This window comes from Pelodiscus sinensis, chromosome 1 (assembly GCF_052426305.1).
Source record: "Pelodiscus sinensis isolate ZL-2025 chromosome 1, ASM5242630v1, whole genome shotgun sequence".
NCBI classification, from domain to species: domain Eukaryota; kingdom Metazoa; phylum Chordata; order Testudines; family Trionychidae; genus Pelodiscus; species Pelodiscus sinensis.
This window is the reverse complement of record NC_143052.1, coordinates 340486042-340546989: the sequence shown is the minus strand read 5'-3', so window position 1 is coordinate 340546989 and position 60948 is coordinate 340486042. Positions and strand designations below refer to the sequence as shown.

The 60948-nt window shown below is 44.2% G+C and overlaps 2 protein-coding genes across 2 annotated transcripts; both read right to left on the bottom strand.

The window, feature by feature from the left end:
- Nucleotides 1-971: 971 nt before the first annotated feature.
- On the bottom strand, nucleotides 972-9988 carry LOC149525986 (maestro heat-like repeat-containing protein family member 2B). The gene is made up of 7 exons (XM_089776585.1): nucleotides 9870-9988; nucleotides 8290-8413; nucleotides 6930-7039; nucleotides 4686-4838; nucleotides 3312-3466; nucleotides 1631-1793; nucleotides 972-1187 (listed from the first exon to the last, which is right to left on the bottom strand). The coding sequence occupies exons 1-7, from the start codon at nucleotides 9984-9986 to the stop codon at nucleotides 987-989; spliced, it is 1023 nt and encodes a 340-aa protein (XP_089632711.1). The 5' UTR covers nucleotides 9987-9988; the 3' UTR covers nucleotides 972-986.
- A 1270-nt stretch (nucleotides 9989-11258) lies between these two features.
- On the bottom strand, nucleotides 11259-50601 carry LOC149525985 (maestro heat-like repeat-containing protein family member 2A). The gene is made up of 6 exons (XM_089778658.1): nucleotides 50590-50601; nucleotides 22779-22901; nucleotides 21783-21945; nucleotides 21184-21282; nucleotides 19544-19681; nucleotides 11259-11281 (listed from the first exon to the last, which is right to left on the bottom strand). The coding sequence occupies exons 1-6, from the start codon at nucleotides 50599-50601 to the stop codon at nucleotides 11259-11261; spliced, it is 558 nt and encodes a 185-aa protein (XP_089634784.1).
- Between the last annotated feature and the right edge of the window lie 10347 nt (nucleotides 50602-60948).

Below are 60948 nucleotides of genomic sequence, written 5' to 3'. Positions count from 1 at the left end.
ACACAGAGAGATTAGTGATCACTAATGGTTATTTTGGGGCCCTATGTCCAGCGAGATGTGACAGGGTGCTGAGAGCTTGCACTTGGGGTCAGCACTCTGGTAACTACTAGTACTAATTAGCTTCCCCAGAGAAAGCCTAATTGGATAGAAATGTACCTGATTGCCTGGCTAGAGTGGGGCTATAGAATCAACAAACCTATTATCCCATTAATAAGGAATCTGCCTAAAGGGACACCCACAGGAGTGTTTGAGGGAAACAGAGAGCAAAAGAGACAAAATGCTAGAGGCATCTAGATAGACTTATGTGTAGTGCTGGGGAGGAGCCGGTGGTCGTGGTACATGTAGGTCTCAATGACATAGGGAAGGGTAGGAGAGATGTCCTGGAGGCCAAATTTAGGTTGCTAGGAAAGAGACTGAAATCCAGGACCTCTATGGTGGCATTCTTGGAAATGCTTCCAGTTCCACGCGCAGGACCAGGTAGGCAGGCAAAGCTTCAGAGTCTCAATGTGTGGATGAGACAATGGTGTAGGGAAGAGGGGTTTGGATTTATCAAGAACTGGGGACACTTTTGGGAGAGGGGGAGCCTATACAGGAAGGATGGGCTCCACCTAAACCAGGGTGGAACCAGACTACTGGCACTAAACATTTAAAAGGCTGTAGAGCAGTTTTTAAACTAAGAGATGGGGGAAAGCCGATTGGTGGGGAGATGCAGGGAGACTTCTCTTAGAGGAGAATCCGTTGATAGAGATTCTCTAAGCTGTAGTCAGAAAGAGAGGACAAAGAGACTGAGGCCTGAGGAGGCCTAGATAGTAGTGTTTGTGTTGCCAGAGGTTGGTGGTTTCAGGGAACTGACCTATAGCAAGCACAAACAAGACTTTCTCATATTAAAAGCAGGTGATGGTAAGGTGCCTCATAACCCTGAGAACTCCTGGGGAGTGTCACACAAATGTACTGGGATTCTCTTTGTTTTGCTCCCTTTCTTCTAATTACCTGCAAGGGTTGCCCTCACATAGTTGTTGTCCTTTTCTAAATAACCTCCTTCGGCTGCTCATCCTGGGCAAAGGCATCTTTTGTCCTAGGGTTTGGCTGATCTGCTGCAGAAGAACAGTGAACAACTCCGGGAACAGCTCCTGCACAGTTTTGCTCAACTGCAATGCTGACACCACTTCAAAGATGGCACATGTTGCCTGAAAGGAGAGCATGGTAAAAGAAGAGGTCTCTTCCTAACACTATCACACTCTCTCCCCTTCTGATACCTGCTGGACTAAATTCCCACTCCTGTCACTAACTTGATGAATGACCGAGAGCAATTCACTCCATGTGTGCCTTAGCGTCCCATATCTGTAAAAATGTGTACGACCTATCAAGGCATGTTATGAGTTGCACAAAACATTTGCAAAGCACTGTAAGAAATCTGATTCAAAGACTTTCTAATTGCCAGATATTATTAAGTGAATCAGCCACATACTCTAAATCTGCCATCTGTTGTTCCACAGAAAGCACAGCTGGAATCCAGGAAACAGTACTTCAGAAAAGAAGTGCCCATATGACAATATTATACCACTCATCTAGCTTTCCATCAGCATGTGTGTCACAAGGCAGAGAAATACATGTCTGTCGTCTAACTTACTGTGAGAGGTTCAGCAGCTGCTAAATGCAGGTCAGTTTCTGTCTCTGAGGTCGTGCTTCCTTCTTGGCTTGTTGGAGTCTTTATTCTTTCTATTAGGACCTTCAGGACTTGAGGGGCGAGCAAGGGATCTGTCCCCAGAGATCTCCACAGCTCAGTGGTGTCACTGCAATTTAACATAAGTTATATGTGACCCCTGGAGACTTTTGTGGCTCTGACTATATGCATCATATTCAAGTAAAGAACAAATTTTCTCCTTGACTATGATCAGGGCTCACCAACCGCGCTGTCCGGCGATCTGCGCATGCACAGATCGCCCAAACCTGGCTCTTCCAGGTTACAATCTACACGCCATGGGTGAGTAGATTGTATTATTTGTCAAGCCCTGCCTATGATGAGCAAGTTCAGAGTGCTGTCCTCCTTATATGGTCCTCATGTTTTACATATTGAGTTTCTAGTTACAGAACTAAGTTAAATTACATTTCAGGTTACATTTCTACAGTGCATGACTATTTGGGGATCCTGGAGGTATCCTGAAATAGCTACCCCACATTTACACAAGCAGCCCGTTATTTTGAAATATTTTTCAAAATAATGGGCACACTATTTTGCCATCCCAATAAACTTTGTTGCATGAGGGATAAGGGATGGCTTGAAATAGCACATTATTTCGACATTTGGTGCTGTGTAGAAGCGCCACATTTCAAAATAGGCTATGCAAAATATGATACGCAATTTGCAGAGTGCATATTGTGCATCTTATTTCAAGTTTAGGGTGCTGTATAGACACAACCCTAGTCTTACTGCACCATAACCATTAATGCTAGACTTCAGAAGGAAAGGACACAGAGCTCTAATCACAGTTCCTGTTTTCCTACTTCTCAGTAGATATGGAATCATGAGCATGTGATGCCCAAAGATCTACGGCCTGGGAGACAAGTTGAAGAAAGAAAAATGATCTTCCTACTAACTGGATGTACAACTATGAGAACAAATATTTGTGGCTAGCCCATGACCTCTTCACAAATGGCATTCCCTGGCCTCTATTTGCCAGAATGGGCATGTTCTGTTCACTCCCTATGGGGCACCTGGCATTGGCCACTGTCTGAAGACAGGATCCTGGGCTAGATGGACGTTTGGTCTGACCCACTACAGCCGTTCTCATGTTCTTAGATTCCTGCACTGATGACTGATAATTCAGCTAGGGATGTTTGAATGAAATGATAGATATGCTTACCACCCTGTCTTTAAGTACCAAGAATGACAATTCCATTCCAGCAGCCATACCCTTGCTGATACCAAAAGCCTGGTGCCCTATCCTTGCTAATCAGCCAGGAATTTGGATTTGAAGCTTTCATGCTACCAGAAAACGAACAGTCACTGGCAATTTCCAGGGTGATGTTAGTTCAGGGGTCTGGAGAGGCAAAAGTCCACTCCAGTGATGCCAGTAAAGGGAAGTCTTTAGGATGCCAAAGCAACTATTAATTAATGGAAACAGAATGACACTTAATTTCTCCCTGCACCCACCTTGACATGGTCTTGGACCTTTCTGCAGAAAGACCCAAGCTATTAACCTTTAGGAATTATCTCAAACTGTCTGTGGCTTAAATGAAGCCTTACATCTTCCAGTGAAGCCGTGGGATCCATGGTTACCAAAATGAACACTGTAAGGAGCACTATATACCTGTCCATCGGCAGACGTTTGATGAGGAGGCTGAAGATCACTGCCTCTAGGTGATGGTGACCTAGAATGGACACTGCCTCCACCAGGAACTGCCTCAAGCTACCCTGCTTGATGGTAGGCATGTGAATGTATATTCTACTCAGGATAGCTGGCACCTGGACAGAATAAAACCAGAAAAAATGTCCCTTTTCCATTCTCTCCATTCATTCTGCAGAACCAAAACGTTTATTTAGTCGTTTAGCAATTTGCTGTTCTTGTAGAAAATCCTTCCTTCAAAAAACAAGTATTTAGACATGGCTGCATAGATTTAACCCACAAAAATTATACATATCTCTGCCCATACCTGGCTGCAACACCGGGTTAAGACATGCTGAGGCCCTAAGCTATGTCAAGTTAAAGAGGCCTCATTGCATTTCCAAAAAAACATGTATTATTCTAACAGAAAGGACAATGAAAATAGAAATAATCTATCTATCTATCTATCTATCTATCTATCTATCTATCTATCTATCTATCTATCTATCTATCTATCTATCTATCTGTACATAGGCAAAGAGGCAAGTAAAAACTAGTAATTTGGGGGTATTTTTAGAGACCCCTCATTATCTGAGGCCCTAAGATGTAGTTCACTTAGCTTGTCTCTTGGGGCCGGATATTCTCTTTTTGCATTTTACTCGGAGTCTAATTTTTCCAAGCCTTTCATGGCTGGAAACTGTGACAACAAGATAGACAAATAATCAAGCATCTTCCTTTTCCCTTGGGGTACGGCTACACTAGCTCGTTAGTTCGAGCTAGGTAGGGTAATGAGGGCAAGCAGAGTTGCAAATGAAGCCCAGGATTTAAATATCCCAGGCTTCATTTGCATGTTCCCGGGTGCTGCCATTTTAAAATCCTCCTTAATCCGAACTCCGTGCCCGCGGCTACACGCGGCACGGAGTAGGTAGTTCTAATTAAAGATCCTAATTCCATGAGGAGTAACGGTAGTTCGAATTAGGATCTTTAATTTGAACTACCTAGTCCATGCCGCATGTAGCCGCGGGCACGGAGTTTGGAGTAAGGGGGATTTAAAAATGGTGGCGCCAGGGAACATGCAAATGAAGCCCGGGATATTTAAATCTCGGGCTTCATTTGCAACTCCGCTTGCCCTCATTACCCTACCGAGCTCGAACTAACGAGCTAGTGCAGATGTACCGTTAGATTATCTCTGTCTTCTGCTGTTGATTCCCCCATTGCCTGACTCAGGATAGGAACACAGATGGAATTAACTTCCAATCCCAGGGGGAGAAACAGCAAGACTTGTGTTCACTGCAAATGATGGCAAAGACCTGAAAGCCTGCAGGTTAGCCAGAAAAACCTCTCCAGCTTCTATTTTACCTCATCCAGCATGGCACCTCCACACTCCTTCAGGATGATCTTCATCCACAGACCGGCTGCTGTGGCACAGGAGGGGCTAGCAGACAGCATACGATCCAGTATGGCCTCAATAAAATCTGTGGCTTGTTCAGAGGGAAAGTACTTACTAACCACCTGTGGACAGATCAAAACCAGGAAAGATTGCAATGATAGTCGGCTCCAGTACTTTTAAGAAAGGAGGCCTAAGAGCTGTATAGGAAAATAATGTATTCATCAGCAAATTGCTAATTGGGCTCATATCTGGCAAGGCAGTTGCAATTAAAATTTTCTCTGTAATCTTTCTAGCTACCACATCTCTATTCTACACTAATAATATCAGGTTAGATCTTAGGTTGTACAGTTAGCACAACATTGTATGGGACAAACAGGATGTAAATTTCCAGTTTATATTCTATTATGTACATGACATCTTTTCACAAAATATAAAAATATGCAAAGAGATGCATGCACACAAATATAGGTTCAGGTAAACACACAAGGTGCCAAGACTGGTTTCTCAGCTTGATGTCCCGCTCACATATTTTCCCCCTGGATGGATGGATGGATGGATGTGCGCGCGCACATGCATGGGCATGTTCATGCAACTGTCTGGAATCTGTTTGTTTTTTACATGGCATTCATAGCATATACCTATGAAAAGCATGTTACTGATTACCCATGAATGCCTCACTCCCATAGCTCGCTCCAAGTGTGGAAAGACATCACAAAAGCATAAAACAATCATAGAATCATAGAATACTAGGACTGGAAGGGACCTTGAGAGTTCATCGAGTCCAATCCCCTGCCCTCATGGCAGGATCAAATACTGTCTAAACCATCCCTGATACACATTTATCTAACCTACTCTTAAATATCTCCAGAAATGGAGATTCCACAACCTCCCTGGGCAATTTATTCCAGTGTTTGACTACCCTGACAATTAGGAACTTTTTCCTAATGTCCAATCTAAATCTCCCTTGCTGCAGTTTAAGCCCATTGCTTCTTGTTCTATCCCCATAGGCCAAGATGAACAAGTTTTCTCCCTCCTCCTTATGGCACCCTTTTAGATATCTGAAAACTGCTATCATGTTCCCCCTCGATCTTCTCTTTTCTAAACTAAACAAACCTAATTCCTTCAGCCTTCCCTCATAGGTCATGTTCTCTAGACCTTTCATCATTCTCGTTGCTCTTCTCTGGACCCTCTCCAATTTCTCCACATCTTTCTTGAAATGCGGTGCTCAGAACTGAACACAATACTCCAATTGAGGCCTAACCAGCGCAAAGTAGAGCGGAAGAATGACTTCTCATGTCTTGCTCACAACACCCCTGTTAATGCATCTCAGAATTATGTTTGCTTTCTTTGCAAGGGCATCACACTGCTGACTCATATTCAACTTGTGGTCCACTATAACCCCTAGATCCCTTTCTGCCGTACTCCTTCCCAGACAGTCGCTTCCCATTCTGTATGTATGAAACTGATTGTTCCTTCCTAAGTGGAGAACTTGGCATTTGTCTTAAACTTCATCCTATTTACCTCAGACCATTTCTCCAATTTGTCCAAGTCATTTTGAATTAGTGACCCTATCCTGCAGATTAGTCGCAACCCCTCCCAGCTTGGTATCATCTGCAAACTTAATAAGCGTACTTTCTATATCAATATCTAAATCGTTGATGAAGATATTGAACAAAGCCGGTCCCAAAACAGACCTCTGTGGAACCCCACTTGTTATGCCTTTCCAGCAGGATTGTGAACCATTAATAACTACTCTCTGAGTATGGTTATCCAGCCAGTTATGCACCCACCTTATAGTAGCCCCATCTAAGTTGTATTTACCTAGTTTATTGATAAGAATATCATGCGAGACTGTATCAAATGCCTTACTAAAGTCTAGGTATACCACATCCACCACTTCTCCCTTATCCACAAGACTCGTTATCCTATCAAAGAAAACTATCAGATTGGTTTGACATGATTTGTTCTTTACAAATCCAGGCTGGCTGTTCCCTATCACCTTGCCACTTTCCAAGTGTTTACAGACGATTTCCTTAATTACTTGCTCCATTATCTTCCCAGGCACAGAAGTTAAACTAACTGGTCTGTAGTTTCCTGGGTTGTTCTTATTTCCCTTTTTATAGATGGGCACTATATTTGCCCTTTTCCAGTCCTCTGGACAAGGGAAAATGAATGGTGCACAGCCACTAGGACAGTCACCTAGTGTTTGTTACCTTAGCCATTTTGGAAGATGCTTGAAACAGAGCCTCAGGGTCTGGAGTTGTTAGTGCCTCACGGAGACAACTCAGCTCCTCCTCTGCTGACCCCAGGTTAGTGCACTGACCTAGGATAGAGAAAAGGAGAAAAAGTATGGCAACATTTAATAAAACTGAACCTCTGATCCATAGATAATCATACAGGAGGATCTATGGGGTATGTTATTACCAGCTGTGTGTGAAATTTTGGCCCCACTAAAGCCAATGACGAAATTCTTGTTGACTTTAACGGAGTCAGAATTTTACCGTCAGGCTATGTCTAGACTACATCCCTTTTTCGGAAAAGGGATGTAAATTAGACGTATCGCAATTGCTAATGAAGCGGGGATTTAAATCTCCCCTGCTTCATTAGCATAAAAATGGCTGCAGCTTTTTTCGGCACGGAGCTTTGCCGGAGAAAAGCGCCAGTCTAGATGCTGATCTTGCGGAAAATTAAGCCTTTTCCGAAAGATCCCTTATCCCTCCGAAAAAGGGATGTAGTCTAGACGTAGCCCCTATGTCTGAAAGTTAACAGTAATGGCATGTGATTCATTGTGATTCATACAGGATTAAACAGGCACTGTATTCTGTGTGGAGCATCTTTCTCTGTATATCTGATTTCAGTAGCCACTCTGCTCTCAGTCTCTTTAAGGGAAAGCTGTCCTGCTCTGTCATCTCCCTCTCCCCACCCCACTCTGCAGAGCGGGGGCATATGGGCATATGGCGGGGGAGAGAGTGTGTGTGAGACAATGTGTGTGTGTGTGTGTGTGTGTGTGTGTGTGAGAGAGAGAGAGAGAGAGAGAGAGAGGGACATGCTGGCTGCCAGAGAAATCTTAGAAACAGTGCACTGCCTCTTTAGATAGGCACTCCGTTACTCACCATACTTCAGACTGGAGCAGCACTATTGTATGTGTCCCTCTCCCCAAACTCTGCTCTGCAGAGATGATGACAAGGGCAAAGGGGTCACCCTGACTTCTGCACGTCTCCCTGCTCACCTCCCCTCCACACACCACTAGCAGCAGATAGGATGGAGCAAGGTCGGAGAGGGGCAGCTGAACACATGCTGCTGGCATGCTTGCTAATCAGCTGAGCGCTCCAGACAGAAATTCTGGGGAGAAGGGCAGATCTGGCCTGTGTGCTATATTTTGTCCACCCTCTAATATTTGCAGATTATTTATTATTTGTGCAGTTCTCTTCCAGCAATGTACTTACAAGGCCCCAATCGTTCTGTTATATAAGTGTTGCTAACAAGACAGAAAGAATTACAGATGGAAAAAATGGTCATTACAACAATGAAAGAAAGTGAAGAGTTACTTACACCTGCTCATGGTCTCCTCACCTTGTATATTGAGAAGACAGTTGATACAGTCAACCACCCTCTGACGCGATGTCGTAACTGAATCACAGGTGTATGGTGCTAACAGCCCAATCAGAGATCCAATCTGATGAAAAGTTTCCTGAGGCTAATTTTAAAAGAATGAAGAATGAAAGTTCTCCGGCTATACTGGACATTATTTGCCTTCTTTATTGTGAACTCCATTACTGTACCTGGGTACGGCACATTGGAAAACATAATCCTTGTTGTACATGCAAATTGATGGGGTCTAAATTAGCTGTAGCACTCAAGAAAAATCTCAGAGTCATTGTGGATAGTCCTCTAAAAACATCTGTTCAACATGCAGCTGCAGTTAAAAATGCTAATGGTATGTTAGGAACCACTAGGAAAAGGGATGAATAATAATATGATAAATATCATCATGCCACTGTTTCAAATCCATGGTACACTCACACCTTGAATATTGCAAGCAATTGTAGTCCTCCAACTTAAATAAAGTTAGGTTATAATTGGAAAAAGTTCAGAGAAAAGCAACAAAAATGATATGGGATATGGGACAACTCATACAAGGAGAAGTTAAAAGGACTGGGACCATTCATCTTAGAAAAGAGATGCTTACAGGGGGGTATGATAGAGCCATATAAGATGATCAGAGATGCATGATATGGGTGTCCCTATATCTCTGACTGCCTGGGGCTGGGACTGGACAACAAGGGAGAGATCACTCAACAATTGCCTTGTTCTGTTTGTTCCCTCTGATGCACATAACACCCACCACTGTCAGAAGACAGGCTACATGAACCATTTGTCTGGGGGATCCAGAATGGCCATTCATGTTTTATGTTCTTATCTGATTAAATAGAAATAGAAATTCAACTTTAACAGCGATAGAAATGTAGCTGTGTTAGTCTGGGGTAGCTGAAGCAAATGCAGGACAATGTAGCACTTTAAAGACTAACAAGATTTATTTATTTTTATTTTTTTTAAGATGGTTTATTAGATGATGAGATTTCGTGGGCCAGACCCACTTCCTCAGATCAGGAAGTGGGTCTGGCCCACGAAAGCTCATCATCTAATAAACCATCTTGTTAGTCTTTAAAGTGCTACATTGTCCTGCATTTTGCTTCAACTTTAACAGCCTGAGAGTATAGGAATGCATCTATGACACTGACACAGCCAGCCTATGTGTGACCACAATAACTTAACAAGCGGCACTGCAATTGTATCAAGAGTCTATTTATAAAAAAGATGTGCTTCCTTATACAAGAGCATTTCACTGAAAGATTGTGTTGTCAGAATTTTCACTGACTTGCCCGAGGTCTAAGGAATGTAGGTCGCACTGTCAGATGTAAATATCCAGAATCAGATTCTGGTCTCTGTTACACTTGTGTAAATCCAAAATAATGCCACTGAAGTCAGGGGCATTACCCTGGCTTTACACGAATATCACTGATCAGATTCTAGCTCTAATCCTTCAGTCCAGCTGCATCCTTGAGCATCCAAAGCTCCCACTGAAGTCAAGGGGAACAATCAGCATGCCAGAATGGCAGAACTGAGTCCTAAGTGTTAAGAACTCTCCTTACCAGATTTCTGGTGGACACATCGAACTCTCTGAATACATAGGCGACCATATCCCCTGCTGCACAATTCTCCACACTTCCTGAACTGAGCAGCTTCAGGACAAAATGGAGAGCTGCCATCCTCACCTGCAAGGGTAGAGATTATGCACGAGTTATTATTATCTCTTCTGCATGCAATATGAGACAGGATATGAGAGTCCTTTTGCTTTTGCTTTTATCTCTTTGGAATAGTGGCTGAAGTACAAATGATTAACACATCTGTTATGTAAATTCCTTGCAACACTGGCTACAGAAGTACCATGCAAATGCCAGTTTTCACTTTCAGGTGACACTGTAATTAGGAAAAAGGCAGCATTTTCTCCTATAAATGTAAACAAACTTGTTTGTCTTAGTGTCTGGCTGAACAAGAAGTAGGTCTGAATGGACTTGTAGACTCTAAAGTTTTACATTGTTTCGTTACAGTTAACAAAAAAATATCTACATTTGTAAGTTGCATTTTCACGCTAAAGAGATTGTTCTACATCACTTCTATGAGATGAATTGAAAAATATTATTTCTTTTGTCATTTTTACAATGCAAATGTTTGTTATAAAAATAATATAAAGTGCATAGTACACACTTGTCATTGTGTTGTAATTGAAATCAATATATTTGAAAATGTAAAAAACCACAAAAATATTTAATAAATTTCCATTTTTAATCGCATTAATTTTTAGTTAACTGTGATTAATTGAAACCCTATTAATAATCTCAGCCTAAAAATGTGTCTCATTGCCAGACTCTCCACTGAGTGAAATACTTCCCAGATATTAACAGCAATACCACTATTCCACACACAATCTTACCTTAGCACTCTGATCACTGAGAGCAGATTGCACTGCCTTCACAATCAGAAACTTTCTAACTCTTGTCTCAGGCACTGAAAGATAAGGAGAAGTGTGCAATATAGTATATCTTTGTTCCAAACACTCATGCTCCACATTAGAATGTGTCCTGTGCCCTATTTAAGAGTACTACCAAGCTTCACTCATATACAGAATCAGCGGGGAAAATATAGGACCAGACTCTGATCTCAGTTACACCAGTCTAAGTCTGAAGTATTTCCACTTCTGTAAATAGCACCATCATACTATCCTGATGGAAATATTGTAAGAGAGTTAGACAAATGGAGGTTAGTGAAGTTAGTCTGTGTTTACCACCAGTATAGCAGAATTCGGAATCTATTCTAGAGTGTCTAATACTTATTCAGTCAGGAGTACTATTTTGTTTTTATCTCATTATTATTAACATGCATCCGCCACAAGATTACATTTGTATTTGTACCTTGAAAATATTTTAGGCTACATTCAGCACTTAATTAACCCTGTTGATTTCTGTGTGACCACATGGGAGTTACTTAGCGCAGCACTGGGTCCCTTTAGTGAATTTCCAACCCTCTGGTGAGCATGCATCTAAAAGGGTGTCGCAAGGAGAAGGGAGAAAAATTGTTCTCTTTGGCCTCTGATGATAGGACAAGAAACAATGGGCTTAAATTGCAGCAAGGGAGGTTTAGGTTGGACATTAGGAAACACGTCCCAACTGTTAGGTTGGTTAAACACTGTGAAAAATTGCCCAGGGAAGTTGTGGAATCTCCACCACTGGAGATATTTAAGAGCAGATTGGATAGACACCTATCAGGGGTGATCTAGACAGTGCTTGGTCCTGCCATGAGGGCAGGGGACTGGACTTGATGACCTCTCAAGGTCCCTTCCAGTTCTAATAATCTATGACTATATGACTCTATGTGTTGCAGCAGGGGCAGATGACCGTTTTGCGGGGCCCCGGGCAGCATAATTCCGCGGGGCCCCCCCTTTGCCACGGCGCATGCACAGTGATGCCATGCTCATGCGCGGTGGCACCACGGCGCGTGCGCGGGGCTTTTTGAAGCGCGGGACCCAGGGCGGCCACCCCGCTCGCCCTGCCCTATATCCGCCCCTGTGTTACAGATCCTCTGTGCCCCATTTGCAGAGATCATGAGTATGTTATAGCCCTACCATGCCTGCAAAGCCTTGGTTCTTTAGATCAACCTATAGCAGCTCATGCTTTTAGCTCTGGATGTCCCCAACTCAACCCCCAGCACGATGGCGATGATCGCAGCAGTCACAGTTACTCCTGTGTTACTTACAGTCAGCACCAATAATAGCTGTGAGCAGATTCAGGGATGCCACACGAACAGTCTCATTCTCAATCTTCAGCTGCGAGTGCAGAAATGCTATGAGGTCATCAGGAGAAGAACGGGCTGCAAAGGAAGAAATCACATCCTCACTAACAACTGAAAGCTCATTCTTACCACACCTACAAAAGAAGGAAGTTACAAGGAAACTACTGTGTAATTTGGAGTCTCTTCCCCTACCTAGCAGTAGGATACAATAGCACAGCTCCATTTGATTTTCCATGATGAGCTGCTGAGTTGGAGAACAGATCTGTGGGAAGAAGAGAAGTGATCAAAGGAAAACTAATCAGAACAAGCAACTGAAAAGAAGATGCTCAATTAATTTCTAAGCACTCACTTCCTACCTTTCCAAATAGAGCTCTGAACCCAAAATAAATGGTACTGACTGCACAACAAGAATCAGAAACAATGACCGATACATTGGATAACAGAAGTTCATGCTTTCAAAGTGTTTTTAGCAGCAGAGCTAATTGAATCAAGACTTGACCCTTGGTAACTGGTTCAAATGGTTAATTATTCCACCATAAAAATGTAGGCCTTATTTGCAGTCTGAATTTGTCCAGCTTCATTTTCTAGTTATTGGCTCACGTTATGCCTTTCTCTGCTAGATTATTACATATGTTTCCCCACATAGATATTATAGACTGCAATTAAGTCACCCTGTCACAGGATAGGTCCTCCCCATTTGGATGGGATCAGTTTTTACTATATAACTCTAACTCCCTCTAAGAACTGGCTTATGCTAAAATTGCTTTACAAACTGAGCTGGATTTTAGCTAATAAAATGAGACCACTATCTGCTTATTCTTAAGCCAGCAGAAACCAATAAGGCATGAGAAGGTCTCCGGGCTCTTCACTAGCATTCAAAAGATGTTTATTCTTAATATGCTTCAGATCTGCTGTGCTTAAGCTCAAGTGATACAAGAACAAGTTCCCCTCACCTGGTCGTGCAGAGCACTGCAGATGGCTTGAAATTTCCCTTCAGGTAGAAGGATCTTATATTCACCGGAGACTTCCAAGAGCTGCCTCAGACTCTACAACAGAGGGTGAAAGTTAGAAGGTGGGCATACAAAGGAGCAATATGCAATGACTGAAGCAGGTTCATGGAATTCATAGATTCCAAGGCCAAAAGGGATGATTGTCATCAACTAGTCAGGCCTTCTGTATGACACAGGCCTTAGAAATTGCCAAAATAATTCCTAAAGCAGAACTTTCAGAAAAAAATCCAATCTTGATTTTAAAATGATCACCTTGACTCTTGGTAAATGGTTTGAATGGCTAATATCCCACCACTGAAAAGGTAGACCTTATTTCCCATCTGAATGTATCCTGTTTCAGCTTGTAGCCACTGGATCATATCATGCCTTTCTCTGCTAGGTCATTACATATATTTCCCCATGAAGATATTATAGACTGTAAGTAAGTCACCTGTCACAGGGTAGGTCCACCCTGTTTGGATGGTATCAGGTTGTGGAGGAGTTAAAGAACTAAGGCAGCCCAAGTGACCTAGTCTCCCCAACCACCATAGCAGGCCTGGTTCTTAGAGCAGCATTGCCTAATAGTCAGGGTCAGTGCAGCAGCCCTTTAATGAGGCTCTTCAGCTCAATGACCCAAGCCCTTCTAGGTACGACCGTGCAACCTAGTGCTCAACCACCCTTTGGGGCAAACCAGTGTTGCCTAGTGGCCAGCCCTTCTCCACCAGGCTCTACCTACTCCACAGGGTCCCAGCCCAGGGCCTTGTCTTGCAGCTCAATGGGGTTTCTTCCAAAACATGCAGAGTCAAAGCCTAATACCTCAACTCAATAATGCTTAGTTCACATAGATTACTTCCCACCATTTTTCTGCAGCAGGTCATCTCAGTAACTCCGTGGTCTCTCCTCCATCTGTGGCATTGGATGGTTGTGGGGGGGTCAACTGGAACCACAGGCTGGCTGGTTTCTGCATCCTAGGGCACTGGCAGTCCCTCCACAAAAGCCTGCAAAGCACCTCTGCTCCCTTCAGCTGTCAGCCTAGACAGAACTGAGCTGCTCCCTTTTATATCCTGATTCCAGTTGGAGCATTCCCAGCAAGTATGAAGGGGCATAGCCCACAGATCATGATTAGCCCCCGCTGAACCATGCATGGTGGGTATCCTCTGTCACAAACACTCCCCCTTAAGAGGGTGTCCATTGGTGGACCTTCCTCTTCATCGTCTCCTTCCACTTGGGAGAAGTCTGTGTTTGCATGAGCCTTCCCTGCCCCAGTGTAACATACAAAAGTCATAGGGTTGGAGCGGGAAGTACTACCTCATGATTCAGGCACTGGTGTCCTTCATGTTATTAATCCATCTGAGGGGTGCATGGTTGGTGACCAGTTGAAAGGGCTTCCCCAGTACAGAATATCCCAGGGTATGTCTACACTACAGCGCTAATTCGAACTAACTTAGTTCGAATTAGTTAATTCGAACTAAGCTAATTCGAACTAATGCATCCAGACTAAAAAAACTAGTTCGAATTAGCGTTTTGCTAATTCAAACTAGCATGTCCACATTAAGTGGACCCTGAACCGGGGTTAAGGATGGCCGGAAGCAGTGCCGGCAGGGCATCAGATGAGGACTTAGAGCGTGGAGCTGCTGCCTCAGGCTAGCCGAGGGCTGTGCTTAAAGGGACCCGACCCCCACCCCGGACAGACAGTTCTCAGGGGTGCCCCTCTTGCAAAGCAGTCCTGGCTTGGAGTGCTCTGAGTGCCCACACTGGGCACATCACAGCACTCGGCCATCAGACCGGCTGTACTTGCCGCAGGCTGCCATCTGGGGAGAGGGAGCAATTGGGGGGCTGCAGGAGAGCTTCCACCCCCAGAAGCCCGCAGAGCCAGCCCAGTCCTCCCCGTCGGGGGCTCGTACCCCGTTCCTCCCTCACCTCCTTCCACTTACCCTTCCCTAGCCCCCCTTCCTGATGTACAAAATAAAGAAAACGTGTGGTCAAAAATAGAATCTGTCTTTATTGAACAAAACTGGGGGAGACTGGGAAAAGGAGGTGGGAGAGGGGAAGAGAGAGGGTGGGAGAGGGGAGGGCAACTACAATGATCAGAGGTTTGGAACAGGTCCCATATAAAGAGAGGCTAAAGAGACTGGGACTTCTCAGCTTAGAAAAGAGGAGACTGAGGGGGGATAGGATAGAAGTCCATAAAAGCATGAGTGGGGTGGAGAGGGTGCATTAAGAAAAGTTCTCCATTAGTCCCCATAATAGAAGGACTAGAGGACACCAAAGGAAAAGAATGGGTAGCAGGCTTCAAACTACTAACAGAAAGTTGCTCTTCCCAAAGCAAAGATTCAACCTGTGGAGCTCCTTGCTGCAGGAGGTTGTGACGGCTAGAACTAGAACAGAGTTTAAAGAGAAGTGAGATCAAGCCATGGAGGTTGGGTCCATGGAGTGCTATTAGCCAGGGGGTAGGAGTGGTGTCCCTGCCCAAAGTTTGTGGAAGGCTGGAGAGGGATGGCACGAGACAAATGGCTTGATCACTGTCTTCGGTCCATCCCCTCCAGGGTCCCTAGGGTTGGCCACTGTCGGCAGACAGGCTACTGGGCTAGATGGACCTTTGGTCTGACCCAGGACGGCCATTGTAAGCTCAGGGCTCAGGGTCGGGGGTCTCAGTGGACCACCTTCATTTTCATGCACACCTGCTCCTAGGTGGCCAGGCTGGCAGCTCTCCTGCCCTAGACGGCCACTTTTCTGTGCCTAGTGCGGAGGTCGTGGACGAGGTCCATGATGTCCGCACTAAACCAGGCGGGTGCGGTCCTGGGCAGGCTCCCGAGAGCCGCCAGCCTGGTCCCGGGAAGAGGGGGATGGCTGGGTGGCAGCAGGTGGCTGGCTCGAGCCGTGCCAGGTGCAGGGTCTGCTAGCTGGGTGCTGGCCAGCCTGTGCCCCTTTAAGAGGTCCGGGGCCGGAAGGGGGGCAGACGAGTTTCCCTGGTGTTGGCCAGAGTGGCCACCAGGGAAAGCTGGGGAGGGCTAGTCTCCCACTAATTTGAATTAAGGGGCTACACACCCCTTAATTCGAACTAGTAAGTTCGAACTAGGCTTAGTCCTCGTTCAATGAGGTTTACCTAGTTCGAACTAAGCACACCGCTAGTTCGAATTAAGTTCGAACTAGCGGAGCGCTAGTGTAGCACCTATCAAAGTTAATTCGAACTAACATCCGTTAGTTCGAATTAACTTTGTAGTGTAGACATACCCCCAGGGTGTAGATCACCCACTTGATGGCCAGGGCCTCCCTTGCTATAGTAGGGCGGCAGGTCTCTCAGGAGAACAGCTTGCAGCTGAGATAAAGGATCTGGTGCTCCTTCCCACCTATTTCTTGAGATAGTACCACTCCTGGTCCTACCTCCGAGACCTCCATTTGAAGGATAGAAGGCTTTGTGAAGTTGGATGGGATAGGACCAGCTCTTGGTTCAGCTGTTTTCACAGGGCCTGGAAGGCTTCCTCACAGTCTTCTGATTACTGGACTTTCTGTGATTGGGTGTTCTTCATCAGGTCCAATAATAGGGTGCCCAGTGTGATGAAGTTGGGTACTAAGCAGCCACTGTGTCTGAAGTATTGTGGCACCTGTTTCTTTGTCATGGAGGTGGGGCAGTCACACAAGCCTTAGACCTTATTTATCAAGGAGCTATAGTTTTCCCCTTCCTACTGTGTTCACTAAGATGGCACTTGGCTGGATTCACAGTGAGTCCTGCATCTATTGGGGCTTACAATACCTTGCTAAGATGTCAGAGGTGTTTCCCCCAGCTGGTGCTGTGGATGACAATATTCTTAATGCATACGGCTGTATATTGCATATATGTTTGCAATATTTGGTTCATGAGCTGCTGAAAAGTGGCTGAGGCTCTGTGCAGCCCAAATGGCATCCTGCTGAATTGCTATAAGCCAAGCAGGGTGTGGAAGGCACTCTTCTCACAGGAAGCCGGTATCAGGGGTATCTACCAATATCTGTTGGTCAGTTCTAGTGTGGAAATGAACTTTGCATTTCCCACTATATTCCTCCTTGAGATTTCCCCATGTATGCATCCCAGTATCACTTCAGCTTTTTTGGCCACAGCATCACATTTGTAGGTCATGTTCAGCTGAGTATTCACCAAGTTTCCCAAAATATTTTTCAGAGTTACTGTTTCTCAGGAAGCATCCCTCAACATGTATGTATCACCTACATTGTTTTGTTCCTAGATGCATCTATTTACATTCAGCCATATTTAAATGCACATTTATTGTTAGCACCCAGTTTACCAAATGATCTATATCACTCTGAATCAGTGAGTTGTCCTTTCCATTATTTACCACTCCCCAATTTTTATTTCATCTGCCAATTTTATCAATGATGATTTTATGTTCTCTTCCAGGCTATTGATAATGAGATGACAGTCTAACTCCTTCCTGTACCTACACACTTTTCTTCTTTGCTGCTTGAAGCTTCCAGGATATCTCTGATGAAATCTACATATTTTACTACATTTAGGCTCTTGTGTAGTCCTCTGATACTTTTAGTCAAGTCCATGAGACATTGATTCCCTCAAAATCATGGGCATTCCAATCCCAAAAGCAACCACATATTCTGGACCAGAAAGCCAACATAGATTGGGAGTAAACCATGGAGGAAGTGGGGAGGGGGGAAGGGCAGCAGGGTTGTGGCCCTGGATTTGCTGCTTGGCTTGTACTGAGCCAGCTCACATAGACTGAGCATGCTCAGTCATACTACTGAAGCCAACTGCCCTCACTCCATCCTCTCACTATCAGCAGACAAGAGTTACCTTGGTCATGTGATACTGAGGGTAGATGAAATAAGAGAGACAAGGTGGGTGAAATAATATCTTTAATTATATTATCTCACCCACCTTGTCTCTCTAATATCCTTGAACCAACACAGCTACAACAGCCCTGTACACAACGGTAGATGAACTAGACAGTGATTTTATATCTATCTAGTTATATAATCTAAAGCAATGCACTTCAGGCCTTCTTAGTATTAATTTTCAGCTACTGGCAGTTTACTTAATACTGCCCAGAGACAACACACAGCAGCCCCTGCTCTGAGGAGTTTATTTATAATCTAAAAGAGAGAGACAGAGTTGATAGGATGTACCAGTAAATCACAAGGAGGGAGTATCTTATGGGGGGGAGAGGGGGGGGAGGGAACAGGTGTTTTGTTTCTTACCTCCTTATCATCTCCAGAAACAGAAGATACTTTTCATGAGAGGCTTTTACCTACAAAACTTGTCACCTGGGTCACCATGTCTATAAAATCAAGACTTGTGTGTTTATCTATTATCTAACAAGTCACTATGTAGACCAGGAAACGCCACTGGTAGCAGCTAGTGCAGTTCACCTATGCGCACACATTGATAGTTATTTTAATAAGTATCTCACCTTGGTGACATGAAAAACATTAACATCCTCTTTATATTGCTCAAGGAGCCATGGGATCTGTTCGAACACCTTATCTTGATGCTCTTCTTTATGCAGGAGGAGGCTCATCATAGTTCCAAGGGCTTTGATAATGGCCTGCTTGACCTACATAGAGACACAGAATTTATGTTCCTACAAATTCATTCAATATCATGCAATGGGCCCATCTTTTCTACTTCTGACGAGTGCAATTTCCCTTTTCCACTGTTGAAACAGCCCTATCTCAATATTTCCTGGTAAAGAGTTAAGACTCATGGGCTTCGTCTACACTGGCATGATTTTCCGAAAATGCTTTTAACGGAAAAGTTTTCCGTTAAAAGCATTTTCGGAAAAGCACGTCTAGATTGGCAGGATGCTTTTCCGACACGCTTTTCCGCAATCTAGACACGCTTTTCCGCAAAAAAGTCCCAATTGCCATTTTCGCGATCGGGGCTTTTTTGCAGAAAACACTACTGTGCTGTCTACACTGGCCCTTTTGCGCAAAAGTCTTTCGGAAAAGGACTTTTGCCTGAACGGGAGCAGCATAGTATTTCCGGAAAAGCATTGACGATCTTACATGAGATCGTCAGTGCTTTTCCGGAAATTCAAGCAGCCAGTGTAGACAGCTGGCAAGTTTTTCCAGTCTAGAGACAGCTATGGTGTTGGTTTCAGAATTATATTCTACTGCACCTCACAACTTTCCCAAGTGGGATATTTCCCCAGATTAGTATGCACACTAAACCAACTCATTCCTGCTGTAACTCTACTGGAACTGAATAGACATCTGCCAGGAATGAATTTAGCCCATTCTCCTATATTCATCTGCATGTCAGGTGACAAAACTGGAATCTATGTACACTATGTACAGACAGAATTTCCATGAGATTGTGACATTATAATCTTTTTTAAATGTTTTACATCATACTCCGTTCTATCCCAAAGAACCTGCCATTGAACTCCATCATCACAAAGAGTGCCATACACAGAGAATTTAACAATATAATTTCTCATAAAGGTTTAGAAAGCCTACAATTCTCACCTCCAAATCTTCACATGTGGTCCATTTGCTTGTCACATGACGATAGAGGGGAAGAATTTCATCACAGAACTGAGATTTACCCATTTTGGGAAATGGCCACCTTTCCCAGTTCCTAAAATATAGATTTACTGCCCTTGACCATTTTTCCAGAACTGCATGGAAGGAAAAAAGACAGGCAATATGAAAAGGATGCAATAGTAATAAGGATACGTTGTTTTATCAGTGAAGACACCCAGGCTTGTAGTTTATTACAATTCCATGCCCAATTCAGGAACAGCTGATGAAATCCAATAACAGTTTTGAATTATTTCTCTTCCCTCCTTTCCGTTTCTTGTTTCTCAAAAGGCTTTCTTCTCTTTTGTCTCTCTCCATCTCTTTTTAATTCCCATCATTTGAAAACATATTTTTTTCTCCCTTGTTACCTCTTAATTAGAGCTGATTGTAAAGGTAGTTTAAATTAAATTAAAAGTGTTTACTCTTGTTTTTTTCAAAATTTCAAATGACAAAGATCATTCACATGTTTCAAAAATCAACAAATTTCAGCCACCTTTTTAGCTGCACAAAAACACTGAACACATCCTGATTAAAACTGTCATTGACATTTTTTCAGTTTAATATTCCATCAACTTGGAAAAAAATATGAAAAATGTAATAAAAAAACAAAATATTTTGACCAGCTGTTTTCTGAATGATTCATGTCCTCTGCAGTTATTGCTTATTTAGCCCTAAAACTGTATGATTTCCTATTGGGTTACAGTTTGTCTGAAAGATGTTCAGTGCCCCTAACTCCTATTAGCTATACTGAGATTTGACAGCATTTTGCCCTAAAATTAGATGCACCCGCTGCCCTTGAAAGGAAAATTAAGGCTCAATCCTATGTTCTATGAAGCTGATGGCAAAATTCCCATTTATCTCAAAGGTGCAGGATTAATCCCTTAGGCCTGATCTACACTAAAGGGGAAAGTTGACTTAAGGTACGCAACTCCAGCTATGTTAATTATGCAGCTGGAGTTGACGTATCTTAAATCGTGTTTTCAGACTGTCCACACAGTGGAAGGTTGACAGGAGTGTTATTCCTCATGAGAAGCAGGACTACCGGTGCCAACGGGAGCACCCACTCAGTTCGAATTAGTGGGTCTTCACTAGACCTGCTAATTTGGACCCTGGTGATCAACTGCAGCAGCATTGATCTTCTGCATAGTGTAGACGTGGCCGTACTTGAGCATCAACTAAAAAGCAAAGGAAGAGAGAAGTGGAGAAGACCAGAGGACAGAGAAAGAGGGTGAAAGGAGATGATAATTAAGAAACTAAAGAGGAGGAATGGGTGGAGGGGTGGAAAACGGGACATTTTTAAATGTAATTCAGTCTGTTGCCTGCACATTCTCCCCCAGGAATTTCCTGGCACATGGGCAGCATCAGCTTTTGTTTATTTTTAAAATATCCACAAGTCATAAAGGGCCTGAACTTACAAATGCTCAGCACCTCCAGCAAAGTAAGGAGCACTCTCAACTCCACTGAGTGCCACAGGAGCATGAGGACTCAGCCCCTGGTACAATCCAGTTCAGAGCCTGTTTGTAAACGATCAGTCACTTAACTCTGTACCAAGGCCCCTAAATATCCATTTTGGACATCTACAATAAGTGCTGGCACTTACCACCACAAAATGGTTGCCTCAGCCTGCTCTCGCCGACTAACATCCGCATGGAGCTCATGCTGTACAGGGTCATTCCCTCAAAAGGAATGCACTTGAGTGCTGAAAAGAAGGACCAGAAGAAAAGGAAGACAGTCAATTGACTGTTATCTGCCTTCTTACTATCGCATTTAGAAACACCGCTGGGTCGGATGCTATGGGCTCCTAGGTCATTTTGTGCTGCGTACACAAATGATAAGGCAGCAGTAAAAAATCAGTGGGGGATTTACCCTGAGGAGGAGCATTCTCCACCAATGTGCAGCTGTGCCAGATGCCCAATCCTCTCCCAGAGTAGGAGAGAGAGCACTGGGGAGGGATGAGAAATGGAATGGAGAAGAGCTCCACTAGACCTGATTTTCCTCAATCCTGTCCTTTAAGAACTTCAAATGGGGCATAAGAGCTTGCACCTTGGTGTGGATAGCTCATGGTCTAGCAACTGGAACCAGCCACAGCAGTTCATCTCATGCCCCCCAAATAGCACTCTGTGTAGCTGTACAGAGCGTGAACCTCTGTCCTTAAATGGAAGACAATAACTTTGAAACAAAAGATGGAAGTTGACATACGATAGGCTGATGATAGGTTGTCCAGCGTAATCAAAGTGAACACGTCAGACAGCTTCAGTGGTTTCAGATGACATTGAAGCTCATACATCACCTCATTGAAATAGCAGCGTGCCAGAGCCACTAATGTGTTGCTCGCTGCCACTTTTAGTTCATTTGTTGCTTCCTTAAAAAATACAAAAAGAGAGAGACTGAAGTGATTAAAGCCAACTACACCAGCCAATGCTGCTCAAATGAATCAAGTTCTTATTTCTGTTTTCCACCCAACTTTCTGAGAACAGAATCATGAGTCATAAATAATCATTGAATCGTTTGGCTAAACACTTGTCAGCCTTTCAGTTGTTTGCAAGCTGCTTAGACTATTCGCTATTAGCTATTTGTGGTGGATGATTGGCTATCATAGTGACATGATATTTTTCCCTCAGAGGAGGTGGGCAGCTTCAAGATATTCAGAGAATTTTCCTGAATAAACTATCCCCTAAATCCAAATACTGCTTCTTTTGGAAACAGCTCAGATTCTGTTTAAAGGTTTCATCCTGCTGCTTAACACCATAGTATCAGAGCACCTTCCACACAAAATCAGTATCAATAATGAAATCCCTAGTAGACTTCACAAAATACTTGCTTGTTAAGAAACGGTAGGCCTCTCTGCATCTGATATATGTCACAATATCCTGACCTTACAAAGCACTTAAGCACATGTGTAACTTGAACAAGATGAAACTAGTCACATGCTGCTTAGGACCTGGGATTTCTGGAGGACGGTGTGGGAATCTGTGGGCCCCTAGCAGTCATTAATCCTGGAGTTTCAGTATATAGTTTACAAAAAATGTTTTAATTAGTGTTTTAATGCTTTCATTCCTGTCATTAGCATATAGGGAAAACTAACTTACCTGAGTATCAGAGGGGTAGCCGTGTTAGTCTGAATCTGCAAAAGCAGTGAAGTGGATCTTTGACCACAAAAGCTTATGCTCCAACACTTCCGTTAATCTAACTTACCTGAGTCTCTCTCATGTGGTTTGAGGCAAGTGTTATTATTTTGCTCAGTAGCCTTCTCTCTAGGACCTGGGCATCCTGCTGTAATACTTTCTCCAGGATACAGTAAATGTCTACTCTGTTTTTCTGGGGACAAAACATAAAAGAACAATTGGGGAAAATGTTTCCTTGATGACAATATAGTAATGCTATAAGCTAATATAGTAACGCAATATAGTAACACTTACGCTAATAAGCTTCTGCCCAAAAGAGTTTACAATCTAAACATGAAACAACTAGCCCAGGCTAAAAGAGCAGATCAATAGCCAGGAAAATAATTCAGGTCTTCTGATTCACTATCTGGAGTCCTCTCCACTAGACCACACTGATTCCACAGCCTGCATACTCACTCAAGTAACCCCTAGTCTTCATTTGTATAAAACTTGCTATGCCCTCCACAATCACCCCAGCTAGCAGCATTTCAGAAGAAGCTGAGCAATTTACAAATTTTTTAATCAGAAGAAGGGCCCTGCACTGCCCCCTTATCTAATTTCGTTTATTATTATTATTATTGTTGTTGTTATTATTATTATTATTATTGTTATTGTTGTTCTTGTTATTATTAGCATCATGCCTTTTTTTATCCACTCCAGACAGAATTTGTAAATACAATTATAAAATACCCAACTCCTGCAGTAAATCTTCTGCAGCTTTTAGGGAAAATTAGCTCAGGAGTTACCTCTACATTGACAGTAGCACACTTGAAGGTCTCTTTTATGGGGTCCATCAAAGTTCAAATTCACAGATGATACTAAATATGGAGGAGTTGAAGGTATGAGTTGTGACAGAGAAATAATCAAGAGGGGCACAGAGAAATTAGAAACCTGAGCAGAACAAGACTGATTTCAGAGAACTGCAAACTAGCGCACCTAGAGAGGGGGTCAATATAACTGACATAATGAGAGGGAGAAAAGTGGGAAACAACAAGTGACCTGGAGTGACAGTGAAAAAAAAAGTCAGCCATCTGGGTTGGGTTTGTTACATACAGGAATCTTGTCATAAAGCAGGAAGACAACAGTTTCTCATTGTTCATCTGAGGTGTGACTGCTTCTGGCTTATTTCACTTTTTTGGCACCACATTCCCCAGAAAAGATCAACAGCTTGGAAGTAATTCAGGAGAAAATTTTAAAAAGTGCAGGGAGGCCAGCAGAACTGACTTTTAAATAGAGACCTGCAACCTCTATGGGATCTGACCTCATGCATCAGGGTGAGGTTGGGTGGGTGTAGGGGAGCCTGCCTTGACAATAAATGGCCACGTCTCCCTTTGACACGTGCGGATCTCTAACAAGCAAAACCCAGGCCTGTCTCAAGTCTGGTGCACATAAGCATGCAGGCAAGGTCATGGGAGAAGCTGTGAGAGGAAGGAATGTTTTGCATAACAATGCAGATGAAGCATGGTACGTGAGACTATGTCAAGAACACATGGCAAGCAATCTTGTACAGGTACTTCTGTTTCTGATAACCACAAATTACAGATGCAGCCATACAACTGTCAACTATGCACATAGCAGCAACATCCTGAGTGACAGGATGTACTCCAGATAGGGTATTGGGCATGTTACATATCCTACACAATACGTAATCAATTGGTAAATATTATTAGAACAACCAAGTCTCGCTTTGCTATAAAATGGGCTTAGTAAGAACAATCAGTGGGAGGGAATGAGCAGGATTGACCCACAGGTACTGCTCGATGTAACTAGAAGTAAATAGGCCCTACACACCGGTGATCCAGTGCATGGTGTTCCAATGCATGGGAAGAAAATGAACCCTGACCTCCTGCCTGCTACTGTAGGTAGCATACGGGTGAAGTGTAAGTGAACTAGTCTTTATTATTGTATTATAGTAGCTCTTTTATTAATTGCTTTTGCATTGCTTTGCACTATATTATTGCTTTAGAATGTATGGCATTTAAGGTTTAAATTGTGTAGTAATTGTTTTTAAGGCTTGTAAAACTTAAACAACTGTAATAACTGCTTAAAGCTTGCAATAAATAAGAAAGTGGTTAAGTATCCCTGGAGTGTCCTGGTTTCTCTTGGATCTAAAATAAATCGAATCACATCACAGTGGGAAAACAACTGGACTCCCCTGGGCTCAGATCAGGTCAGCTCTCCTCCACAGAGTCAGCACAACCGTGACTGCCTACTCCAGCCAGCCACCACCTCCTTGCTGCATAGCATGCACTGTGGAGTGAGGATGCTTAAGAGTCAGTGTTTCTTACCCTGCAGCACGTACATTGCACAGCAGGGGGCAGTATCAGAGACATAAAATTTAGACTTTAACATCAGGAAAAATGCCCCAGCTATAAGACATCTATCAGGTTATTACATAGTCTTCATTGGAAAGTGGTGGAAACCCAGTCACTAGGAGCTTTTAAAATTGGTTTGGCCCCCAAAAATGAAAAAGGCACTGCTGGGAAATTGGATGATCCAACAAGCCTTTCACATCTGTCTCCTGTGAGTCTATAACTCTGAATTCAGGCAGCTGAAGGTGTGAACTGCCTGCTAAGGTCATAAAGCACTTTGGAATGTTCAAAGCCAATGGTTGGCTACACATTCCAGTGGTTGTGCTTTTAAAGGATGCTGCTGCAAACTGCTATTATTACTGCTCTAGTGGGGAGAGGCTCTGCCTCTTTCCATTCATTTTTAAATGTAAGGAGGATTTTTAATTGAAAATCATAATTGATAACTTATGAATACAAGAGCCCCACACTATTCAAGCGAGCCAGAAATGAACTGCTTGTCTTGGCTTCCTGGTACTTGAAACTAAAATGCCTTCTGTGTTGACCCTTAATAGAGAAATGGACTTTGCTGGATGCGAGTATTAATAAAAGAAAAAGGGCTTTGGATTATTTAAGAACCCTTCAAAGCTATAGCCCAATCATATGTCATTATAATTAAGAAGTGTTGTCTTGGGTTTAGAGCAGAGAGTCAGTTCACATGGGTTTTATTCACCATTCTTCTACTAACTCACTATGTGGTGTTGAGCAAGTTATTTAATTCCCCATGACACAGCCCATCAGTAAATGGGGATGTTTATCACTCTCCCAAAGGTGCTGTAAAACCTAATTCATGAGTAAGTAGGTAAGTGCTTTGAGGTTTTTGGATGAAGATGCTAAAGGAGGACAAAATACTGCTATAAGAGATTATAGATACCCCTACAGTGCACTTTTATAATATACAGCCCATGTACTCCAGTGTGTACAAAAGGACAGTGCTCCTCTGAGTGTCTCTTTATTATATCATCCTGATCTGTAACAGAATTTTGCGTGATGAGTTTTGCATGAAGACAGAAGGGTAAATATTGATTACACTGAAGGTGGGCTGAGCCAAGTTCTGTATTGAATTACTTCCATGAAGTCAAACAGAATTTGGAGTGGAAACATGGAAAACAGATGTGATTTGATGAAACTGCCCTACCTCATCCTGCTGAAGTTTTTCTAGCAGAACAGTCACAACGACAGCCAGTTTGGTCTCAGCTATCTTGACAATCTGAAGGGCAATAGAGGCCTTATCTTGATCGTCCATATGGTCCAGGAGGAAAACAACCTCGCTGTAAACAGCTGAAATTAAAGGAAAGGATTCTGCTGGTTATCATTGATGTTGGGATTCAGTGCTTGTATCTTTAATTCACTATCTAGTAAAGACTCTGTAGGAGACCAGACATGGTGATAAGTGGACCTGGGTATCATGCAAATCCTTTTCTTCCCTCATGGTGACCATGTCTGTTTGCAGAGCTATTGTGGGGGGACGGATTATAATAAGGAAAAGCTGCTCCTTTTAAATAAGATCCCCACATAAAATAATCTTTTCCACCTTTACTATTAATTTAGGCATTTTGATAGCACACAGAATAATTTATAGCCAAGATTTTTAAAACTGGGTGCCTAAACTACAACTCCTAAATCCATATTAACACGCCTACATCCTGATTCAACAAATTAATCACATGCCTAACTCAATGCCAACAAATAAATCGAAAGTTAAACACATGCTGAAGTGTTTTGCTTAGTCAGGGTGTCATTTCCAAAAGTGCTGAGCACCCAGAATTACCTATGGATGGTGCAAAGAACTTCTAGGGGTTCAGTATCTCTTGAAAATCAAGCCACTTTTTAAAGACCCCACTGTATGAATTTAGAAGTCAAACTTTATGCACTCTGTTTTGAAAAAAGGCTTCAGTTTTATTTTATGGTAATTTAAATACTTGCAGAGAAGACACATGGACTAGGTATTTGTCCAGTTGCCTCTAGAGACCCTAAAAGATTTTCCCCCAATGCACAACATAAGAACATAAGAACGGCCGTACTGGGTCAGACCAAAGGTCCATCTAGCCCAGTATCCTGTCTGCCGACAGTGGCCAGCACCAGGTGCCCCAGAGAGGGTGGACAGAAGACAATGATCAAGCGATTTATCTCCTGCCATCCCTCTCCAGCCTCTGACAAACACAGGCCAAGGACACCATTTTATCCCCTGGCTAATAGCCTTTTATGGACCTAACCTCCATGAAATTATCTAGCTAGGTGTTTTCCATGGGTAGGGTGATTGCCCCATACCTTTATGTGAAGCCTCAGAGATTAAGTCTTGGTAAGTCTTGCTCACATAGTCAGGATCAGTGTTACCTGTAAACTGAGCACTTGGGTGGCAGACATGTGTTTCTAATGGTTGTACACATCCGTACATGCCTCAATGCACATAAAATGTATTCTACACGTAGAATTGGAGAAGAACATTGGTCAGCATGCAATTGATCTCCAGATTTGAGGGTGGGGAGGAATTTTCCCTGGGTCAGACTAGCAGGGATTATTGTTTGGGAGGTTGGGAATTTGTCTTCTTCGGGAGTATGGGGCACTGATCAACCACCAGGATCATCAGGGCTTTTCTGACCTAATCATTTCTCTACCATTGCAAAGGCCTCAGGCATTGGTAGCATTTCAGTTTCTCCTATCCTCTGTCTGCAGCACACAGCATCTTAGTCTCCTAGGCCTTGGGCACATCTACACAGCAGGGCTAAAGCAGAAAGAAGCTACACAACTTGAGCTATCAATTGTGCAGCTTAAGTTGAAATAGTTTATTTCGGCTTTTGGCGCTGTCTACACAGCAGGAAGTCGGGGAAAGAGCACTCTTCCTCCTACTTCCCTTACTCCCCATAAAATGCGGGTTATAGGAGTCGGAGAAAGAAGTCCTCCAGCTTGACATTATTTGACATTATGTTGAAATAATGGCTTGCTGTGTAGATGCGGACTATGTTATTTTGCAATAACATCAGTTATTCCAAATTAACACTGCTGTGTTGACATACCCTTCAAGAGTGACAATTTTTAGTCCAAGACAAGTTTTGGTTTCAGCATAGGGTTGCTAGGTGAAACGTAATGGTTTGTGACATACAGAAGATTAAAGTACATGATCTAATGACCTACCAGCCTTAAACTCTCTGAAACTGTGAAATAGTTGATGTATTAATAAAATCAGGATTTTATCTCCCATGTGTCTCTCAGCAGAAATTCTCCTGGAGACTTAATATTTAACAAGAAATCTGAAATGCCATATTTATCTGTCTCCATTGTAACAGCATTCCAAGGCATGGAGGAGGAATTGATCAGAATTTACCCTTCCCATGAAAGATTGCTCAAGATTAGGCAATTACCCATCCTTACCCTTCGATTCCAACACCCAGATGCAGATGGAATCAGAACTGTAACTTACATTGCCCATACAGTTGCAATAGTAATGGTGAAGGATTAAGAGCACTAGTGTTGCTAAGAAACGCTTGGTTATCCTCCATTTAATATGCTAGCTATCCACTTAATATCTTAAGTAGACAGCAGGTACATCTAGACTGCAGAGTTTTTCCAGGATACCAGAGATATCCCAGAAAAGCTCTGCCACGTCCAAGGAATGCGTCTGCTTTTCCAAAAAAATATTGGAAAAGCAGACATGTTTTTTCAGCATCTCAGTAAACCTCGTTCTACGAGGAAGAAGGGATGTTCTGAAAGAGGCTTTTTTTCTGACATTTGGCCCAGTGTAGACGGGCCAACTGTCAGAAAAGCCTCTTTCAAAAGAAAAGTGATAGAACTTTGTAGTCTAGACACAGTCAGCTAGAAGAGAAGTCCTTCTGTGTTTTCTCTTCTAATTTCTCCCATCTCTGATGCTTTGCACCACTAGATTTTGGCTCCAAGGATGCAGAAGTCATAAAATAAGGACCCATATTAAACATAAAACAACTGGAGAAAGGAAAGAAGACCTTCCCCATAACATCCAATAGTGACACAGGTTGTCAGGAAAGTTTCCAGGTTCAGAGGCTGTAGGCCAGTCCTTCAACTCAAGTCAATTAAAAGGGAAGTCAGTAGAGGCTCACTGGATTTACAGCAGCTAATGATCTGGTCATATAAATGGAGAATATTACACGTTTCTATGCACCCATGCTCTTGAATGTGTATGTGTGGATACAGGTTGGATATAAAAAATACAATAGTGACCCTTACCTCTATCAATTACCTCCTGTTCACTCACAAATGTATTCATGGTTTAGTCTTTCCTCAACACCTTCTCTCAATCCTTTCTCCAACTAGCTCCAGTACTGAGAGATAGATGGCCTCTCAGTCTGTCAACCAGAACTTCCAGTTAAACTTACACAAGCACTATTGTGACATCCTTGTGACCAAAGCAAATTCCATAAACTGTTGATGACCAGGTAGGCACACAGGGACTCTGTCACTGTGCTGGAGAGAACTATGGTTAAGATGACCTGTCACCTGTCTATGACTTTTACTAAAAATTGCCCTAAATAAATTTTAGGTGCTGGGGAAAGGCAGCACTCCAGCAGACTCCACTGCTCTGAGAGCAGGCTAGGGTGCCACTACTACTTCCACTCCAGGTGGGTGAACTGCCCAGGGTACCCTGACTGCTCTCCAACCAATGCTCCAGCACAGCATCTGGCCCCAGGGATGCCCTGAGATGTACCACGCCAACTACTGTGGAAGTCACAAAGGTCCCAGAAAGTCACAGAATCCATGATTTCTGTGACAGAAATGTAGCCGTGTTAGTCTCGTGTAGCTGAAACAAAAAACAGGACTATGTAGAACTTTAAAGACTAACAAGATGGTTTCTTAGGTGATGAGCTTTCGTGGGACAGACCCACTTCCTCAGATCAAATAGTGGAAGAAAATTGGCACAACCATATATACCAAAGGATACAATAAAAAAAATGAACACATGAAATTTGATTTGTCCTTTTCATATGTGTTCATTTTTTTGATTGTATCCTTTGGTATATATGGTTGTGTCAATTTTCTTCCACTATTTGATCTGAGGAAGTGGGTCTGGCCCACGGAAGCTCATCACCTAATAAACCATCTTGTTAGTCTTTAAAGTGCTACATAGTCCTGTTTTTTGTTTCATGATTTCTGTGACCTCCATGAATGATTCACAGCCTTATTCATAATCACTTTCTCCCAAATAGGCCTCTACCTACAGGTTCACAACCATCTCCTCCCTGTTGGTCAGAATCAATTCTTAAATGCCTATGCCCTGGGTTACTTCCTTCAGTTTCTGAAACAAAGCATTGTCCCCATGACATTCCAAGAACTTATTGGATATTTTGTGTTTTATCATATTACTTTTCCCACTGATGTCTAGGTAGGTAAAGTCCCTCATTACTATAAGGGTCTGGATATTTGTTTTATTTGTTCTAGAAATGCCTCATCTCCCTCCTCCTCCTGGTTTGGATGTGTTTTCCCCACTTCGTCTTTACCCAGAGACTTTCAGCTGGTCTGCCTCTTGCCTCTTTCTGGAACTCAGAACAAGTGTACAATACAACACCACCTCCCTTTTATTCCTACATGCTCTTCCTGAACAAGATGTACCCCTCTATGCCAATACTGCAGTTATGAGATTTATCCCATCAAGTATCTGAGATGCCACTTAAGCTCAGTTATGACTTGTCTATTAGTACTCCCAATTCTGACTGCTTAGTCCTGTTATTCCTTGAATTTGTGAGTAGACGTCTAAAGCAGTGATACTCAAAATGGTCCATAAAACCACTTTGAGAAAACTGCTAACTGGCTACACTGGTGTGTTTATTTACTGGTGCCGCAGCCACAAAGCCTCGTGGCTCCCATTGGATCCGATTTGCTGTTTGCAGCCAAAGGGAGCCATGGGAAGCAGCAGCCACAGCTCCTTTTGCTATGACTGGCTAACCAGAGCCAAAGGGACCTGCAAGGCTCCGTGGCCTCAGTGCTGGTAAATTGTAGGGTAAACTGAGGCAGCCCTAAATGTGCTAGTAGGCCTCTAAACAGCATAACTCCATTCTGGGATTAAGGCCTGGGAACACCACAGTCAGGATAAGAACTGCAGACAGTAAAAGACCCTGGGCACCATAGCAACCACGTTCTAAAACACTCGAACTGGGTCTCAGTTGGTAACGTAACACATTTTGCTTGAGATAACATTCATAAAATTTGCTTAAACTGTCTTGCTTCACTCCTAGGCTGTGTCCAGACTCCATGCCTCCGTCGACGGAGGCATGTAGATTAGCCAGCTCGGAAGAGGGAAATGAAGCCGCGATTAAAATAATCGCGGCTTCATTTAAATTTAAATGGCTGCCCCGATCTGCCGATCAGCTGTTTGTCGGCAGATCGGGAGAGTCTGGACGCGATGCCCCGACAAAGAAGCCTTTCTTCATCGACACAGGTAAACCTGGTTTCACGAGGCTTACCTGTGTCGATGAAGAAAGGCTTCTTTGTCGGGGCATCGCGTCCAGACTCTCCCGATCTGCCGACAAACAGCTGATCGGCAGATCGGGGCAGCCATTTAAATTTAAATGAAGCCGCGATTATTTTAATCGCGGCTTCATTTCCCTCTTCCAAGCTGGCTAATCTACATGCCTCCGTCGACGGAGGCATGGAGTCTGGACACAGCCCTAGATAATAAGCCTGAGAACCAAGTGCTGCACCAACTCAAGGCCATACCCGCCTCCTATAGCAACATCATCATCTATGTTATTACTGTTTTGCTGACATGTTTTGGCATTTGAACAATAACCACCTGTATATTAATTAACGAGCTGTTACTTTGCAATGGGCAAGATATTATGTAATCTTGAGTAGTTCTATTGCCTTATGTGCTCATTTCGTCTTGCTGCTAGACCTATCAAATCATTTTTCCTCCGTCCACCTGCTGACTATATAATCTATTGTATTGTGTTAATTAACCAGTGTTCACCAGGGTAACCCCTGCGTGTCACTCCATCAGCTGATGTATAATAAATCCTCTGCTTGTTTTCACCTGCATCCAGAGTGTCCTGGCTTATTTCCAACATAAATAAACACACCGGCGCGGCCAGTTAGCAACTTTCTCAAAGTGGTTTCACGGATCACTTTGAGAAACACTGATCTAAGGTATTGATCAAATTCCCCCCAGGGATTTCCCTCTTGTTGCTCCTGTAATTCTACTCTAATTTTCCATATCTGATTCTCTCCTCTATTAAAGATACCTTTTGAACCTAGTTGCCTTTTGTCACGTGCCCCTACTCAACTTAGTTTAAAGCCCTTCTAATAAGATTGGTGAGTCACTGCATTAAGATGTCCTTCCCTTTTGTGGTCAGATCCACCCCATCTCTTCCCAGCAAACCTCCTTCCTGCAACAGTATGCCATGACTAAGGAAGTCAAAACCTCCCATCCATCCATCTTCATCACACTATTATGTGGACATGCTTACCATTTAGTGTAAAAAGCAGAAAAAACACTCAGTGCAGGAAACAAGGGGACTGAAACTGAAGCTGTCAAGTTCACATGCTTCCATTTTCACTAACTTTTACATCTGGATCTCTCAAGCTAGTGGGGATGTCCAAGGCAGAAAAATATTTCTGTAGATCAGCATGTGATTATTTGTATTGCGGTACTGCCTCATAGTCCCAGTCATAGGCCAGAATCTCATTGCCTTACGACCTGTACAAACTCAGAATAAGATGGTCCTTAACTGTCATTAAGTAATATTTATTCACAGCACAACAGAGAAGATAATTAAGCAAGAAGATAAGCCTACTTTGACCAGGTACCAACATGAAACTAGTGTAATAATACTACATATTTAGGAAACTTTCTCCCTGATTCAGGGTCTGTTGTGGCTAAGCCCCAGTTCCATACCATTGTGCAAACTGGGGTCTTATACAACTGCGCTAGCTAGAAAGTGTACAGGAGGTCACTTCCACAAGAAGCTAAGGGCATGGTCATCACAGAGAGACTTCCTGTCTCTGCTAGTTTTATGCATCCCTCACTGTCTACGCCTGCTCCATAAGTTCAGGCCTTTCAAAAACACCACATCATGTACAGGTAACTGTAACAATGCTTGTTCGTTGTATCTGTTCACATGAGGGCAAGGCATCCAATATCAGTCCACTATGGGTGGATCAGCAATAGGAATAATGTTTGTGCATGTGACAAATAACCCCAGGACCACAGAACAGATTAAGGACACCAATGTGTGTGGCAAAGTCATCACAAACACCGTGCAGACGTCAGGGAGCTCATAAGTTAGCATATAACCTTAATTCAGATCTTGGTGCAATAGTATATCCTCAAAAGGAAACTTTACTTATTAATTGGTTGTATTTTACTTATCAGTTGGTTGTATTTTACAAGATAAAAAGCTGAATCGTTGGTTGAATGTTAGTTTATTTGCCCCAGGGCCAGATTTTTAGAAAAACAAGTCATGTGCACATACACAACTAAGAGTTCTGCAGCAACGCACACTGTCCTGCAGCAATTAGTAGTGGGATCCTGCCCTTAGCAAGTCCTGGGCTTACAATTCACATGCTTATCTCACTAATAGGTATCAATTGATCAGCCTGTACTGAATATGGCTTGACAATTTGCCATCACTCAAAACACATTACAGTCAGAGAGGATGATAAATATACCATTTATTCACCATTATGTACAAAGTCCAACATGTCCAAGGAGGCAAGAAAACAAAACTGGTGAATACAGAAAAAACATTACAGCCTCTCTCCGAGTTACAGACCAAACACTTGGCTGTAACTCGATCAGTTCGTAACTTGGACCCCATTGAGTTTCACGTGACCGCGCTGTTTGTAAGCGCGGGTCACATTCGTAACACGGGGACCGCCTTTACGACTGCTCCATGGGAGCTTTGGTCGTAAGTGCGAACAGTCGTAACTCGACCATTTGCAACTCGGGGAGCAGCTGTACTGCAAAAAATAGACTGATAGCAAGAAGCTTTTGTACAATGTGCAGTAAGATGCACACCTTAATCCCGCTCAGTGTTTGACTCTAATTCAACCTAAGTTTTGTCAGAGTAGGGTATGAGGCCCAGATCTTCAAAGGTATTTAGACTAATTTCCATTGAAACCAATGGGAGCCAGGAACCTCAATACCTGGGAGGATCTGAGCAAGGACGGCAGAATTTGATGCAACAACAATATGCATTTCTAGAGAGATTTTCTTTTTTAAATAATTTTACTAACTCTCTGATTCAAATATAAGCCATTATTAGCAAATAATTTTATTTTTTCTATCCCTATTAGAGCACAGACAAATAGGAGAGTGGAAATAACATGATTTATTTAAAAGATTTTAACCAGGTTCTTTCATGGAAAAAAATTAAAGATCCAGCACTGTACAGATCACTCTGCTGAGATGTGAGCCAAATGACTTAAAGCAGAATTCCAATATTACTTCTCTTTTTTGAAAGTTTTCGCACAAACTCCTCAAAATATCTGCCTCCACCTAGTAGTGTGGGTTTGCATAACTTTTGTTATTTATATTCCCTGTTGTAGAAATACATCAAATTATACTCCGCATGATTCTATGATTCTATCTGTAGGGACAGGGACAGGGATAATCCTGGGAAGAGGCTCTTTTTCCTTCACTACTCTATAGAGGTTCTTATACTGCTTGTTGTCAGCAAGACATGAGAAGTCATTCTTCCGCTCTACTCTGCGCTGGTTAGGCCTCAGTTGGAGTATTGTGTCCAGTTCTGGGCACCACATTTCAAGAAAGATGTGGAGAAACTGGAGAGGGTCCAGAGAAGAGCAACAAGAATGATTAAAGGTCTAGAGAACATGACCTATGAAGGAAAGCTGAAAGAATTGGGTTTGTTTAGTTTAGAAAAGAGAAGACTGAGGGGGAACATGATAGCCGTTTTCAGGTATCTAAAAGGGTGTCATAAGGAGGAGGGAGAAAACTTGTTCATCTTGGCCTCTGAGGATAGAACAAGAAGCAATGGGCTTAAACTGCAGCAAGGGAGATTTAGGCTGGACATTAGGAAAAAGTTCCTAACTATCAGGGTAGTCAAACACTAGGGCTGTGTCTAGAATGCATCCTTTTTCCGTAAAAGGGATGCAAATTAGACACATCACAATTGCAAATGAAGTGGGGATTTAAATCCCCACCACTTCATTGGCATAAACATGGCTGCCGCTTTTTTCCGGCTCGGAGCTTTGCCGGAAAAAAGCGCCAGTCTAGATGCGGATCTTTCGGAAAATAAAGCCTTTTCCAAAAGATCCGTTACACCTCTTTAAAAAAGGAATAAGGGATCTTTCGGAAAAGGCTTTATTTTCCAAAAGATCCCCGTCTAGACTGGCGCTTTTTCCGGCAAAGCTCCGAGCCAGAAAAAAGCGGCAGCCATGTTTATGCAAATGAAGCAGGGGGGATTTAAATCCCCGCTTCATTTGCAATTGCGATGTGTCTAATTTGCATCCCTTTTACGGAAAAAGGATGCAGTCTAGACACAGCCTGGAAGAAATTGCCCAGGGAGGTTGTGGAATCCCCATCTCTGGAGATATTTAAGAGTAGGTTAAATGAATGTCTATCAGGGATGGTCTAGACAGTATTTGGTCTTTCCATGAGGGTAGGGGCCGGGATTCGATGACCTCTCGAGGTCCCTTCATCCATAAACATTTTTACAGACAAAGGGAACGTGATGCAATTGACCTGACCTTGGGATCCCCTCCCGGAGGCCCTATGGTCCGACCATACCCTGCCTAGAGAGACAATAGAAAAGTCCTCCAGGCAGACTGGAGTGGCTGTGGGAGAAGCAACCAATCAGGGCCAGGAAAGTCCTATAAAAGCAGCTGAAAGACCAGTATCAGTCAGTGTCTCTGGAGGCCACAAGGTATGCAGAACCAGGAGACAGGCTGCCTGAGAGAGTGGCAGCACTGCAGACAGCTCCTTGTGAAGAGCTATTGGCGAGTGCTGGACTGTGATGGGGCTTTGAAATAAAGCCCTGAGGTAAGGGCAAAAATGCTGTATTTTGGTGGGGTAGCTCTGGGGACACCACTCTCTTTGAGTGGGGAACAAACTTGAAAGGACATAAGAGAGCTAACCAAGATAGGCTCCGATTAGATGTGTACCCTGGAAGGGGTTTTGATGAGCACACACAATGAGTGAGACTCGGCCAGAGACTGTGTCACCGAAGACAGACAAGAGAGTGCAGGCACATGTGCTTAGCCAGAAGGGGTACTCAAGAGAGGTGAATGCTGCTCTGTTACAGAGAGCAGTCCAATATTGTCATTAATTCCTGTTCATGGCTTGTTCCTTCATTAAAACCAGTTGTGTCTCTGCATATGATGTCCTTTGTGGACCCCGGGTGAGGTGAAGGGACATGGCTTCGCACATAAGGGGTGTGGCACTTCCTCCCTCCGAGCTACCCAAAGTGTGTGGTGCTCCAGCAGCAATTTATAGGGTCTTGGGCTCTGGCTGCTGCTGCATTAGCAGCAGCCCTTATTGGAAAACTTGAGAGCCCCAAGCCCTCTCTATCCCTTCCCCCAAATCCCACTCCTGCTTCACCCCACTGGGTACTGAGACTAGGGCCAGGACACTCTGCTTCCCGGCCACCACCATAGTGAAGTAGAGCAACCCAGCTGGGAGATGGTGGAGCACAGTAGGCTGTTGGTTGTTCCAGGTCCCACCACTGTGGTGTGTGCTTGGGGGCATGACCCCCTCTGACCGCCCTGTGCTAGATTTCCCCAGATAATTCCCTGGGCACCATGGGTCCCATCCATCAGATGGTTGAGGCATCCACTGTGGGGCCTGGACAGCTCAGAGAGGCCTATATAACCGTGTCTCGCATGGGCCAATACAAACTGCCTCCTGTGTTGCATCATTTAATGAAGCATCTCTTGTAAACAGGCAAGACTAGGAAGAGCTGACAATTAGGCTTACCATTTTTCCCAACTGGATGGACTGGACGCCATTCACAGCGATGGTGTCCCATCCCTCTGGTCAGGAAAGATGATAACCCTAAGCTGACTCAATGCAATGGTAGCCACGTCAGGTGACAGAACAGTAGCACAAAAGAGTGGCAGGGGAAACTCAGAACAATATTTTTTTTTAAAAAAAAAAAGAAAATTGAAAGTTTCAGCAACAAGACAAAAAACAGGAGAAAATGACTCAAGTGGAGAATTAGGTGGGAGTGAGGGAGTGAGGGTCCGTCTACACTACAGCGCTAATTCGAACTAACTTAGTTAATTCGAACTAAGGTAATTCGAACTAACGCATCTAGAACTAAAAACTAGTTCGAATTAGCGTTTTGCTAATTCGAACTAGCATGTCCATATTGAGTGGACCCTGAACAGGGCTTCAGGATGGCCGGAAGCAGTGCCGGCAGGGCATCAGAGGAGGACTTAGAGCGTGGAGATGCTGTCTCAGGCTAGCCGAGGGCTGCGCTTAAAGGGACCCGACCCCCACCCCAGACAGACAGTTCTCAGGGGTGCCCTGCTTGAAAACCAGTCCTGGCTTGGAGTGCCCGGAGTGCCCACACTGAGCACATCACACCACTCGGCCATCAGACTGCCTGCACTTGCCGCAGGCTGCCATCTGGGGAGAGGGAGCAATTGGGGGGCTGCAGGAGAGCTTCCACCCCCAGAAGTCCGCAGAGCCAGCCCAGTCCTACCCATCGGGGGCTCGTACCCCATTCCTCCCTCACCTCCTTCCACTTACCCCTCCTTAGCCCCCCTTCCTGATGTACAAAATAAAGATAACGTTTCTTCCAACATTGACTCTGTCTTTATTGAACAAAACTGGGGGAGACTGGGAAAAGGAGGTGGGAGAGGAGAAGAGAAAGGCTGGGACAGGGGAGGGCAACTAACATGATCAGGGGTTGGGAACAGGTCCCAGATGAAGAAAGGCTACAGAGACTGGGGCTGTTCAGCTTAGAAAAGAGGAGATGGAGCGGGGACAGGATAGAGATCTCTAAAAGCAGGGGTTGGGTGGAGAGGGTGCATTCAGAAAAGTTCTTCCTGAGTTCCCATAAAGAAGGACTAGAGGACACCAAAGGAAAGGAATGGGTAGCAGGCTTGAAACTAGTAAGCGAAAGTTGTTCTTGAGAAAGCAAATAGTTAACCTGTGGAACTCCTTGCTACAGGAGGCTGTGACGGCTACAACTAGAACAGAGTTTAAAGGGAAGTGAGATCAAGTCATGGAGGTTGGGTCCATGGAGTAGTCTTAGCCAGGGGATAGGAGTGGTGTCCCTGCCCAAAGTTTGTGGAAGACTGGAGAGGGATGGCAAATGGCTTGGTCACTGTCTTCGGTCCATCACCTCCAGGGTCCCTAGGGTTGGCCGCTGTCGGCAGACAGGCTACTGGGCTAGATGGACCTTTGGTCTGACCCAGGACGGCCATTGTAAGCTCAGAGCTCAGGGTCGGGGGTCTCAGTGGACACCCTTGATTATCATGCACACCTGCTCCTGGGTGGCCAGGCTGGCAGCTCTCCTGCCCTAGCTGGCCACTTTCCTGTGCCTAGTGCGGAGATCGTGGACGAGATCCACGATGTCCGCACTAACCCAGGAAGGTGCCCGCCTCTTGCGGTCCCGGGCAAGCTCCCGGGAGCCGCCAGCCTGGTCCCGGGAAGAGGGGGTGGGCTGGGGGACATCGGGTGGGTGGCTCTGTGCCATGCCAAGTGCAGGGTCTTCCGGCTGGGTGCTGGCAGGCTTGCACCTGGCACGGGCACCGTAGCCAGCCTGTGCCCCTTTAAAGGGTCCGGGGCCGGGAGGGGGGCATAGAGTTTCCCTGGTGTTGGCCAGAGTGGCCACCAGGGAAAGCTGGGGAGGGCTAGCCTCCCACTAGTTCGAATTAAGGGGCTACACACCCCTTAATTCGAACTAGTAAGTTCGAACTAGGCTTAATCCTCGTAAAATGAGGTTTTCCTAGTTCGAACTAAGCGCTCCGCTAGTTCGATTCAAATTCGAACTAGCGGAGCGCTAGTGTAGCGGCTATGAATGTTAGTTCGAACTAACGTTGTAGTGTAGACATACCCTGAGGGAGTCTTTCTTAGTATACCTGCGGGGCAGGAAACCCTATTCAGACCTAAAGGGCAGACACCAAGTCTAAGGGCCTTATGCCCAGAACCTCAGAGGTATTTAGGCTCTTAGGGTATGCCTACGCTGCAGTGTTTTTCCAGAATAACTGCCGTTAGTCCAGAAAAAAAGACTTGCGTCCATACTGCTATTGCATTCTTCTGACAAAAAGTTGAAAGAACGGAGGGGTTCTTTCACGAGGAAAACGTCTTTGTCTGAAAGAGCAGAAGAGGGAGTTCTTTTGAAAGAAGAGGCCTCCAGGAAATAGCACAGGTGCCCTGGTGGCCACTCCGTCCAAACTAATCAGAACTCTATAGTCCCTGTCTCCGGCCAGCTCTTAAAGCTGCAGGCACCTGGGACAACACTTGTGGCAGGGGGCTGGCCCAGAGAGCTGCACCTCACTGCGTGGCTGTGACTGCCACACTAATTGGGACCCATGGCCCAGCCACAAGCCTCCTGAGACCTCTCTGGCCCTCACAGGGAGCATGACCAGGGCTCCCAGGACTCAGCCAGAGGCCCGAAGAGTTTTGTGCCATCGTGGTCCGGGGCAGAGATCCTGGCCTTCCTGTAGGTGTGGGGTGAGCAGGAGACCCTGCAGGATCTCGGCTCCCAGTGGCACAACGCCGACATATACGGTCGGATGGCCGAGGCTCTGGACACAAGAGGCCACCACTTCCAGAACCTCATACAAGTATGGAGCAAAGTGAAGGAGCTCTGCCAGGGCTATGCGAGGGCAAGGGAGCACAGCTCTCTCTCTGGGGCAGGACTCCACTCCTAGCCCTACTACGCTGAGCTCCACCACATCCTGGGGGGTGGTTCAGCCCCTTCCTCACCCCTGGTGGTGGACTTGGGGCTGGAGACGCTCATCTTTGCCAATCCAGGGCTCCCAGGCCAGGAGGAGGAGGAATCCGACCCCGTACCCCAGGGCCTGGATGTCTTACACGCATTCTCTGAGCACGGGGAGGAATCATCAGGTGAGTGCTCTGTTTTTCACACACACAGGGCAGGGAAGGCGGGCGCAGAGGGGATGGGATGCAATCATCGCTTGGTCATCTTGGCCTGGATATTGGGCTACGCTCCGTGCACGTGGAACTACATGCAGCGCCAGTCTGCAACATGCAGCCCCAGTAGGCAGCCCCAAAGCACCTCCAGGCAGGGCCGGCCCGAGCCCTTTGGCACCCTGGGCCCAGGCATGCGGCGCCACCCCCAGGCGCAGGGTGCATGTGTGGGCCCGCACCCCAGGGCGCTAGGCGCATGCGCGAGCTGGTCACGGCCATTGGCGCACAGCCCGGGGCCTGCCCCCAGGGTGCACAGAACAAGCGCTGCCCAGCCTGTCCCGGCCAGCGCTGCTGGCACGCACGCCGGGCCGTGCAGGGCCCCGCAGCCATGGGTGGAAGGGTGCTGTTGGCCAGTGCTGCGGGGCCGGTGCTGCGGGATCCGGGCACATGGCTCCTGATGGCAGGTGTAAGGGATGCCACGCACCCCTTACAGCTGCCATCAGGCGCCCCTCATCGGCTGGCGCCTTGGGCAGCTGCCCGGCTCACCCATGCCTCCATCCGGCCCTGTCCCCAGGGTCCTGTTCACGGGCTCTGGGGAGGCCACACACACATCTGACCCCTGGGGGAGATGGGGAGATGCCCTCCCACCACGAACCACTGCTGGAAGCAGGCTGGAGACAAGGGCACACACATGGCTGCACACAGACTTAGGAGTGCCGCACACGACACACGGGAATGCCTGCACACGTGAGGCACCACCCACTTCCACGGACAGCGCTGGCAGGTGTGCGTGCAGCCCCCATGGAAGAGCAGACTGCTCCAGGCCCCGCTCCTGCCCATGGCATCCCACTGTGGCCGACCACTTCCCTTGCCCTGCCTGTCTGTGGGACGAGGATGGGGGGGGGAAGCAAGAAGCATGGTCCCCTGGGCACCTCAGGGCCTCTGTGAGGCAGGGCCGATGTCCAGGCCACACATAGCCTTGCTCCCGGAACATCCCTGCCCTCTAGCCTGAGGACTCTTGTTCTCAGCTCACAGAGGAGGGCATGGACTCAGGGACAGTGTCTGCATGGATGACTGACCGCCTCTTCCTCTTTATTCTCCACAGCCGGACTAGCGTCACTAATGGGCGATCACCGCCAGCTGAGGCAGCCGCCTGACCCTGGGGGAGCTACAAGTGCAGGAGGGTCCAGGGGGACCTGATGAGACAGCACGTGGTCATCCTCCAAGGCATGCAACGGATCCTGGCCCAGAAGGACCAGGAGGACGCTCAGGGGCCGTGTCTACATTTGCGAGATTTTGCGCAAAAACTTGCCGCCTGTCTACACTGGCCGCGAGTTCTTGTGCAAGAACTATGATACGCCCGCTCAGGAATAAGCCCTCTTGAAGAAGTGATCTTGCGCAAGAGGCCAGTGTAGACAGGCAACATGAATTTCTTGTGCAAGAAATCTCGATGGCTAAAATGGCCATCGGAGCTTTCTTGCGCAAGAGAGCGTCTACACCGGCACGGATGCTTTTGCGCAAAAGCACATCTCTTGCACAAAAGTACATGCCAGTGTAGACGCTCTCTTGCACAAATACTTTAATGCAAAAACTCTTGTGTTAAAAGTATTTGTGCAAAATCTTGCCAATGTAGATGTAGCCAGGGTGTGTCTAGACTACAGGGTTTTTTCCAAAAAAGTGGCCTTTTTTTGAAAAAACTTCCCCTGCATCTAAACTGCTGCCATGTTCTTTTGAAAGTAAATCGAAAGACCATGGCTGGTTTTTTAACTATGGAAAACCTCGTTTTACGAGGAATAACGCCTTTTTTCAAAAGTGCTCTTTCAAAAAAAGGCACTATGTATTGCAAACTGTGCTTTTTCGAAAGCGAGCATCCCGACTGTCTCGGTGCTCTCTTTTGAAAAAGTGGCTTGCTTTTTCAAAAGTACCGGTTGTAGTCTAGATGCTCTTTCGAAAGAGGCTTGCAGTCTAGATGGGACCCAAATATGGGCTCAGATGGTGCAGCAGAGCCAAAACATGTGTGCTACCATATATGAAATGATGGCACACCCAGCTCCTGTCCCTGTCCCTGTCCCTGTCCCCGCTGCTCCCACTGCCCTCCCTGCTCCTGCTTCTCCTGTTGTCCCAGGCCCCACCCACCCCCCGAGGTTGCCGAGGTCCTGAGACCTGAGGTGGCACTTCCAGCTGCACCACGCACCACTCCCAGCCCTGAGTCCCCCTCCTCCTTGGCCCTATCCAGGGAAGAAAAGGAGGAGTTGCACTATATGTAAGAGAGCACTATGACTGCTCTGAACTCCAGTATAAAGAGGGAGAAAAACCTGTTGAGAGTCTATGGGTTAAGTTTAAAGGAGCAAACAACAGCAGTGATGTTGTGGTTGGTGTCTGCTACAAGCCACCGAATCAGGTGGATGAGGTAGATGAGGCTTTCTTCGGACACCTGAGAGAAGCTTCCAGATCTCAGGCCCTGGTTCTTGTGGGGGACTTTAATCACCCTGACATCTGTTGGGAAACCAATATGGCAGTACACAGGCAATTCAGGAAGTTTTTGGACAATATTGGGGATAACTTCTTGACCCAAGTGCTGAAGGATCCAACCAGGGGCCATGCGCAGCTTGACCGTCTGCTCACAAACAGGGAGAAACTAATAGGGGAAGTAGAGGTGGGTGACAACCTTGGAGGCAGTGATAATGAGATGGTAGATTTCAGGATCCTGACCAAAGGAAGAAAAGAGAGTAGTAAAATACACACCTTGGACTTCAAAAAAGCAGATTTTGACTCCCTCAGAGACCTGATGGGCAGAATCCCCTGGGATGCTAACATGAAGGGGAAAGGAGTCCAGGACAGCTGGCAGTATTTTAAAGAAGCCTTATTGAAGGCACAGAAAGTAACCATCCCGACACGTAGCAAGAGAGGCAAACATGGTAGGAGACCGGATTGGCTTACAGGGGAAATCCTTGGTAAACTTAAGCCCAAAAAGGAAGCTTACAAAAAGTGGAAACTTGGACAAATGACCAGGGAGAGCTATAAATGTATAGCTCAAGAATGCCGGGGGGTTATCAGGAAGGCGAAAGCGGAAATGGAATTGCGATTGGCTAAGGATGTGAAGGATAACAAGAAAGGTTTCTACAGGCATGTTAATAATAAGAAAGTGATCAGACAGGGTGTGCGGCCCCTACTGGATGAAGGAGGTAACCTAGTGACAGATGATGTGGGGAAAGCTGAAGTACTCAATGCTTTCTTTGCCTCTGTATTCACGGACAAGGTGGGCTCCCGGACTAATGCGCTAAATGACACAAGATGGGATGAAGATGGACAGCCCTTGGTGGGTAAAGAACAGGTTAGGAACTATTTAGAAAAGCTAAACGTACACAAATCCATGGGTCCAGACTTAATGCATCCGAGGGTACCGAAGGAGTTGGCAAATGTCATTGAGGAGTCTTTGGCCATTATCTTTGAAAAGTCGTGGAGGTCGGGAGAAATCCCGGATGATTGGAAAAAGGCAAATGTAGTGCCCATCTTCAAAAAAGGGAAGAAGGACGATCCAGGGAACTATAGGCCGGTCAGTCTTACCTCGGTTCCTGGAAAAATCATGGAAGGGATCCTTAAGGAATCCATTTGGAGATACTTGGAAGAGAGGAAACTGATTAGGAATAGTCAGCATGGATTCACAAAGGGCAAGTCATGCCTGACCAATCTGATTAGCTTCTATGATGAGGTAACTGGCTCTGTGGACGTGGGAAAGTCAGTGGATGTGATATACTTGACTTTAGCAAGGCTTTTGATACCGTCTCCCACAATATTCTTGCCAGCAAGTTAAGGGAATGTGGATTGGATAAATGGACGGTAAGATGGATAGAAAGATGGCTAGAAGGCCGGGCCCAGCGGGTAGTGATCAATGGCTCAATGTCAGGATGGTGGTTGGTTTCTAGCGGAGTGCCCCAAGGTTTGGTTCTAGGACCGGTTTTGTTCAATATCTTTATTAATGACCTGGATGAGGGGATGGATTGCACCCTCAGCAAGTTTGCAGATGATACTAAACTAGGGGGAGAAGTAGATACGCTTGAGGGCAGAGAGAGGGTCCAGAGTGATTTAAACAAATTGGAGGATTGGGCCACAAGAAATCTGATGAGGTTCAACAAGACGGAAGAATCCAAAGCATAGTTACAAGCTGGGGACCAACCAGTTAAGTAGTAGTTCTGCAGAAAAGGACCTGGGGGTTACAGTGGATAAGAAGCTGGATATGAGTCAACAGTGTTCCCTTGTAGCCAAAAAGGCTAATGGCATATTAGGTTGCAATAAGAGGAGCATTGCCAGCAGATCCAGAGATGTCATTATTCCCCTTTATTCGGCTTTGGTGAGGCCACATGTGGAGTATTGTGTCCAATTCTGGGCCCCCCACTACAAAAAGGATGTGGACGCATTGGAGAGAGTCCAGCAGAGGGCAACCAAAATGATTAGGGGGCTGGAACATATGACTTATGAGGAGAGGATGAGGGAGTTGGGTCTGTTTAGTCTGCAGAAGATAGGAGTGAGGGGGGATTTGATAGCAGCCGTCAACTTCCTGAAGGGAGGTTCCAAAGAGGCTGGAGAGAGGCTGTTCTCAGTAGTGACAGATGGCAGAACAAGGAGCAATGGTCTCAAGCTGTGGTGGGAGAGGTCCAGGTTGGATATTAGGAAAAACTATTTCACTAGGAGGGCAGTGAAGCCTGGAAGGGTATGTCTACACTAGAACGTTAATTCGAACTAACTTAGTTCGAATTAGTTAATTCGAACTAAGCTAATTCGAACTAACAGATCTAGACTAAAAAACTAGTTCGAATTAGCATTTTGCTAATTCGAACTAGCATGTCCACATTAAGTGGACCCTGAAGCAGGCTTAAGGATGGCCGGAAGCAGTGCTGGCAGGGCATCAGAGGAGGAATTAGAGTGTGGAGATGCTTTCTCAGGCTAGCCGAGGGCTGTGCTTAAAGGGTCCCTACCCCCACCCCGGACAGACAGTTCTCAGGAGTGCCCCGCTTGCAGAGCAGTCCTGGCTTGGATTGCGTGGACTACCCACACTGAGCACATCACAGCACTCGGCCATCAGACCAGCTGCACTTGCCGCAGGCTGCCATCTGGGGAGAGGGGGCAATTGGGGGGCTGCAGGAGAGCTTCCACCCCCAGAAGCCCGCAGAGCCAGCCCAGTCCTCCCCATCGGGGGCTCGTGCCCCATTCCTCCCTCACCTCCTTCCACTTACCCCTCCCTAGCCCCTCTTCTTGATGTACAAAATAAAGGACACGTGTCTTCCAAAATGGAATCTGTCTTTATTGAACAAAAGTGGGGGAGACCAGGAAAAGGAGGTGGGAGAGGGGAAGAGAGAGGCTGGGAGAGTGGAGGGCAACTACAATGATTAACGGTTTGGAAAAGTCCCATATGAAGAGAGGCTAAAGAGACTGGAACTTTTCAGCTTAGAAAAGAGGAGAGGGAGGGGGGACAGGATAGAGGTCTCTAAAAGCAGGAGTGATGTGGAGAGGGTGCATACAGAAAAGTTCTTCATTAGTTCCCATACTAGAAGGACTAGAGGACACCAAAGGAAAGGAATGGGTAGCAGGCTTCAAACTAGTAACACAAAGTTGTTCTTCACAAAGCAGAGTCAACCTGTGGAACTCCTTGCTGCAGGAGGCTGTGAAGGCTAGAACTAGAATAGAGTTTAAAGAGAAGTGAGATAAAGTGATGGAGGTTGGGTCCATGGAGTGATATTAGCCAGGGGGTAGGAGTGGTGTCCCTGCCCCAAGTTTGTGGAAGGCTGGAGATGGATGGCAGGAGAAAAATGGCTTGGTCATTGTTTCGGTCCATCTCCTCCAGGGTCCCTAATGTTGGCCACTGTCGGCAGACAGGCTATTGGGCTAGATGGACCTTTGGTCTGACCTAGTACGGCCATTGTGGGCTCAGGGTCAGGGGTCTCAGTGGACCACCTTGATTTTCATGCACACCTGCTCCTGGGTGGCCAGGCTGGCAGCTCTCGTGCCCTAGACGGCCACTGTCCTGTGCCTAGTGCGGAGATCGTGGACGAGGTCCACGATGTCCGCACTAGCCCAGGCAGGTGCCCGCCTCTTGCGGTCCCGGGCAAGCTCCCGGGAGCCGCCAGCCTGGTCCTGGGAAGAGGGGGAGGGCTGGGGGGCTCGATCCGTGCCAGGTGCAGGGACTGCTGGCTGGGTGCTGGCAGGCTTGCACCTGGCACGGGCACCGTAGCCAGCCCGTACCCCTTTAAAGAGTCCGGGGCCGGGAGGGGGGCAGACGAGTTTCCCTGGTGTTGGCCAGAGTGGCCACCAGGGAAAGCTGGGGAGGGCTAGCCTCCCACTAGTTCGAATTAAGGGGCTACACACCCCTTAATTCGAACTAGCTAGTTCGAGCTAGGCTTAATCCTCGTAAAATGAGGGTTTCCTAGTTCGAACTAAGCGCTCCGCTAGTTCGATTTAAATTCGAACTAACGGAGCGCTAGTGTAGCGCCTATGAAAGTTAGTTCAAACTAACGTCCGTTAGTTTGAACTAACTTTGTAGTGTAGACATACCCTTAGAGTTCTTTGAAGAGGTTAACAAACATGCGGACAAGGGGGATCCAGTAGATATAGTATACTTGGATTTTCAGAAAGCCTTTGACAACGTCCCTCACCAAAGGCTCTTGGGTAAATTACATGGCCATGGGATAAGAGGGAAGGTCCTTTCTTGGATTGCGAACTAGTTAAAAGACAGGAAACAAAGGGTAGGAATAAATGGTAAATTTTCAGATTGGAGAGGGGTAACTAGTGGTGTACCCCAAGGGTCAGTGCTGGGACCAATCCTTTTCAACTTATTCATAAATGATCTGGAGAAAGGGGTAAGGAGTGAGGTAGTAAAGTTTGCAGATGATACAAAACTGTTTAGGATAGTCAAGACAGAAGCAGACTGTGAAGGACTCCAAGAAGATCTCACCAAACTGAGTGATTGGGCAACAAAATGTCAAATGAAATTTAATGTGGATAAGTGTAAAGTAATGCACATTGGGAAAAATAACCCCAACTATACGTACAGTATGATGGGGGCTAATTTGGCTACGACAAAGAAAGCCTTTCTTGATCGGCACAGGTATACCTCGTGAAACCAGGTTTACCTGTGCCCATCAAGAAAGACTTCTTTGTCGGCGCGGCGTGTCCAGAGTGCCCCGATCTGCCGACAAACAGCTGATCGGCAGAGCGGGGCAGCCATTTAAATTTAAATGAAGCCGCGATTATTTTAATCGCGGCTTCATTTCCCTCTGCCGATCTGGCTAATCTACATGCCTCAGTCGACGGAGGCATGTAGTCTAGACATACCCTATGATATATGGTTTTGTCTGCCGGATTGCTTTAGCCCACAGAAACAGAAGCCACAAAGGACATTAGAATGTATACCTCTTCCCAGCAACCCACATTCCACCCATGTTGAAGATAAAGAACTTTGCCCTATGAGACCCAAGATACCATCATTCATTTGCCTGAGGCAGAGATGAGGAAAGAAAAATCTCCCATAGCCAATATGAAGACACAGAGGGTATGTCTAGACTACATGGCTGTTTGGCGGCACAGCATGGTAGTCTGGACACTCCGCGGTTGACAATGGAAGCCTTTGTCGACCACTCCCGTAAACCTCATTCCACGAGGCATAATGGAGCGGTCGACAAAGGCTTCCATTGTCGATTGCGGAGCGTCCAGACTACTGTGCTGTGCAACCAAACAGCTGATGGGCACAGCACGGCAGCCATTTTGATGTAAATGAAGCAGCGATTATTTAAATTGCTGCTTCATTTTCCTATTTCTAGTAAACTCATCAACGTGGCTCCGTCGACGAAGACATGTAGTCAAGACATACCCAGACTCTGAACACGCTGGTGTTATTATGGAGTAATTATGTGAACTGTGTGGCATGGCTCCAGGTGTATAGTTTACTGAGATAACTGACATTACAATCTGACCCAAATGTGTTAATTTTTGTAACTGATTCCACAGAAAGACCAACTATTGAAACGTCCCTTTCACTGACGTCTTTTCCATTAAAATTAGAACTGTTCATAGAACGATAGCTTCACAATTGTGAATTATAGCCCAGTTCATTGTTATGTAGCCAAAGAAACATCCCTGTTACTGAAGTGTTGCTGGAAGTGGTTTAATTGCAAGTGTAGACAAGATCTGTATTCTTGAGTGTATGTTAATTAATTCTGTTAGCATCCAATTAAACATTCGGGTTTATTTTCAGCTCACTTCCATTGTTGCTTAAGCTGATTCTCTAGCAACCTTAAAACATCATGTAGGAGAGGTACCCTATAATATCTATTATTTGTGTTACTCTAGTGCCTAGAAACCAGTCACCCTGCAGGACTCCACTCTGCTAGGTGTAATACACAAAGATTGAGCTTGCCCCAAAGACCTTACCACATAAAAGGAAAGTTATAGAAGAACTCCCTTGTTGTTATGGCAATTAGCCACTTTGGTTGTATATGGATGCTTCTGCTCTGATTTTCTGAAATTTCATCTCCTTTTTTTTGTGACTACTTGATTTCTTTAGGGCCTCATAGTGTGGCCCTTGGCCATGCTAGTGAGCAGTTACATACTCAGTACCATTGAAGTTAGTCAGACAGTCATGAATTACTGATAGAAATGTAGCCGTGTTAGTCTGGTGTAGCTGAAGCAAAATACAGGACTATGTAGCACTTTAAAGACTAACAAGATGGTTTATTAGATGATGAGCTTTTGTGGGCCAGACCCACTTTTTTTTTTTTTTTTAATCTGAGGAAGTGTGTCTGGCCCAAGAAAGCTCATCATCTAATAAACCATCTTGTTAGTCTTTAAAGTGCTACATAGTCCTGAGTATGAATTACTGTTTACTGTTATAGGGGCAAGTTGCACAACTACTCCCCAACTACAGTAGTTTAAAACTATGGCTCTAGGTAGTATTCCCTGGCCTACCCTTATAGAGAACAATGTGCCATCCAGAACTTCAGTGAAGAGAAGAGTCACTCTGAGTCGAGTTCATTTGGAGGGTTTTCTTCTTCATGCTCCTCTGCTCTCTCTAGAAATTCGGGAGTGAGATCTAGGAATCTTTCATTGGATGCTGATCAAATTAATGAAGCCGAATTTAGTTTTAGCTCCTCAATTTTCTAAAAATAAAAGCCCCATAGAATTTTTCAGAATAAATTTCACAACATGGTTGCCAATCAGGATAGTAGGATTAAAAGAATAAATTAAAATGGTGTAACCAGATCTCCGAATGAAAAATCCTGCAGCCACATACTAAAAGTTCCATAGCACTCTCAATATTCACCTTAGCAAGCCACACACTTTGTCTCTTAATAGACAAGCCCAGATCCTCTAGGGTAGGAGTTAGGCCCCTACAGAACTTTCAGGCTTTGGGCCTCTGTGGCTGATTCTGACTATTCCGTATTTGCCAGAGTCTGTAATTTATTTTTGCATTATTATTAATGGTATTGCGGTCATGCCTACAGCCCCAGCCTTAGCCCCCACTGTACTAAGCACTGTATAAACACAGAATCAAAAGGATGCTCATGACCCAAATAACATACTGTCTTTATTTTAGAGGAACAGATTTATTTGGACATATGTTTTTGTGGGCAAAGACACACACATCTGATGAAGTGGGTCTTTGCCCACGAAAGTGTATGCCCAAATAAATGTTAGTTTGTGAGGTGCCACAAGATTCCTTGTTGTTTCTGCAGGTACAGACTAACATAGTTACCCCTCTGAATCTTTATTTTGTAATTTATTTTTAATTACATTGGTGAAATTCCTAATGTGACTCTATAAAGATTAAGAAAATGCTTGCAACTTTTAAAATATGCCAGTTACTTGCTGTTTGATGCACAAAGCTATTTTTAAAAAATTCCAGTATGTAATAGGTACTTTCCAGGCAGAAAAGAAAGAATCATCCCTGCTCCAAACAGCTAACAGTCTAAGCTTAGGTTATTGGACAAATAGACATTGAATTATAGATTCTTTACCATTCCTGCCAATCCTTTTTTGTGTGGCTATTCTTTCTGCTTCCAAATCAAATTTAATACAACAAAAATTGCTTTCCAGAAAAAAAAAATCGTATATAACGCTGGTATGGGTCTGTCACCATGAAATAAAGAGATTAGATGTCTATGTAGATCAGGGTCTTGCCTTGATCTGGCCCCAAGACTCAGGGTTCCCAACTTCCTTTTTTTTTTTTTTTTTTTTTTTTTTTTTTGCTTCTCTCTTGTGTGTAGTTCCCAGCTGGTTTTTCTGTGGGTCAATGGCCCCAACCCAACTGTAGATGATCAAGGAAGTACAAAATGAAATAGATAAAATATCAGATCTAGGTATAACGTAGGCAACATTTTCAGGAATGCACATCCTGTTGTGGTTTATTGCTTAATTTGATTATTGCAAAAAGATACTGCTGTATTTAGGCATTTTGTTTTATAGACAAAACTCACTTGCACTGCCATACCTCCATTAACAACAAATGACTGCAAATACGATAAGAAGATTGTGAATCCATAGGGTGAAAGACATTCTGCCCTATTGCTTAATTAGTGAGGGCTCAAGTGTTTCTCCAGTGTCATAGTAACAGGAGTGGTCTCAGAGAAGATTTTGGGGCCTTATTGCAATAGAATGTGCAGAAAGAGGATTTGGGGAGGCTAGAGGATTTAGAGGAGAAGGTGGCCTCCTTACAAGCCCCCAAACTAGGCAAAGGACAAGCACACTGGCCCATATTCTCAAGATATTTAGGCACCTAATTCCCATTGAAATCCAAGGGGAGTTTGGCACTTAAATATCTTACACAAGCAGGGACAGTGCCTCCAAGCCTTCTTGAGGGAAGGTGACTACTAAACACCTTTCTAGAAGATGAGGCATGTAATGTAGTAAATAATGATGGTGAGAGACCAGCATTGCACAACATCTTGGCTGCATCTAGACTGGAAAGTTTTTCCACAAAACCATGCGCTTTTGTGCAAAAACTTGCCAGCTGTCTACACTGGCCGCTTGATTTTGCGCAAAAGCACTGACGTCCTACTGTCCGAAATCAGTGCTTCTTGCACAAATGCTTTGACGTTCCCATTCGGGCAAAAGCCCTTTTCCGGAAATGTTTTTGCGCAAAAGGGCCAGTGTAGACAGCTAAAAACTGTTTTGAGCAATAAAGCCCCGATGGTAAAAATGGCGATCGGGGCTTTCTTGCACAAATCCGCATCTAGATTGGTATGGATGCTTTTCCGCAAAAAGTGCTTTTGTGGAAAAGCGTCCGTGCCAATCTAGACGCTCTTTTCCACAAATGCTTTTAACGGAAAAACTTTTCCGTTAAAAGCATTTGCGGAAAATCATGCCAGTCTAGACGTAGCCCTTCAGCAAAGGATTCAAATCAGTCTTGAGCTTAATTTAGTTAGAGCACAATGACACTCTCTGGTTCTGCTGGCAAAACAGACTATAAAGTTGACACCCTGTTACTTGTCACCTACAGAATCGAACAACAGTAGAACCTCAGAGTTACGGGCACAGTCTGGGAATGGAGATTATAACTGAAATATTCGTACTACTGAACAAAACAATATGGTTGTTCTTTCCAAAATGTACAACTGAGCACAGACCAGTATAACTTTGAAAATTTACTAGACAGAAGAAAAATGCTGCTTTTAATCATCTTAATGCACATGAACAAGCATAGAAACAATTTCCTTACCTTCTCATTTTCTTTAATTTTCCCCCTTTATTGTTTTAGTCCTAAACATTTTTCATGGTACTAGACTGTATTTTTTGGGGGGGGGAGGGTGGGGTTTTGGGTTGTTTTTTTTTTGTCCCTTCTGCTGCCTGATTGAACAGTTTCAGTTCCAAATGAGGTCTGGGGTTTGACTGGTAAGTTTGTAATTCTGGTGTTTGTAACTCTGAGGTTCTACTGTATTTCTAATTGTTAGATAGCTAGAAATGGGCATATCTGCTGAAAGAATGTGAGTTTGAGAAGACAGCTGTCCTTTCCCTCCCTGAGAATCCTTTGGTGTACAGTGAAAGTCAGTGTTAAGTTAATTTTTTTTCCCCAACATTACTATGAGGTGGTTTACACTAGAATATTAGACCAGTTTAACTACTTCAGACAGAGGTGTGAAGAATCCACACTTCTGAGTGGAGTGAGGTGACAGAACTAGCTACTGCCTCATGGGAGGGCGGATCACCTACTTTGGCACGGTAATCCCTTTGGTTGGCATAAGTAGTATCTACACTTACCTGCTACAACGGGTCTCCTGCAGTGGTGCCACTATAGTTTAAATGTAGACAAACTATTTAAAAGTGCCTCCACACTCATCTGTTCTGTCAATCTGTCCAGTCAAAGCAATATTCACTTCCTTACTTCCCAAAATACATTTTTACCATCTTTAACACCAGGTACCACTGCAAAACCAATACAGATATGGGAGAGTCTAATGTGGCTGCCCCGGCTCATCCACTTCTAATGGAGCAGTTAATTAAGTTTCCTGTGCATGTGCTTAGCTTTTCCTTCCCAGCTCCAATAAAGACAATGAGCTTCTGTGGGTGTAACTGAACACACATATTGAAAACAATGGTATTGAATAAGTGTAGCAGAGTTATCATCAGACCTGCAAAGTCTTTATTACTGGAGACAATGAGCAAACTAGAAAGAACATAACCTGAGTTCCTATTCCAGGATAGAATTTGTGTGGATGGCAATTAGGAAATAATATATGTACTCATAATTGGCATAAAACCGACATGAAAAACTTTTATTATTAACAACAGCATCCCAGTAATGCCTAGAGACCCCAGATAAGATCAGAGACTCATTCAAATAGGAATTGTGCAAGTATGGAAACTACACCTCGCCTGAGGAACTTTCAATCTAAATAGATCAGCGGAAGTGAGGGAGAAAAGAAGCAATCTGATCCCTATTTTACAAATGAGGAACTGAGGCAGAGTCATTTAAGTAACTTAGTCTAGGTCACACAGGAACTTTGTAGCAAACCCAGGCATCAAACCCGGAAGGCCAGGAACAATGATTTAACCACATGCTCAGACTTCTTAGGTAGATTCACCATACTGAAAAAATTACCCCTCCCACGTCATTTATTTTAAACATAGATTTTGTTCAGTTCCATAAAATCTATGTGGGTTCTTGAAAGTCATGAGCTTCCAAAGGCTACTTCTACACTGTTCGTTTTTTGCAGAAAAGGAAATGCAAGTGAAGTGCTCATTAGCAAATCTTGCACTCTCATTTGCACATTCTCTTCCGATCCTTTTTGTGGAAGAGGTTTTTGAAAAAAAAACAAAAAACCCCACAGTGAATAGGAATAAGGGTTCTTGCGCAAAAGGTTTTTTTTTTTTTTCCAAAAAATGGCCCCATTTACACTGCATTTTTTCCATAAAAACCTCTTCCGCATATGCAAATGAGAGCGTAAGATTTGCTAATGCACACTTCATTTGCATTTCCACTTCTGCAAAAAACGAATAGTGTAGACGTAGCCAAAAGGAAGCTTAAAAACCTGTTAAAAAGGGAAGAATCCTACGCACTGGGGTTATAATAGTGGAGATGTTTGCAACAAAGGGAGACAGTTTACATAGAAGCTGAAGTTAACCTATGGAATTCACTCTTGCAAGAAATAAGTCTGATCACAGACTTCTCCCCACTTGCAGCAAGAAATGCAAACTCATTTATTTGACTGAGCTGCTTGTGACAGATGCAATAATCACAAACAACAAAAAACCCATAAGCCAACTAAACATTTTCTCCTAAAAAAAAGAAAGAAACATTTTGCATACCGTGATAAGGATTAGAAAAACAAACAGAGTAATGAATAAGTGGCACCCAGTGTGAAGTTAATGCATGGGAAATCTTGTGGGGGTTGCCTCTGCTGAAATAAACTTGGTTAAGAATAGCTAGAGAGCACAAAAGCAAAAGTGAGTAAAAAAATTAACAGAATAAGTTCTTCATTTCAGCCTATGGAGGAAGTTCTGAAAATGAGTCACTTTAAACAGGACTCTTGAGTTAAACAGTACTTCAGCCTCTGTTTCAAATATTGCCAGCGCCTGCCTTTAAATATGGGACATTTGAGCCTACCGTAGGTGTTAAAGTAAAGTTCCTGCACCAGGGTCTTTCTAACTAACCTGACAGGTGTAAAAGGCGTGGTCAGGTAGAAAGTACTACCAGTCCTTTCCTAAACTATCACTACACAAATCCCAACTGCAGGAATCAAATTTTCCCCCTTTAACATGGAAACTCAGGTCATTCAAGTAGCAGACTGGCAACCGTCCTCCACAGCACCTCAGAGCTATTCAGAGCACACAGGCAGGCGTAAGGGCAGGCAGCCCAGAATGAAGCACTAATAGAGCCAATAGCAGCCTCTGTCCTCATCAGGTCTGGGGTACAGGTTGGAGGAAGTGACTTACAATCACCTGAATGTAACTGCCTCTCTGTCCATGCCTGCGTACTAACCAGACAAGTGGATGTCTCCTGGTGGTGCAGAGGTGAGCCCTTCCTCTTCAGTTTTCACAGCCAGAGAATGCACTCTCCTGGTCAACGAGAGGACCACATGTACTTTGCCCCCGGGGGCTGTGGAGCAAGTTCTTCAGCTGTCACCTAGGACTTTGTGTGGAAATTCTGGGGGAGAAGGACCCACTAGCAGTCCTTCTGGGATTTGGCTTCACATTGTGCCTTTCACAAGGAACCCATTCTGGAAACCATTCACATCTAGTTTAAGGCTAGTTTTTGCCCTCCTCTTATGTGGCCGTGCAAGAGACAGTAAGACCCTGTCTACTCTCAAATGGCCATGGAAAGGGCCACACAGAATGGCAGCCTCTATGCTGAGGCTGCACCCCTTAAAGGGCTACGGGGCATCAGTGCTGCGTCTGAAGTAGTGCAGCTTCATTTGGCACCTAGTGTGTATAAGACCTGCTCCAAAGCTTACTGAAGACAATGGAAGTTTTTCTGTTTACTTCAGTGAACTTTGGAGCAGGCCTATAAAATGGATGAGCCTCATTTCAGGAAAGATCATAAGCATTCAATGAGTCTACTCTACCATTACTTAATTGTACGGGGTCCTAACTTACCACTTACCAGGCCCAAATATGGAATGAAGACCAAACTGAAGGACACAAAAATATTATTCATGTAGAACACTTACAATGTTGTGAGATTACTGTAATCAGCTCTACATCTAATCTCCCTCTTATGACTCTGCATTTGTAATCTTCGTCATCTCCAGCAATAAAAGTGGAAGGACAGAAAATTTGCCATTTGATGGGTATAAAGGCGAGATTGGAAGGTGAATGACAATTTTGCTCCGTGTAAAACTTCCAGCAGGCTCAGAATGTAGGAGCAGACTCTGAATATAATCTTCATAAATGGTCAATTTTTCATAAATAAAAATGTGAACTGTAGCTTTTCCTGGTGAATTTAATAAATGCAGATATGAAAAATATATTTGTCAGACTGAATACTCAGACAGCATAGCAAAAAGGATTGAATGTCTTAGCTATCAAAAGTCTTGTAATAACAGATGTACAGTATAATAAAGTTCACAAGTGGGCTAACAGAAACGTTTCTCATGATTTCATGACTTTTTATTGTAATTCTTTCTTCTGAGCATCAGCCAATACACTTGAGTCACTCTTGAACTCTTCATTAAGGACAGGGTCAAGTGTTGCCTAAAATACATGTATTCAGAACTTGTCTCAGTTCTCTCATCCAACACAATGACCAGTGAATATTCAACAGTGAATCACTAGATTCTACTTCACTTTTTCACATAACTGAAGAAGATTAAAAACACTGAATGACAAAATATAGAATGTATTGTATCAGAAATTATACATAGTTCCTAGTTCAATGGGGAAATGCTGATAGGCACTTTTGCCTACAGCACTAAAATTCCCTGCTCAGTCAGTGGGACTATTCAACAAGCATTGTTTCTCATAGAATGATTACTTACCAGCATAAAGATCCTAGGTATGAAGCTTTAGATGGCAAGGTCATGAGCTTTTTTTATATAGTATTAAGATGCTTCATTGTGTGGAAAATAAATATTACAAAATAAATATCACAGAACAGCTTTTAGTCTAACATGCTATCGCTTTCAATAACTTTCATCTCCGAGGTTGAAATTTCCCAATTTGGGGCCAGACTTTCTACTGCCCTCAGTTTCCATTAAGTACAGCAGAGTGAGGGGTGCTAGTGAGCTGGTTGTGGCTCCCTGATTCTCTGGTTCAGCTTTGGCCCTTGCCCCTGTAAGAGAATCCTAGATGCTGCTCTAATTAGTGTGGGCTAGTCATGGGCTTCATTGACCTTGGAATTTTTCTGATTTGTATGAGGAACAAGATCATTTCCCTGAATGACATTTCCTCAGAATGACAGAGCACAAAGTGGCTTACATCTGTCTTTTAAGTATCACCCATTTTCAGCTGTGCCAAAGCACAGCTCAGCCACAGGCATCTTTGTATTAGCTTCAGTCAGAATACAATGGGGCCCTAGGGGCCCTCTTCTGCAGTTAAATACACGCTTAACTTTATGCATGTGAGTAGTTCCATGGTGAAATACAACAGATACCTCTTACGCAGTCACAGTGCCGGATACTGCTGGGAAGAGGGCTATTTCTCCTTGTGCTGCAGCTTAGCTCCATTGTCACTAAGCTGTGCACCCAAAATGCAACAGTACGCTGATATTCGGCTGAAGTACCCTATGAAATAAATTCATCCATTGCTTGCTGTAGCATTCCATGGAGCGCAAATGAGGCCTGCTGCTCACTGAAATCCACCATAACTGAGTACGGCTCCTTACTCTTCCGTAGAAGCATCTGGGATTTTTTTCCACATAGGATAATTCTAGCTCCTTTATTTTATAATCCTTTTTAAAGACTGATTCATCAGAGCTCATCAGATTTGAGGTCAAAAAACTTTAAGGGACTCCATAATCTTTCCACATATAGAAGTGGCCAGATTCAGAGCTTAGTTAAATCTGGACAAACCTTACTAGCATCACTAAATTTCCTCTGGATTTTCAGAATTTGTACTAGAATGCTTAAATAGAAACTTTCACACGGGCAGGTATTACAAAGCATGTAGTTTTAAGTGATTTCGCTCGCACGGCACTTACACTTATGTAGTCACGTCCTCTGCAGTCAATCAACACATGTAGACTAGATATCAAGCCAGAAGTGTGCTGCAATGTGCATTAATGGCACCAAGGTAATGTTGGAAAGCTGAGATTGGTCAGCAAGCAAATGTGTTGACTGAGGTTAAGAAAACTAACATCCCTCTGCCCCTGTGGTTTTTGCACCTGAATCATATGAAAGGGAGATAAAGAAAGTTGGCTGCCTGCTCTGTCAGTGTGACATCAGCTGTGCTGTCATCAAAAAGTTAATGTTTCTTCATTTACATTTTGGAATAAAGACACCTTAAAAGCATTACAGCAAATAACAAAACCACAGAGGAAGCCTAAAAATGACTCATGAAATCTGTTACCACACACACACCAGTCCAGGCCTATATAAGCTTTATAGCTGTGACCATCAGACACAGAAGACCTCAGATTTTCCTTTTTCAGCAGTGACCATCTGATAACACCATGAAATACATCCTTCTCTGCATTGCACCGTTCTTGCCTGGAATTCTTGGTCTTCCAGGTTCGCTTAAGCCAGAGCCATGGAGCTCCAACAACCAGAAGCGTATAGAGGTATGTCATGAATGGGCTATCTGTCAGGCTGTTCACTTAACCCGCAAATATACTGCTTTTCCATTGTAAGTCTACATCTTAATTACTATATTTTTTTCCAGAGAGCAGGTGACATTGTATTTTATTTCAGTGGTATGTAGTTGTTACAAGTCAGTTGACAAAAAATAGAAGGTATAAAGTAAAATTTTGAAAGCCCCCTATGTGAAATTGCAAAAGTGAATTAGGACCAGGTATTAAAGATATAAAATTACCCAAAGATGAGAGAGAGAGCGAGAGAGAGCGAGAGATCATGGCTATTTTTAATAAAAGTGAGGAAAAGCTTCCATCAATTTTTCTTTTTTGCCCATGTCCTCTCTGTGACTTTTACAAAAATGTCCATGACAAAATCTTATCCTTAATATTATTTATAAATGACAGGGTGGTATGATTCTCATGACCACTAAGGATCTTTTATAATACCAGATGGGTAATGTAAAGGGACATTACAATGAATGTAAATTTACACCCATTTTAAGATCCCTTTACACTACCAAAAGGGTGTACAAAAGGCACTGGTGTAAATGAGAAGTAGGAGCCTAAGTTCTTAGGCCTGAAAAGATCCAGGCATAAGCAATTACTCAAATCCAGAACTAACTAACCCTTGCACAACACTCTTTTGTGTATTTCATAAAAGACAGAATAGAGCACTGCAGTATTTTGATATGAAGTAAGATTAAATACAGAGTTCTCAAAGGAGAAAGGTAGTGACAATTTTAACACAAATCCACATTGTTATTTTAGAATCATAGAATACTAGAACTGGAAGGGACCCCGAGAGGTCATTGAGTCCAGTCCCCTGCCCTCACGGCAGGGCCCAGTACCATCTAGACCATCCCTGAGAGATGTCTATCTAACCTGCTCTTAAATATCTCCAGAGATGGAGATTCCACAACCTCCCTAGGCAATTTATTCCAGTGTTTAACCACCCTGACAGTTAGGAAGTTTTCCTAATGTCTAACCTAAACTTTCCTTGCTGCAGTTTAAGCCCATTGTGTCTTCTCCTAGGCTACATCTACACTGGCCCCTTTTCCGAAAGGGGCATGGTAATTTCAGAGATCGTAATAGGGAAATCCGCGGGGGATTTAAATATCCCCCGCGGCATTTAAATCAAAATGTCTGCCGCTTTTTTCCGGCTTTTAGAAAAGCCGGAAAAGAGCATCTACACTGGCCCCGATCCTCCGGAAAAAGCGCCCTTTTCCGGAGGATCTTATTCCTACTTCGAAGTAGGAATATTTAAATCCCCCGCGGATTTCCCTATTACGATCTCAAAAATTACCATGCCCCTTCCGGAAAAGGGGCCAATGTAGACGAGCCCCTAGTGTTCATTTATATTGGAAAAGTGGTCTCATATCTGTCTGAACTGTTTCCCTTTTATGACAGAGTACTGTGATTTTCTAGGGATCTAGTAATTGAAGTATAGTCAAGGATCTGGATCTTATACTTGCCGACAAATTGATTCTTTAAGGTATAAGAGAACACAACTGGAGATGAACCCTGAATCTAAAGTTTCTTTTTATTTTCAGGATTATCTGCACAGGTTCTTTCCATCTATTAATAAAGTAGGTGGTTGGGACTTAGAAGAGAAAATTAAAGAGATGCAGAAATGTTTCCACCTGACTGTAACAGGAAAATTAAATTCACAAACAGAAGAAATGATGGCACGGCCAAGGTGTGGAGTCCCCGATGTATTAGGTTACAGCACATTTCCAGGAACTCCAAGATGGAGGAAGAATGTATTGACTTACAGCTTGGTTATATGCCACTTTTGTGCATTTTGTTTTGTTTTAATGCTGTCATATTATTCCATGCCTTAATTGACAATAATTTCTTTTCTTTTGCTGCTGAAAGGATTCTGAATTATACACCTGATCTGCCTCGTTCTATGGTGGTGAAAGCGATCAAAAAGGCATTTCAGGTGTGGAGTGATGTGACTCCACTGAGATTTCAAAACGTTGCCAGGGGAGAAGCGGATATCCTAATTCGTTTTGCACATGGTGGTGAGGCTACTGCTATGTTTTTAAGAATCCATGAATTACATTTATTTAAAGTTGAAGCTATACTTTAAAAGCTTACATGTTTTCATACCCAAAGGCTGAAGAGAGAACAATTATTTTCATTCTGAGTTCATCCGATCTTTATCATGTCCTGCAGTTTTATATTTGTGTATCAGTTTAACTAATCAACCATCACAAAATCCCTTGGAAGTTCAAACTGTAAAATGAGGAAAATAGTGTCAACGTATATGTGATTGTAAAAGTACTCCTCTGCTAAGATCATTATTCCTATATATGAGCAAACAAGGAGTCTTCACACTTGTGAACGGTTTAAACACCTTGGTCATATGCCTCAAAACATTTTTTTTGCCTCATTAGAGACAAACACAAATACAACAGAGCTTCTTTCCACTGTAGTCCAACGCAAGGGGGACTATTTTGGATTACAGTTTTATTTTAGGCTTCTAAGAAGTCTGAAAGGGGGAGAATGTGTGTGTATACGCACACATGCACATACTTTAGTTCCTCTCTCACTACAACTACAGGGCACCCCTCTTTCACAAAAGCCTATGCAACTGAAGCACCGATTAGCATATTGTCATGCTTCATTTGCATAATTCATTAGTGGCCATTTTTGCGCAAGAGTCTTTGTGCAAAAAAGAGCCATCTTCACAGCTCCTTTTTGCACAAAAACACCCTCTTGCGCAAGAGCTATTCTTTCTGAAAAAATTGAGAAGAATGGCTCTTGTGAAAGAGGGTGTTTTTGCCCAAAAAGGAGCTGTGTAGAGGGCTACTTTTTGTGCAAAAGCCTCTTGTGCAAAAATGTCCCCTGATTAATTATGCAAATGAAGCAGGGAAATATGCTAATCTGCACTTTGTTTGCATAGGCTTTTGTGCTAAAGAGATGCAGTGTAGACATACAAGTGTTAGTCCTCCTCTTAAGTGCTGTTTACACTAGATTTTTATTTTGATAAAGCTATGTCCCTCGGTCGGCCGTGTGAAAAATCCTGACCCTTGAGAGTCATCTATACTAGCCAGTGTAGACTAGTGCTAGGTCAAGAGGAGACTTCTCCCATTGACCTAGCTACCCC

Bases quoted from the DNA above. Each gene is read 5' to 3' on its own strand.
- LOC149525986 (XM_089776585.1), bottom strand. From the start codon at position 9,986: ATGGCAGCTCTCCATTTTGTCCTGAAGCTGCTCAGTTCAGGAAGTGTG. The intron at 7,040-8,289 runs GTGAGGAGACCA...TCTCTATCCTAG, and splicing joins CTGTCTTCTCAATATACAAG to GTCAGTGCACTAACCTGGGG. The intron at 1,188-1,630 runs GTAAGTTAGACG...CTCTCCTTTCAG, and splicing joins CAGCTGCTGAACCTCTCACA to GCAACATGTGCCATCTTTGA.
- LOC149525985 (XM_089778658.1), bottom strand. The intron at 21,946-22,778 runs GTAAGTTAGATT...GTATTTTTTAAG, and splicing joins ACCACATGAGAGAGACTCAG to GAAGCAACAAATGAACTAAA. The intron at 11,282-19,543 runs GTGAAGATTTGG...AATTCACTAAAG, and splicing joins GACAAGCAAATGGACCACAT to GGACCCAGTGCTGCGCTAAG.